This window comes from Molothrus aeneus, chromosome 3 (assembly GCF_037042795.1).
Source record: "Molothrus aeneus isolate 106 chromosome 3, BPBGC_Maene_1.0, whole genome shotgun sequence".
NCBI lineage: Eukaryota > Metazoa > Chordata > Aves > Passeriformes > Icteridae > Molothrus > Molothrus aeneus.
The window spans coordinates 69,595,860-69,667,948 of NC_089648.1; positions in this window are offsets into that span (position 1 = coordinate 69,595,860).

Below are 72,089 nucleotides of genomic sequence, written 5' to 3' on the forward strand. Positions count from 1 at the left end.
GAGGTCTGTTCTAGCCACATTTTTTTTTGTTGACCTGCAGCTTTCTGATAGACCTCTCCCACACCTCCCAGCCTCTTCAGAGTACAATTTCTCTGTTCATTCTTCTGAGAGGCTTTTTCACCACACACACATCCTGTCTTCTCTTCCTGCATCAAACCACGTCTCAGCCGTCCCTGGCTGTTTACTGGTTTATTCTGTCATGATGACTCTCACATGGCCTTCTTTCCTCTCTAGCTGCCAAATTCAGCTGCTAATTTTCCCACTCTTTTAACATGCCTTTGTACCTTCTTCTATTCAAAGCAGTCACATACATTAAACAATTTCCATAATTTGTGGCATTTAATTTTTTCATTGGCAAAATGTTCTCAGCAGCAGAATCAACTCTTCTGATAAATGCAGTCTTCAGCTTTTTCTCCTCTCTTTGGTTGTGAGAACGATCCACTTTATCTCTGCTCCTTCTGTAACGTCAGAATTTCCATAATTCATTAACAATTCAAGCAAAGTCCCATTGCTTGTTTCTCATACTCGTTGAATCTTGCTGATGCTACAATATACTGCTGTTCCTCTTTCACCAGAAACACAGAGCAGGCTGTTAACTGAGCTGTCTTTAAGCAGACAAGTTTGGGTGCTGAATTAAATCACTGGGTGCTACTGGCCCAGGTGTCCATGAGGCCTCCTGAGTTTTCTCATCTTGCTCTATGAAACTGCATCACAGTGTCATCGACTTTCATAAGTCACTTGGAGCACTTCATGAGCTGAGCTCTGGTCCTAATTAATTTGTGCCTAAGTTTGCAAAGCTGTTCGAGGACTCACTGAAATTAGTGGAATCATGTGAATATGGAAAAACATAGAGAAGTATGCAAAGTTATTTGCAGACTCATCCAAGTGAATTTTTTTTCCTAAGTGCTCAGGTTCGAATTGAAATCACAGGGAAGTGGCAGGAAATCAGGTCATCAGAGCTGTCAAAAACAACATGTGAAAAGAAAGTTTAAAATCTGAATCTTACAGCTTTCTCATTTCTCATAAATTTGTGAGGTGATGAGCTCAAAAACATGGAAGATACTAAATGAGTGAAGAGCCCATAGCAACTCATATTTATTCCTATAAATTTTCCAACCTGTATTTACTAATAAAGGTGAACATGCATTTTGTGTTTTCTGTGACACTGGGTGTCAGGTGAAGGAATTGTGAGTGACATTGCATCACACCATCCAGCCCACCTCCAATCTTCTCATTTCATCATGCCTCAAAAGCAAAATCAATATTTCCTCCTCAGGAATATTTGACAGATGATTCTCCCAAAGCATACAAGCCATATCTTTGCATTATGCAAGAGAGTGGAAAAGAAAGAGCTTTGTCCAAGCCAGAAGTAAAACTATGGCCTTGTGGCACATCATAATCCTGTGCCACTGCTCCCACACCTTAACTTGAGAAAATTCCCATATTATGTCAAAGCCATTTAGGCTTTTTTCTTCTGAAGTATTCAGCAACACTTTCCGACATTTTGGGATGAAATACCCACATTTATACTATCCAATAAAATTATCCAAGGATCTTTTTCTGGCACTGAGGTCAAAGAGGGTGAATCATCTCCCATCTCCACATCCCCAGTTCAAATTGCTTACTGGGAACAGTCCCTGGCTGATGCTGTTCCCTGCTCCAGGCCTGTTCAATGTCTGGGAGAGTTTTGTTTGTCATGGGCCATGCTTGGCATGGATGTTGGACTAAGCAGCATGGGCACTCATAGGCAGGACTTGATCCCAAGTCCCAGTCCCAGTTTATTCACTTATATAGGCAAAGTCTTCCGGATCTCTTAACTATAGAAAAAAAAACCCCACAACCCAATAAAATATTTAAAGATTAAAAAAACAACCTAAAAAATACAAAAGGAAAAATATGTATTTATTGTGGACAATGTGTGGACAATTACTTCCAGCACAGTACTAGGCTTTAACAACTGTACTTCTAGGAGCATTTATCTGACAACACTTGTTGTCTCCAGTGCTTACCTTTGACTAGCCCACCTCTATCTCTCAGTGAAGAGAAGTCTGGCCTTTTTAGATGGGTTCATTTCATCCTAAAATGAATGTCTAAAGGATGTCAGAGACATTGCAGCTACATTGAAAGTGTCTGGTTTTAAATGCAGGCACACAGACACTGCATGTCTAAAGTTAATATCTCCAAGGGCAAATGCAAAATTAACTATGCCCTAAAATAGATGATCTCTTGACTGTTGGAACTCCAATTTCCTCAACAATCCAGCAGCTATGCATTTAGGAAACATCTACAATGTGTGTAATGGCTGAGCCATTGCCTCATTGGCTTTTGTCTAACAATCTTTTCTATTGTGATTTGGGAAGAGTCTATAAGCAGAATTTTATTGCATAAATCTCTCTGGTTTTGAATGAATATTAGCTGCATGCTTTGCGGATGAGAAGCATTATGAGCTACAAGAACTACCCAGCATCATTTATCTTCTCTGAGATCTGGGAAAACCTGGCAGCCCCTGTGATTTAGTTAGTGCTTCCACCGTCTGCAAGTGTTGCCTGTGAGGAATTGGGCTGACAGAAGGAAAAGGTGAGGCACAGGTGGACACCCAGGTGCTCTCCAGTATCTTAGAGATTTTCAAAATAAAATTTAGAGTCAATCAAAGAGTTTAGGAAGATGCAGGTATAATTTCATAATATCTTGATGGAGGCAGGTACTTAAGTTCAAAATCCCATCCCTGGAAATGTTCATGGCCAGGCTGGATGGGGATTTCCTTGAGCAAACCGATCAAGTGGAAGGTTCCTGCTCATGGTGGGGGGTTTGGAAAAAGATGCCTTTAAGGTCCTTTCCAACCCAAACCATTCTGCAATTCCGGGAAAATTTACCAAGAGAGACACTTGGACTTAGAAGAAATCACCCTGTTTGCCAGGCAGGTTCACTAGGTTATCTTTCTAAGACAAAATGGATCCAGTTCCTGCCCTCCGACAACTGGTTTGATTAAGCTCAGTGAGCATCAAGAATTTGACATTGCTGTATGTTGGTCAATAAAACGTGAAAATGAACAAGTCTACTCACAGGTCTACAGTTAAGATGTTCACAAAAGTCAAGTGGTGATTCTTTGTATATTTTTTTTAATTCTACCTCCTCTATCTTCTACCTGAAAATTAAATAAGGACTTCCTACAGAAGTGGAAAACTTAGATGCAAGCTTGTCCTGTCTTCATTTCTCCCATCAAACAGGTTTCAGGAGGCCCATAACTTCAGAAAAGAGGGTAGAAGAACTCAAAATCTATGAGACAGAATTTTCTACCAGATGGGAAAAGGGGAGTTCTAAATCCTTGAAGTGTTTCACAGGAAAAAATAAGTCCCTACATTAAAAATACATAAAAATAATACATTAATAAAATAAAAGTCAGAAATAATTCTGGGCATTGAAATCTAGGGCAATTTTTCACCTCATCTGTATAGTAAAATAATAGGAATTGCCTACACAGAATTATTATAACTAAAATAGTCTTTGTTGCATATTTCTTTGTAGAGAAAACTTGAAGTTTTCTTTGAGATTAATTCTTTTAAATTATGGATACAATTTTCACCTCCAGCAGAGAGCTAAAGGTGTGGGATCCCATGGACCTGTTTTTCTGCCTCAAGCTTCTAAAAACTGGAACAATCTGGGAGTTCAAAGCCACTTCTCCGTGTGGTATCACATAATGATTAGCTTGAGGCATCTCCCCACTCACACAGATGGTTATTCTGGATCTTGCTCCCTGAGGAATCAACACCAGATTTTGAGCAAAATATGTCTAAGATCCTACTCTTCTTCCTTTATTCTCTGTGACATTTTTTGGCATTCTTTAGCCTTAGAAAAAAACCAACATCCCTGCTATTTGTCAATGACAGTGACTGGATATCTGTATTAATAGCAGAGATGAGTGAAAGAAATTAATAAGAAATTAGTAAGAAATTAGCAAGAAATTAGCAAGAAATTAGTCTCTTTTTGTTTTGATTCAAACCAAAATGTCCATCAGAGGGAGGCAGCTTCCACAAAGCTGAGCCTTATTTAAATTCACATCCAGTTTTTAAATGAGCTGGATAGCTTAATTGCATTTGGTCAGTCCCTGGAATTTCCATTCGCTAATTAAATATTTGTAACCTTGCAATGTAGACACCTTTGAAGAGGAAAATAAAACTCTATACAACCAGAAAACAAACCTAAAACTCATGTTCTTTTCTTTGGTTGAGGACATGGTATAATAATAGTAATCTATAGAGATGCAAAAGACAAAGAGGACTAATGAATTTTAGGAAACATAAGCCTGTTTGGCTGTTTTGGTTTGACTTTGATTGGGAAATTGTGCTTAGGCTAAATTGAGCTAACATGTAATTTGTCAGCTGGACTAAAAATGCTGTAATTGTTCTTTGCTCCTGTCACCCTAACAGAAGAAAAATGACAAGCAAACTCTCCAAAGCCTGGCTGGGTCCCTGGTTTGAGTGTCTCTGCTGAGGCTCTGGAGGGGCAGACCAGAGCCTGCCTTTTGCCATGGAGATGTCCCATCCTGTCAGGAGACCCTTCCCCAGGTGGAAGCAGCCCCTTGGGAAGTGCTGCAGTTTGGCTCTGAGGCATCACAAGAGGCAAGGAGTTGCTTCTCTGAGGCATTTAAGTTATTTTACACTTAAATAACATTTAAAATATTTTTCAAGAGTTCCAAGGAGAGGGAGTAAGAGAGGAGAAGAAGAGCTTCTCCCACCTTTATTGGTATGAAACAGGCAGGTTTTGTACAGTCATGGAATGGTTTGGGTTGGAAGGACCTTAAGACCATCCAGTTCCAACTCCCCTGCCAAGGGCAGGGACACCTCCCAGTATCCCAGTGTGCCCAGAACCCATCCAGCCCTAAAACACCGCCAGAGAAAGTTTGGCTGACTTCCACTCAGCCATGTGAGCTCTTCCCTCGCTACAGCCCAGCGAGTGACACATTTGAGGCAGCGCAGATAAACTGTGACTGCATTCTCCACTGCTGATTTGCAGTTTATAAAACAGCTTTCTGCTTGTGGGAGTTGGCAAGCTCATAGGAGTGAGTCCAGGAGGGCTCCTGCTGCTGGCAGAGAGGTTTGAGGGCTGGGTGCACGAGGGCCACCAGGGATCACAGGTAATGGCACGGGTGGGAGCCCCACGCCTTGCACAGAGGCCAGGGGTGTCCCCAGCCAGGGTGAGCTGCTGCCTGCAGCTCTTGCACTCTCAGTTCTGCCTGCATTAATAAATTAAATAGTGCCAAGGCCCAAGCACCACCTCAGCTGTCAATGCTGGCCTGCTCCGGGGCTCACCAATGCAGAGGGGTCTGGTGGGTGAGTTCTGCTCAGCTGGAGGGATGCACTCAGATCCCCCATGGTGGCAGACACTCTGTAGGAAGAATAAAAGAGATCACCAAGAAAAACAGCCAAAAAAGAAGTCAGCATCCCAAGGCTTCAGAGATGAAATTAAAACTGAAATTAAAAAGTGTTGTGCATGTAACTTTTAAGAAATAATTCCTTGATTTATCAAGATTTATTCAGAGACTGGACTTAGCTCAGGAGCAGCTGCACAGCTTTTGGTGCTATTTCTGCAAGAAGACAAAGATGTTTTTTTACTGCTCCCCTGCTGCTCTTTGCAGGTAGGAGGAAAGGAAGGAACAGCACATTTCTATTTTTCCATACTCTGTTCTTTTTCCTATTTATTCCTCCTCCTTCATTCAGCCATCATCTGCATAGCAGCAGCCAGCCAGCATACATTCTTCAAAACAAGAACAAGGTCATTCCTACCCCAGACTGAAAGCTGGAACCAGGGGGATATCTTGCAAGGAGAGTGCAGCTGCCATTAGATTTGACCTCCACTCACAAATGCTCTGAGCCCATGGCATGGAATGCCCTGAAATTGTTATGGACTGCAACATTTACATCTGAAATATTTACATCTGATATATTTACATTTGCTCTTTGGCTTCAAATCTAATGGCTTTTTGATATTTTGAAGGTGCAAGATACAAATTCATAGAGCTCATAGTGGCTGCTAAGATTAGCTACATTGTTTAGATAACCAGAACAAATGGTAAAATTACATGAAAGCATAATTTCTGAACATGCCCTCTGTTACTCACCAATCATCTGCAGGATTTGGAGTCTCCCAGCAAACCCTCTCATTAAACCCTACTGTTTCAGAATTCCTGTTGTTTCTGTCATCCTTCAGCAATTTCTATTCAGATTCAAATTCCCCATGCTGGATTTTAACTCGAAGGCCAAGGTTTTCTTAAAGGAATAAAACAGCTGAAAGGAATCCTGAGAATTTAGATTCTGACTACAATTTCACTGTATCACAGAATCACAGAATGGGTATGGCTGGGAGGGAACACAGTGGGTGTGTTCCACTCTCCCTGCTCAAGGAGGGTCACCCTAGTGTTCTGGCAAAGTTCTGGTAATTTCCCTACAGGTTTTCCTACAAGATATGACAGGAAAATTCGAGCTCAAAACTATATTTTTTGAAAAGAGTAGTTTCAAATTTGAAAGCTATTACCTAATACCTTTTTTTTTTCTTTCACACATGAAGGATTTTCAGGTCCTAGGATTACAGAATTACAAAATTACAGAATGATTTGGATTGGAAGGGACATTAGAGATCATTTAGTTCCAACCACCTCTCTACTATGGGCAGGGACCTCTTCCACCAGATGCAGAGATTTATGTGACACAGTTTCTTCTACTGATCTCAGACTTTTATTATACCTACAAGATAGAGCCCTTTCAAGTGAGACACTAATGGATTCAAGACTTTTAAGCAGTATTCACCATGTTTCTAATCATGTTCTTCTAATCACTTTACTTTGGGGTTATTGTTTGACAAGAGACTTGAGCCAAGTGATGTGGAAACAAAGAATGAGTGAATTTTTCCAATGACCTTGAACAAATGCCATGAGTAGTGCACACATGTACCTGTTTCAGTCATGAGCCTATAGGAGGTTTAAATCACTCTAAACAGTTAAAGCAGGCTGAGCTGTAGAAGAGGCTCTAAGAATTTAAACAAAACCACTTCCAAGATTTTAAGTAGTTTGAGCATTATCTTTGCCTGGCTGAGCTGTACCTTAATGGAAGACAAATTAAAAAAAAAAAATCATTTTTTATAGCATCTTGTTTTAAAGAATAAAAAAGCTTTAGCTGCAAACAATGTATTTGGGAAATAAGGAGGTTAGAGAGGGTAGGGATAGCTGATTATAATTTTCATGGGCCTGATGGCTTTGGATCAAGGAATTTAGCTGATGTTGGAAGCACCAGGCTTAGCTTAAGTGTTGAAATAAATAAAATGGTCCTGCCAGCAATGTTATATCACCTCTGTGTGGTGACCAAGTATTTTTTAAAAGGTGGTGTGGGTACAAATGCCTAATGAATAAAAAATCCCTAAGTCTAATGATTCAGGCAATAAATCCACCTTTGCATTTCCTGATTAAATTCATCAAATATTGACACTGCACACACATCCAAACATATTTCAAAAACCAAACATTAGCTGAGCACAAATTAATGTGTATTCTTGAAAGATAACTACACCAGGACAGTGAATGAAAAGGAATTGGATTGAAAGCTGGTGGCCTTTAGAGATGAATGAGCTGATACAAGCAATTTGGGTTGATACCAATTAATGACATTGTGCACTTAAGGAAACAAAGAACAAGTGCAAAAAAAAAAAAAAAGAGGATTAATTTAATTGCTTGAAGTGAGAATCTAGCCTTTCACTGGACTACAGAGTGATAATTGAGAATAAGCTTTCAGTTACCAAATATGAGCCATGTAGAGCTGACACAAAGTCCTCAGCTTGCTTTGCAATTTCCTGGCCTTTTTTCCCCTCCCTCAAAGTATATAAATATCCCTTTCTATTTTTTTTTTTCAATTTGCTTTTATTTCCACTCTCTATTTCTGCCTTTTTTTTTGCTCTGAGAGTATCTGGATGTCTGAGATTCTATTAAAGAATTACTTTAAATCATAGTTTATTGTTCTGACGCATGATATGAACCACTGTACCACTAATTGTCCTTGTGTCTTTCCTTAGGGTAGAGCATATCAGGCATCTGACATCATAGATGGGCACTTTATTTACTAGAGAAAACAATTAAAAACAAGTAGCAGTGTTCTCCTAAGATTTTTCTGTTTTATTACTGGCTACTCACCTTTTTAGTGAACATTGACTTTCTTGTTAGAACAAAAGTATCATTTGGGATCTGCACTGTCTTCTAAAAAATTAATGCAATTTATGTGTTATTTCATCTGCAAATAATTCAACCCTGTCTAGAAGTTAATGTTTAAATTGGCTGAATTAAGGTGCTGTTGCAGAAAATCGAGACATATAAATGTTGTGGAAAAAGAAAGTGTAAGAACAGCCTTTTTCTAGAGACAGAAAATTACTATCCAAGAGCATTGGATCAGTCAATGACACTTTCAGCACTTATGGCAATATCAAAATTGCTCACAGAATTGTTTACATTTTTCTATATTCGCCCTCTGCAGTTGGGGCTTTTGGAGCCAGCATGGAAAGGGGAGGAACAGGGAGGCTGCTCAGCAGAATCAACTTAATCAGCAGTTCAATGTTGTATTCAGTCTCCGTGCCTGGGGTTTGTCTGGGAGCCTTGGAGAGCTGTGCAGGAGCACACCTGGGTACACCCAAGGCACACAGGGCAGGGACACAACCATGCCCAGACGGGGTTTCTGCTGCACCCATGGGATTCGGTCTGTTATTGCTGGGCTTCCCTAAAGGCCTCTGAGCCAGCAGCAAGGATGGAGTTCATCCCCTGGCCTTCTCCTCAGTGCTGAACATCAAATAAACGGCACAACCAGCAGGAAAAGGAAAATGAGACTGCATTTTCCTTAGGAGCCACTGAATGGGCTCAGGGGATGGTGCTGGGTGGGTCAGGAGAGTATGGGGAGCAAGAGGAGGAGGAGAAGGAGGAGAGAGGCTGCAGTAGGGCAGGCACTGCAGAGCATGAAGTGAACCGCTCCTGATCCAGCCCCACCACTGAGGCTGAACGGATTAAAGAGGAAAATCCATCCTTAACCTCTGGCTGACTTCCAGGCTGCTCCCACCAACTGAGTCATAACAAAATGGATTTTACTTCCACTAGTTTGCCACTTGCCTTCACTCTTGCATAATGAGCATTAAGAATTACTTCTTGCTCTGTGAGGGAACACGTGAGTTTCCTTTTAATCCACCATGCTCAACCCACAGAGCAGTCACACAGTAATACACTGAAGGTAAGGGAATGCACCATCTTCACCCACTGGTCCAGTGATTTTCAGTCCATATTTCTCAGTAACTGAGAGTTAGTTCTCCTGTTTTTTGACTTGGCATGGAGTTGGTTTTGTTTGGCCTGGAGAAATCTTTGCCCATAAAATCATAGAAACATAGAATGGCTTTAGGTTGGAAGGCACCTTAAAGATCATCCAGTTCCAATCTCACTGCTGTGGGCACAGACACCTTTCATTATGGCAGGTTGCTCAGAGCTCCATCCAACCCTGTCTTGAATACTTCCAGGGATGGGAAATCCACAACTTCTCTGGAAAACCTGCTTCAGTGTCTTACCATGCTCAGAGTGAAAAATTTCTTCCTGATATCCTGATATTGGAGTGGCCACCATGTTTTCCAAAATAATTATCCTCCTACTCACCAGTACCACAATTCTGTTCCCACCACATCTTCATCAGGGAAGGGATCTGCTTTTGCAAAGACTGTTTCAAATGCACAGCCTGCCTTATGTGTCCTTATTCCATTTAGTCAGCTGGTGATGCCAGGAGGGAGAGGTGAGTTTACTGCCAGGTGACAGGATTGCAGTGCTCAGGGAGGTCTGTTCAGTGGCAGGAGTCTGAGCAGGAAGCTCTTTGCTGCAATTAGCAGTAATTCTCTCAAGGGTGGCTGGCAGGAGGGTCCTGCTGGGCAGGGAGGATGCAGCCAGCCTTCCCCTGTGCCAGGTGTCATAATGTCTTTGCTGGACCTGGTGGGAAGATCTTGAAGGAAGCAGGGTAGGAGGGATGTTAAATTTCTGCTCTAACTGTGAGGAATTGGATGCAGCTGGTGTTGTAGGGGATTTTCCTGGTGGGAACAACTTGCACAGAACTTTTTGGCAAATGTCCTTTTGCTGTTGGCAGGTTGCAGACTGGGGCTGCAGCTGAGGCAGAGAGGGCATGTGCAGGAGCTTGTGCTGCTGGCCAGCTGACCTTTAAGGAGGAACAGAAGGGCATCTGAGACACCTTGTGAGGGTGGAGGGTGGAGGAGAGGAGAAGAGTGCACAGCCAGGGCTATCCAGGGTTTCTGGAAATCCTCTTCCAGTGTTAGTAAGCATTGCTTCATGGCAGCTGGACTCAGAATCTATCTCTAAGTTTAAACACCTCTTTTAATCATGGCAGCATCCTATCACTCTGCATTTGCTGGATCCTGCACATAAAATATTTATCATGCTGTCTCTGCATGTCTAAACCACATTGATACAGGAAACAAAGATATGGCTTTAACAGGATAAATGAGTTTTTTTCTATCATTCATTAGCCACCATTTTCCCTGCTGCATAAAAAAATCTGCTATGTTTTGCAAGACAAATAGCTATAGAAGAGAGGGGGTATCCATAGGAAAAAGACATTATTTGTCGCAATTTAAGATTTACTATAGGAGGTGTGTGCAATGATGACCCAAGGGAATGTCCCAAATGCTGCAAGATCTTGTGATAGATTGGACTAATAATAGGCATTTATTTCCACTGGAGATGCTGGCTAATGGCCATGATAAGACTCTATTATGATATTAGATTATTGTTTCTCAATTACATAAGGTTCAGTTTTCAGACTAAGAAAATGCAGCGAGCTAATTTAAATATCAAAGTTATGCAGTCAAAGGAACGTGATGCTATTTCAACTCCCACCAACTATTTCTGTTACAGAACTTTGCAACTCCCAGAATTTATTCTGTTGTCCTTTCTGCAGTTCCAGCTCCTGGAACATGGGAAACTCAGCTTCTCTTTTTTAATGCATGAGAAAGTTCTTTTCCAGCTCTTACTGATGCATGGAAAAGTTTGCAAATGTGAATGCCTAAGAAAATAGGACAGATGAAAATACCTCTTTTTGTTATGTTTTGGTTTTTTGTTGTTATTTAACCTCACAATTTTCAGCAAATCTTCCAATTCCAGTCACTACTCAAAATCACCAATACTGGTTGTGGCGCTACTGGCAGATGTTCACATAACCCCTGTCTCAGTGTGGCTGAAAATATAGAATGTTAAAACCCAAGCTTAAAAATGGCTAAAGAACAAAATTAGTAACTTACCTGAAGTTTCATATACATGAAACCTAATTCCTCCAGCATGCCTTGATCCACAAAGCATTTAAATGTAAACACAATGACAAATCACATCCAAGTGTTCAAAAATATGAAAGAACTAGTATGTCTGTTGCACCTCATTCTTACATAACCTTGTTTTTTTCTTAAAGGCCTGAAAAGAATGCCTTTGTAATTGTAATTGTAATTATTTAGCTGTTTAAAATGATCTTGGTACATTTTGCAAAAAAAGCATTATTACATGTCCAGTTCCTTTATCCTGTTGAGCTGAAAATACAGAGTGGCATCTTTGCAAGCTCTAAATTTCCTCATTCTAAGAAGCCTGAGTTTCTTTTAATGCATTTTTTTTCTTCATGACTAATATATTGGGCAGAGATGAAGCATCACCTGATTTTTTTCGTAGAAAACTATGTTTCTCCCCTTCAGCCTATGATACCCAGAAGCCAAGAAAAGCTGTGATTGGGATTTTAATTGAGAGATTTGCCAAGGGTGAAAGCAGGTTTTAAATTAGATGGTGTTAGAACAGAACCATCTCATTCTACTGCTGACTAGTACTGTAGCTGTGTTTGCCATTTACAGTGTGCAGCCGGGCTTGGAGAGATAAACCTGGAAAATAATGAGACAGAAAAGAGTTATCTATCATCTGTGTTTCATTGATTGCTCAGGAAGAGCAAACCCAGGGTTAGGTTGAACACATGGGAAAGGAGTGTGCATTACCCTCCATCAGTGTAAAGGATCAGCAGTGTGGATGGGTGATTTCTGATGTGACAGCCTCAGAGTCACAGCAGTTACCCTGATAGCAGCAGAATCAAATGCACTCTGAGCTTGGCTTTAGATGAAGTAAGCAGATACAAGGCTTTCTCATTTCAGTGGAAAACAAAGCCCAGAGTAAGCTGGAGCAAAGGCTGCTGCAGCAGCTGCCTCCACACAGAATTCTGTGCAGGGTGCAGGTGTGGCTTGCCTCAGGCAGACATGGAACAAGCACTGCAGGGAGCTGGTTTGAACGCTGTTGTTGGGGGAAACAAACAAAAAGCAAAACTTGTGAATGCCCCGTTCCTGGAGGTGTTTAAGGTCAGGTTGGATGGGGCTTGGAGCAACCCAGTCTAGTGGAAGTCGTCCCTGCCCATGGCAGGGGATTGGAACTAAATGTTCTTTAATGTCCCTTCCAACACAAACAATTCTATGATTTTGGTTTTTTAATGACCATAAAGAATATCATATGGGGCAGGAGTAATCTTTTTTACATCCTTCCCATTTAAAATCCAGATGCATTTTTGTTCTAGTTTAGCAGTCTAAACTCACAGGAACAATTAACTTTATTCTCCTTTTTTTTTCCCATGACTAGCTGTTAGGTCTCACAGAAAGTTTATACTTTCCCCTATTTCCTACCACAGCATCAAAATATGATTTCAAGTTTTTGAGCACTTTTGCACAGAAAACCTGCCAAAAAAGGATAAAGTGGGGGGGGAATCAGAGGAGTGAAGCCCATTCCTGATCCCAAGCATTTCATGAGTGCTCACAAGAATCCCATGCCTTAGCCTTGGGGTCAAACATTTGCTGTTGCAGTGCTCAGAGCTTAATTCACTTGTAGCCAATACTACAGATACCAAAATCAGCAGAAATATATTGAGTTTAATGGGGTTTAGATTTCAGCCATGCCAAAAGAAGTTTATTCCTGGGAGTCATACACTTCCTTGGAACCCACACACACTGCAAGAACAGGCAAACATACCTATTAACTGTTGGGGTTTTTTTCTGTTGGGTTTTTTTTCACAGTGACCAAACAATCCCACATGCCTTAGATTGGGTGGGTCAGTTTGTTTAAAACAACTTGAGATCTACAGAAAGTCAATACAATTTGAGTCTTTTAGACAAACTGCAGCATAAGAAACTGCCATGATTTCATTTCTCCATATTTTTTCTTCATATTGCATTAAATGACCCATGACTTTGATTAAATTGAAAATTTAATGTATTGGCATTTTCAGTGCCTTCCGATTTATATTTTTTCATGGTTTCTATTTATGTTCCAGTTTTACTTTATTATATTTCTAAGAAAAACTCATTTCAGAGGACTTTTTACCAGCTGCCACATAATGAAATCCAAATATCAGAGAAGTTACAGTTTCTTTTTCCTCCTCCAAGTCAGGTGGGGCCAGTATCTGTCTACTCCAAAGGGGTTCAGAAGGTTTGGGCCCATCTTCTTTGAGCTGGGCTTTCCTCATTTTCCTATATGGGCAAGATACAGATACCAATTTAATTTTTAGGCAAAAGTTGTTTATATGTGAGGAGTTAGGTGCTTTCAGGGAAATCAGGATTTCATTCTACCTTGTGGCAAGGCATACAGGGAGCCACAGCTACTGCCTGCTGAAAAAAGGACCTGCTATTCCAGTGTTAAAGGGATTGCCAGAATTGCTGGTTTCTGCTGATTTTTACCCATGTCTTAAAAAGTGTAATTGTCAAGCTGATTTTTCTACAGAAGGCTCAGTAAAAATAATTCAAGTGTTTCCAAAGTAAAAAGAGAGTAATACAGGATTTTTCCTACCAAAAAAAGAAAAAAAATTAATCCAAACCAAATGTGAACAGTTGCACAGAGAATTCTTGCAGGATTCAAAATTTGGTGTGTGCATGTGATTTTGGAAGGGATCCTATCTAACACTGTCAGCATACTTTTTATCCTTGCTATGAAAACCCAAGGCAAATCAGCCATGGTTTAAACTTCCAGTTCTTATTAGGATGATCTTCATTATGGTTGATTTAAAGCTGATTTTTTTTTTTGTTGTAAAGGATGTTTTGGCCTACTGCAGGGGTTGTGCCTATCTGCTGATTTTACCTACTCTGTCCAGAGTATCTCAGAGCAAAGCATAACTTTCACCTGTGGTTGTTGCTCCTTCAGGGGCTCTGCATGTGATGAGCTCCAGCACTGAGATGATGAAGCTTCCTCTCCTGAGCTTTTAGTGCTCTCTGCAGCTGGCAGCCTGACAGAGCAGAGTGGAGAAGGCAGCCTGGACCACAAGAATGGGGAGAATGGCAACTGGGACTGAGATCCAAAGTAACAGCAAAGTAAGGGGTGGGACAGAAGGGCAGGTAAAGGCCTGGAAGAAGGAGGATGAACAGAAATAGAAAAAGTTTTGGAAAATAAGCTGTAAGTGAGAAACTCTACAAATGATGGTGTAGAGGGTGCAGGAGAAAATGAAGGACAGGCTGAAGAGAAAGGGTTATAATTTCTCACCAGGGAAATTATGTCCCCTGTAATTCAAAGCTGGTGCCAAACTTTGGCATCCTTTTGCTTCCCAGGAAACTGCTGTGAGGAGGGAAAGCACCTGAATACACATGTCCATGTAAATTTTCCTTCTGCTTTGTAACACTGTACGTGGATGCACCTACTGCCTCTAAAGGGGACTGGATAACTGGGCTCCATATGTTCCTTGTTCTTCAAGCACTTGACTTTATAGTCCTAAAGCTAAACCTCTTTGTTTTGGAGTACCAAAAGAAAGTCCTTGGCTTCCTATTGGGAAAGACAATTAGGTGAGTTCTTATTGCAAGCACAAATGGGACACTAAACAGGTAGACCACAAGTAAAAATAGCTGTTCGGTACTGTAGAAGGAAGAGAATGGAGTTGGAACTCTAATTAACTCCTTCCTTAAGTATCAGACAGCAATCAGCACAAATTATGGAGTAGGAATTTTGGCTCTTGAAAACATGGAGTCTTTGCTTCCCTGCCTCCTCCTTTCCCCACAGCTGCAAGAATCCAGCTGAGACTAAGAATGTTGGGGTTTTTTTATAGCACTTGTAGAAATCAAGTCCACAATCAAGTAGACAAAGAAAAGCATCATGAAAGGAAGCCAACATCCGGCCTGAGTGTGTGTGTGGAGCTGGCTGGAATGGAGCCTCTTCAGCACAGCTGAGAGCCTGCTCAGCAGTCTGAGCTGGCAGCCTTCAACTAGCCTCTAATGAGCCTCATCAAACAAACAAACAGAGAAAGAGGCTTCACAAATTAGTACCAAAGACAAGTGCTGGATGATTCCTGTGGTTTTGTGCAGTGTCTACATCCCCCTCGCCTCTGGAAGTGGGGGGAGTCTGTCCTAACCTCACCCCTCCGAATGTGGGGCAGCTGCTCCAAATGGGACATTCACCCTTCTCCTGGGGCCTGTAGTGCAAAACTGCTGCATCTGGGATGAGCCCCTTGGCTCTTTGGATAAGATAAACCACATCTTGAGGTGCCTCTACCACTGATGACAACAGTCTGTTAAAATTCTTTGCACAGTTTCTTTCCTTTTCTCATGGGTTGTGAGAAGGCTTTCAGTTCAGGGGCCATTGTCAGGATGAGGAGCACAGCCCACTAAACTGGGCTTCAAGAACACCACCCCACTTTCTTGTGGTTCACTGGCTTATTGATGAGCAGCTTTGTCCTGCCTGTCTGCCTGAGGTATTTTTCTTTCTCCTAATACAGCGTCTCATGTCAGAAATTAAATGTTAGAATTTCTGAACCCATCTAGGGGTATCTATTTCTCACTCAGCACAGGACCACTCAGTAAAATTTGCATGTGATATGAAAATATGTAAGGAACAGTACATGCTTTCCTATGCCAAAGTTTCCTTCCTGTGGCAGGAGCTGCAGAAACTGCTTATTAAATTCCCTTTCCCCTGCAAAGAGCTCTGGTTTGTAAAAAGAATAGAGACTAGAGAATGATTCTTACATAAAGCCAAACAGCACAATTCTGCCTAATTATTTACCCTTGAAGGGTGACCTTGTAATCTATCTTCTGATGCATTTTTTTCCTCACTGTGAATCTTTGCACAACTGTCCTCATGACAAATATCATTTGATCTGGGGACAGCCCTGTCTGGAGTGTTTGTATCAAGAGCCTTTCCAATAAGCTGCAGCTCCTACCTTAATGAGAATAAGAGCCTTATGACAAATACAGGGCTTTCAATAGCAAATACAGCTTCTGTACAGCACACTCAGGTCTCTCCTTATGGAGGAATAAACTGACAAATTTTGCTCCCCTCTAGTTAAAAAATAGCACAGGCACTGCAGTGTTTGCACAGAGGAACAGGCTTTGTTTCAGTCTTGACTCCTCTCTCAGGAAGGAGTATTGGGAAAGCTCTGGGCAAGTATCTACCCCAGCATCTTCTGCACTGAAAAGAGGAATGAGAGAGCCCAAATGGGATTTTTTATGTCTGAAACTGAACAAAAAAATACAATTCCAAGACACTGCTAACATACTCCAAACACTTGCAGTCTCTTGGACCAGGCTGGATCTGGATCAAAGCAAAACGCTCTGAAACATGGAGGTTTTTGCATCCTCAGCACCAGCTGTGTCACTCATGGATCTGCTTCTGTTGGTCTGCACTGCCTGGTCATGGAGGGCATAACCCAGGAGTGTCAGGGCAGGGATGAGGCAGGGGGAGCTCTGGGGTCTCAGCTATTGCCAAAAGGAGATTTCATAAGCAGGGCGACGTGGGGATATGTCTGCAAGGGAGACTCCCAAGGAAAAATAACAGGAAAAGACTGTAGGGCTGGAGGTCTCTGAGCAGCTCAACACTATCTAAAGCTGCAGCCATGACAGACACCAAAATGAATCTGGGAGCTGTTGGGAGGAGAGGAAATGTTGATATGGGACATGCAGAACTTAGGGAAATCAACTGCTTACAGAGATGGGTCTGCAGCATGTTGGACATTTGGGGGGAGCACCTTGGACAGAAAATACAGAACTCACAGAAATCATGGAAATTCTCAACTGATTTTAGCTTTTATAAATCTAAGCCTGGGAAGATGAGGCTGCAAAAACCCTAGGATGGTCCCAGTTTGTTCAGTCTATTTCCATCCTGCTTGCAGAATGAGCTCAGCAGCACTTTCCTGGACACTCACCATGAGCTGGATTCACGTATAGAAAGCACATCCAGAATCGTGGCCACAGGTTATGGCAAAGCCCAGCTTTATTCAGAGAGCCTTTATCCAGCCAGAATTAGCATCATCTTTTCTAAAATAAATCTGAGGAACAAAACACAGTGTCTAAAGGCATCAACCAATGAATCAAAGTGAATTGCTGATGAAAATGTAGCTTGGGCTTGTTTGGCATTGCACCCCCAGTGATGTCAGCCGAGTGCAGTGAAATGGAAATAATCGATCTTATCCTGCCTTGCTTGCTGAAGCACTGACTTGGCATCAAGTTATCCAAAGCAAAACTTTTGCTTTTGCTTTTTTATGCTTGTTTTCACTTTTCTAAAGACTCCTGGAAATGTTGAAATGAAAATTGAGATATTTGGTAAAAATTTTCCTTTTTAGAAAACTTTATTTTGGATTGCGTATTATTTCATGTGTTGGTCAGTCTCACTTCATGTGTTCTGGAAACAAGAAAAAAAAAAAGCCACTTTACAGGTAAACTGGGTCTTCCAGCTCTATCCCTGATTGACACACAAATTTTGAAGACTGATTGATAAGGAATCATCTGTTTGGTGGGATGTAGCCACTCTGCCAAGCCCTGAGGCCAGCATCAGTTTCTAGGGGTGGATAATAAACACTATCCCGAGGCTGCACTTAAAGATGTGGAAAACCTAAAGTCTCTGCACAGACATTTCCTCCCTTCAGACTCTTAAAAGTAGAGTATCATCCTGAGGGAAGAGATAAAATGAAGAGAAGGAAATAAAATTTACAAACTAACCAGCTAGCCTTTCCTTTCCATACAACAATATAATAGCACATTTCTCTCCTCGTTTTCCAATGGAGAAACTGTGAAGGCAGCTGGAGATTTCCCAACCCAGAAATCCCAGGACTCTGCTGACCCTGAGTGCTCTCAGTTGCCTGGTCTGTCTCACACTGGGATAAGCAGCATCCTTGGTGCTGTACCTGCCTTACAGTGTGATGCTGCAGCTCTCCACTCCTTCCTCACCCACCTCCCTCCTTCACCTGACACTTTTTCTGGCTCATCTTTTCTTCCTTTTGCCTGGCACCTTGCATTCTGAAGCCAACACCACACCACTCTGAAATGCAACTGTACTTTTTACCCAGCAAAAAACTTCTCAGTATTTTACTGAAAATTTTCACATAAGAAGGCCTGAAGTGATTCCTCTACATCATGCAGCCAACTTACCCCAATGTGTTAAGCTACAGCTGGGGACCCAGGGCTTTCCTCATTTATTACAGACTTATTTGTAATTCCAATTCATGATGCAAATTTCTAATTTCTTTATCATAAATGTCTCCATTTTTGGTAAAGTAAAAAAAAAAAAGAAAATTGAGCCTTGTCTATTGGTTGTTTTTATGCAATCCTTTTCTCTGTGCCAATCATGATGAGGTTTTTATTTTTCTTGGGACTTTCTCTCCTCTTTGGGAAACAATTTCTTCTTTGAGTCCACATCAGCAGGATTACAAGCATTTACCTTCACCTGCATTTCCAGTTTCATTATGAACACATTGCAGCTTCCTTAAGACTTAGCAAATATTGCAAGTAGTCATCTAATATTTGTTTATCTCCGGAGTTCTCCACTTGGGGCTGAAACTGGATGAGTGCAAGGTGCCATGAGGGATATGGGTGTTCGTTTTCATCAGAGAATTCACCCAGTATGTTGTTTTGTCATTTGCACCACCTTAATTCCACAGCACTTCAGAACCAAAGCATTCAGCACTCCTACTGGGCATATCAGCCTCACTAGTTAATAATCCAATAATTCATTGCCCATTTCTTATTCTTTGTCTTTTATTTATTGTGTAGGAAAACATTCAGCCCTTGAAAACAGCATCTCTGCAGGGAAGCCTCAGCATGGGAAGCTGTGCTAAGAGTGCTTTCTCTTACATAGAAATACTAAAATTCACCCATTTTTCACTGAAATGTGAGGAGAAAGCTTTTACTGTGAGGGTAATCAAGGTCACCCAGAGAGCCTGTGGAGTCTCCATCCTTGGAGAGACCCAAAACCCCACTGAACACAGCCCCAAGCAGTGCTTGGAGCTGACCATGCACTGAGCAGGGGCTGGACCAGCTGACCTCCAGAGGTGTCTGCCCACCTCAATGATTTTGTGATTCTGTGAATTCTGCACAATATGTAAACATGGACAGAATAAGTGCTTTAATTTGTTTTCTGGGGGCTGGAAGCAGCAAGCAAAGGCCTCTGACCTGAATGAGGATACATCACAGCACAGCAGCCTTTAGCAGAGACCAGCCAGGATGGGTATTCTGTGTTCTGAGAGTAACAGTGCAGTGGGGGGTTCTAGAAATAGCAAGCAGTGCTAATTTAGGTGATTAATCTAGAAAAGACAATGCAGGAGCACATGTTACGCTCCCAGAAGGGTGGGGAAGTGAAGGAGCATTATCCTGCAGCTATAAACCACAGCTATGGATGAACAGAGCACCTTGGCTAACACCTGTGTGCACAGGTTACCTGGTACCCAGAGCTGGGCTCTTCTCTAGGTGACCTTACATGTTTGCATAATACACTTCTCCTTGTAAGAGGAACTCTGGTGTCTGTCCCAGGATTTAGTAATTCAGCAATTTTGGAAAGGTCAGATCTGGAATTTAGCCTATTAATAAAAACGTAGGCAATTCATCGCAGGCTAAGTGGTAATTTCAATTTAGCATCAACCTGAAGGCACATACCTCATCCTTTTAGCTGGCTAAATTTATCATTAATAGAAGCACTGAAGTAACCAATGTCATTGCTGGCAGATCTACCATCAGGCTCAGATGATTAATATAATTCCTGAGCTGCACAGAGGAAGGGCAATCAGTTTAACATGGATGTGTAAATAAATGCAAAGGGTTGGCTTTCCAGACTAAAAAAAATGAGGACTGTTAGATTTGCCCTAGGCAGCCATTGGTTCCAACTGAATATTTTTGAGGCTTCTCTTAGTAATTCTAATGGCATGACGTAGAGGTTAATGTTGCTCACATGAACATCCCTTTTTCTTGTTTTCAGGTATTACCAAAAGGCAAATTGTTGCTTAAATTCAGAGGCAGAAGTGTTGACTTTCAAAAACCTGGGGAAACAGCCTATAATACCAGAACACACAACAGAATAGAAATGCTTTAATTCTGCATGTGGAAAATCAACATATAAAGGGCTAGATTTGCTCTTTTTTACATAGAGAGCAGAGGGAGCAACAGAGAGGAACAGGAACATCCCAAAATCAGATTTTAGCTGGGTTCAGGTTCCTCCTGAATCCTCTTTGTCTCTCACTGTTGCCACAGAATATCAATATCTTCCATCACAGGCACCTCAGATCATGCTAAAATGAGGTGGGGGTGAATTCCCACATAAATAATTTGCTCCAGTAGTCTCAGCTTGGGATAGGTGAGTGATTAAACAAGGTTTTCAAGAATCCTGATTGACATGTCCACCATAGAAGAGGAGTTTTGTTCCTGCGATAAACAGAAACTTCTCTGTAGCAAATAGAAATACATCACATCTCATGCTTGTCAGCCATTTCAGATCATAGAGGCACCATTTCCCTCTGAAATTTGTGACAAAACAGCCAACAGCAGTCTTTAACACTGAGATATAAACATCTACTGTGAGCAAAAATAGTATTTTTCTCCTGAAATCCAATCTGTAGCATATAAACAAGAACTGGACCTTTTTATTATACTGATAGTGAGGTATTTAATGAAAAAAAAAGAATCCCTTGACTCTAAATGTTTTGGTATTTTTTCTCATCCTGAAAGAATAAAAAAAGTCAAAGTATCAATCACATTTACAAAAAGGAAGTTTCCCCAATAAATGTTATTTGTAAGATTTGTAAAACTGTAGTTATAATGACAAGCCTTTTAAAATGCATTGTTTGGAGTTCCTCTGGATATCCTTAGGGCATTCTGCCTAGGCTGACATCCTGTCCCCGGAAAATTTTAAAGGAAATGAAGCTTCACAGTTCCCAGCAGGAGAATGTTTCAGTTGAACAAATGCACGCAGATTCACAGTCCAGGAATTTCAGTGGAAACACTGGTGATAATTATACAGAAATTCCAGCCTCTTCAAATAGATTTTGAACCAGTTTATCAGTAAAAAAATCCATGTTCCCCCAAATTGCTAAGATTGTGTGAAAAGGTATATGTCTACATTTTAGATGTTCTTTTTCTTTCTAGTCTTAAAGCTAGTCTTAAAATCCTCATATGATGGAGTGTTTCTTTATATATAGAGTCTAACATTCAGTCCCTCCTGTTATTTGCAAATATGTAAATGAAAGATGAATTCCTGTCTAGTGCATTTAGCAGCTGAAATTTTTTTATACTTTTATTGTGAATGACGCAGAAGATTATTCTAGTTCTGACTCAATGACCTCACATCGTGGGAACACACATGAATGGGAGTTGTCCTGATGTGAGAGGTATCTGGACAGAAAGAGGCAATTGTATCCCACAACAAGGTTCCTTCTGAAGTCTGTTTAACATTCATACTGACTAAGAGTAATTACTTTAATTGTGTTAAGAAATTTCTACACAAATGAGTCAACATTCATTGTAACAAAAGGCTTTCTGTATTTATTTGCATCAGGGCTAAGCACCAGAATTAAGACTAGGAAGTAAGTGTTATTTTTCTTCCACAAAGACAGCATTTAGCAGAAGCCAGAAAATGAGGAATTGTCGAGATACCAGCTCTTTATACTTGTACATGTAGGCTGAATAATATGCCAGACTATTCCCATGTCAGAATGTCCTGTATTTATCTGCTGCAAGACAGATGATAAATATCAGTGGGAATTGTCACTTTTCTGATACTCACTGGCTTTCCCCCAAACTTGCACCAGGCATAGTCAGTTTTCAGAACAAACCTTCCTTTATCATAGAAGTTGTAGCCACATAAAAAACCTCAGAAATAATATTTTGCTCCAAGCATGATGTAATGAAGCCATCATTTCACTAGATTTTTTTCTCTCTTTTTTTTTTTTTTTATTAATGGCAACATGTGTAGATGAGCATTCAGTGCAGGACTATGAAAAAACTTAATTCCCTAAATACTTACCAAAGTCCCCCATGAAATTTCAGCCAGGGTATTAGTCATCAGAGCCCATTGTCCATTTTCCAGGAAGACTCTGATTAAGATAGATTTATGACCAGGTTCTGCTAATGTAACAGTAAGAACTGAATATTAATGATTGCCAGTCAGTTTGAATTAACCTTTCTTGGAGGAACTTGAGTCAGTTAGGATCTCAATTTATAATTTGACTTAATGGCAGTGGGTTTGGCTTTAAAATCATCATCTATTATGCCAGTACTTGGATATTGCAGGAATGAAACTCTAAAAAATTTGATTTGATCACAATAATATTAGTACATTAAGAAACAATATGTAAGAAACAGCACTGATACCACAGATGTAAGGAAGAATTTAAAGACATTTGAGCTGCCGCAGGGTGTTCCTGGTCTCCTACATCTGCTCCATGGGAGTGCTTGTTTCTCACGGGTTCTGCTGGCTCTTTGTGACCAGCTAAAGACTCCTACATGAAAGCAAGTGGATCAAGCCTTTTTTATTTACCAGTCCTGTGGGTAACATTTACTTCCTCGTGAAATAAATTGGACAGCAGGAGTAAATTGAAGAAGAGATTTTATCCTGTGGTTTTCACAGGCAGCCCATCATTGTGTCTCTGCTTTTCCTTTTTTGTTGTCTGTCTCAACCACAGACATGTAGCTCCTGTATCTCCTCAGGAGCCTGAAACAAAACAAAACACAGAACCTGTGGAATGTTCTGTCAAAATGGAACGTTCAAATGGATGTTAATCATCAACTATTTAAGGTAATGACAGCAGATTGGCAATTTTTCAGTATACAAGCCTGCCTAAGCCACATTGCTCAGTCTCCATGACCACTTAGGAGGGCACAAACCCTTCCCAACCCTCACTTCCACTACATCACAACCTCCAGCAGGAAACTCATCTGACCTTGAGCCAACTCCACATCCCCCCTAAGTTTCTCAGTGTACCATGGTGACAGCACACCCACCTCAGCTCAGTCCAGTGCCCAGATCAAACGCAGACAGTAGCTGAAGCTGGAGGAGTAGGACACTGTCTAATACACAAGTCCAGTTGATAAAGTTTTTCTGTTCTATCCTCTTGGTCTCCTTTTATCAGTCCTAATCACAGCAGCAGGATTGTTATAAAAATGTGACCTGCAATTTCTTCACTGTCTGCTGCTTTGCTTTGTTGAAGGCCAGCTTTGGGACAACACTGTTAGGCCTTTTTTTGGGTGAAGCATGCCAGGATATCAGTCTGTCCTCAAAGGAGAACCAGTCTGACCTTATGCACACACATAAGTGTCCCAATTTATGTGAAATGGTCAAATTCTCTGTACAACATGAAACTCTCTTTGCCTTTCATCAACATCTGCCTGACATATTGGGTGGCATGGTTTGTGAAGGTGAAAGAATGTCTCTGTAACCACAATGGTAGCTGCATAGACCAGTTTCAATGGGAAAGGGGCTTTAAAATCACACTTTAGTATCACAAAAGAAGTGATCCAATTTGGCATACCATCTGCTAAGTGCCTTGTTACCAAATATCAGCTGGGGAAAAAATCTTGCAATGGGTTTATGTATAAATAGAAGATGTCAGTTTGGAAGCTTGTCAAACCAGCAGTTTTCAGGAAACTATTTGTAGAAGAAAGATGTCAGCTTCCAATTATATTTTTGTTCTCTTGAAGATGTATCTTAGAACTGCCATGATTTTTTATTCTTTGCAATTAAAGAGCAATCAGATTCCTTTTATGATAGTGTGTTCATTCCTCCTTAGTAGAAGTTTTGTAGTAATTGACCTATTTTCTATATAATTTTCATAGCTGAATGAGATAACCCTATATAAAATAGTTCTGAATTGACTTATTTTCATATTCCTTACACAGATGAACAGAGACAGTCCTATATAAAATTAAACCCTACTATTAGTATTCTTCATCCTTCTAGTGTTCATTTACTCATATAAATCCCACTGGTAATAAGGCAATTACACCACAGATGGTAGAGTTCAAACAAATTAGATTCTACTCTCTCCTCACAAATAGCTTCACTGCACAAACTTCTCCAGAGCACGTATGTGGTGAGCCTTCCTCTTGCCACTCAGTTGCTTGCATAACATCACCAAAATGCTCTCTTTTATCTGCATTTCCTCTTATCATCTGTGCCTCTTCACTGGCTCCTTCACTTGCCCTAGCTGGCCCCTCAGATACCCTTCCCTCACTGCTGACCTCAAAATGCAAGCCAAGGACAAACATCAGGTGCTCAGTTACTCCCAGAGTGCTTTTCCTATGTTTTGCATCTCTTCTTTCCAATCCCCCTTCCACTCTCCCTCCTCCCTACATGTGCATGTGCCTTCCATGCCCTCCATCCCTCAGAACACAGACCATGTGTCACTGTCAGATTTTCTGAAAATCCCTTTGCCAGGATTTCTTCTCCTGGGAAACTGAGAAGCCTCAGAGAAAAATGAAAACAATAATTATCTGATTCACTTCTCCTGTGTTTTGCTGCTTTGGAATGTGGTTTGGACATTGTTTTATTGGTTTCATGTGAATTGTTTTAACTTAATGACCAATCATGGTCCAGCTAGGTTGAGGCTCTGGAAGGAGTCACGAGTTTTTATTATCATTCTTTGTAGCCTTCTGTCTGTATCCTTTCCATATTCTTTAGTATCCTTTTAGTATAGTATTCTTTAATATAGTATAATAAAGTAAAAAATTAGCCTTCTAAGTACTTCAGATTCATCTTTCCTCCCCATGATGGGGGACCCCGAAAATACCACAACCATGTTTCTTTGCATGTCCATAGAATAGGTTTTTACGGGGAGATTTCAACTCTGGTTGCATCAGAGTTTCTATTGTGCTGGACAGAAAATAATTGATATGTTCATTAGCAGAGCAAATCCCTTCCTCTGCAGGTTTTTCATAGATAGATTTATTGTTGTTTCAGCAATCAGACCTGCTTGACTGCTGTGTAAATATGAAGAGTCTTGCCTTGCCATGAAGGAGAGCTGAGGCAACCTCTCCAAGCACAGAACAAACACTCATAAAGCTTAAGGAGCTGGATAGCCACCACCATCAAACCAAATTCCAGGGCAGTGCAAAGCCAGAAAGGTCCCACCATGAGATTCCTCTGCTGGAATTGCCTTGGAACACATCGATGCAACAAGAGGAACAGAAATTTCTCTCTAATTCTCTACATCTTTGGGTTGGGTAACCTCAAGTTCTGGATCACTTCCATCCAATTTCAGCCACAGCAGTTGCCCAGTCCTCTGTGGGATGGGAGTGGTCCAAGGTGAATGTGCCTTTGGACAATCTGTCCATAGTGTTTGTGATTTAAATTCATAGGACACGTGTCCTCAGAGTAAAAGGGGCACCTCTAGCTATATTTATGAAGCTCAAAGGAAGACAGAATGACACCAGATCTGTGTATTTCAGCTGAATCAGAAAAGAGGTGGATAAAAGACAGCTCAGGCATCACAGAGTGAAATAATGAAATTCTGAAACCAATATTTGATTGTGATCTTAATCAAATCTTAAAGATTCAGCATATCCTTATGAATAATTTTAAACATAGTGGTCATAGGAAATCTTCCCTGCAAATACCAAGCTTCATATTTAAGGACAATATCAGATATTTATCACACTGAAACCTAAGAGAATTTTTAATTGACTACACTTTACAAACTGTTTTCTACTTTTCAGGTGATTGGATTGGTGCTTCCTGCATTTTGTGAGTGAAAATTTTCTTCATTATAATAAATTTGTATTTAATTCTTCACTTTTTGGAAGGAGTTTCTTTTAGTGACAGAAAAAATCTTTCACAGCCTACTTCCAGAACCACCTTGCCACTAAGGTTGTTGTAATAATTAAAAATATTATCAGCGTTCTTTCATTTATACAGAAATCTTGGCATGGAAACTCAGAGAAGGTAAATATCTGCCCCCAAGGTTTGGATATGGAAACTAAACTCTGTCTACAGCCTGACTGAGAGTTTTTTAACTTAAAGCAGTTGTAGTATCTACTGTCCTCCATCTGGAAGATATTTGCAGTGCTCTGTGTGCTGTATACAACCAGATATGAAGGCAATCCTGAAAGACTAAATGGGACAAAATAATGGAGGATTTGGGATGCTAACATGCCCAAACAGTGAACACCAAGAAGAACTAATAAAACTTGCCTGCCTGGGAGCTGAAGAAATTTACTAAGGTAAAGTTTTACAGGGAAAAAAAAAAAGTTGTGAAGGAGACAGAAATAAATAAAAATGAAAACAGGAAGAAGCAGGAAAAAAATTGGAAGTGGATGATTTACTCACAAATACAAATTTTAAAGTGAAATTACTGAATAGACCAACAGCCACATTTCTACTGTGTCCTGGACATATCTTTGCTGCTGTTTTTTTTTTTCCTGTTTGAAGCGAATTTCTCTCTTTGTTTCTTAGTTGTTTGGGTTTTTTTCTTTTTTTTTTTTATCTCTTTTTTTTTTAATTTACTTCTTGACCACTGGTTATAGTTACTGGCAATTACTTCTAGTTGCCTTTTTATACATTTAACTTTGGAGTAGCAAAGCCTCATAGCAGCCAACAGTGAATATATTCCTTTGAGATGTACGGCCAAGTGTGTTAAAGATGGGAAGTGGGCAGTTCCAAGTGTCCAATAATAACATCTAAATCATATAATTTGATGCATGCATTATATATTAGATAATATCTAAAATATTCTGTATAAGCTTTTATTTGACTCAACTGAGACATTGAATTTTAAGGTGGAGGGGAAAAGCTGGAACTGATGCAAAATAGGGTCATAGCATCTTGAGGAACTCCAGGGTTAGAGAAGACTTCTGGGACCTTGTCATGGAGCGGGGAAAATTCACATGAGAACTTTCCTTCTTTTGAAAACTAATGACAGGTGGAAATACTGTAGGCATAGCACTGAACTTTAATACATGGCAAGGCATTATTTCTGTGAAATGCTTTATCACATGCTCCAAAAGTGGGAGGGACAACCAAGAATGACAATGTCAGAGCAGGAAGGGCTGATGGTTGGCTGACTGTTGTCGCAGACATCTTTTGTGAAAAATCTTTTCTTTAAGATTTTTCCTGCTGAAGCTGAGAAGTTTCAGCAACAAGATGTAAACAATGGTTATCTGCTGCTGTAGAATGCAACAGGCTCATCCATGATTGGTCTCCTGTGGATGTCTAAATGTAGTGACCAGTCACAGCAGAGCTAAGTCTCACTCTCTGTCTGAGACAGCTGCCTTTGTTATTCATTCTTTTCTATTCTTAGCCTAGCTAGCTTCTGAGAAAACCTGTCCTTCTTTTTCTTTTTAGTATAGTTATAATGTAATATATATATATATCATAAAATAATAAATCAAGCCTTCTGAACATGGAGTCAACATTCTCGTCTCTTCCCTCACCCAAGAACCCCTGTGAACACAGTCACAGACCATTGCTTGGAGCACACAGGGAGGCAGCAGCCAGCTAGAGAAAAAAGATTTTAAACAGCCAGACCCCATTCAGAAGTGAATGGAACAAAAAGCATCAAAGGCTGTTGTTAAGGAAAAATTTCTGCAGTATTCCTTTCCAGAGCCAGGATTCTGGGTCTGAGAAGGAGCATCACATTTGATAGAAGTTTATGCAAATTCAGTTTCCCTCATGCTGCCATAGACCTGAGGTTTGAAAAATCAGCATTCCAGATGGACAAAAAGCAGCAAGAAACCAGTAACACAACTAGGAGCATTCCTCAAATCATGACTAGAAAATAAGGAATACTGTTACCAGCTGGAATGTACATGTTTTAGAAGAAAATTAGCATGAAAGTCAGGAAAAAAGCACTGCAAATAGGTGACAAAAAGGCCAAAAAGATTGATGCTACAATTCTGAAAAATACCTTTGGCCAACACTGATTTTAGAGCACAACAAAGGGAACTTATTATATTTATTCCTGCAAGTGAGTTAGATGGAAATAGAGACAGAAATAGAAGTACTGGTGCTACAATCTGTCTACTTCACATGTACACGTATAAAGGAAAGGGCAATACTTAATTTGTGTTGTTTCTCAAATGCTGAAAATTGAAAAAAAGTTGTATTTGGGTTGAAAGAATGGCTTGCAGGGCTAAAAATACTCAAATGTATTAGGAAGAAAAAAAACCCCACTAAAAAATGTAGGTAAGCAGTCAGATATGCAGTGATGCAGAGAAGTCAAATGTATTCAAAAACTTATTCTATTCTAGTCTGTATTTTGAAAGAAGCAGAACACTTATCACTTTAGCATGACAAAGTATTATCCAGTCCATAAGTTACTCAGGAGTGTATTATACCATGACTATAAGAAAGAAAATTCTCTAGCAAAACAAAATATCTTGCACTTGAGGTAAAAAAAAAAAAGGTTGTCTCAGAGCATTGTGCAGACCTGCTGTCTATTTTCAGTATACCTGGTACAGGCACATTCTGAAATTATGGAGAAACTAAAGCATCCTAATTTTCAGAAAGTGAGCAGGGATAACCCAAATAAAAAAAAAATAACCCCCAAGAAATTAATGGAAAACATGACTGAGCATTCATTTATCTAAGAGAGTAGTAACGAACATGGATATAAGTACTGCCTCTCAACAGTGTCTTTTGAAAAAGAAATCACACCACATAATCCTGATTACATCCTTCAGGACACTACAAGTTCTGTTGATAAAGGAGACAGTAGAGATATAATGTGCTTAGATTTTTACAATATATTTGACTGAGCACAGAACAATCTGATGAAAATATTAGAATATTACATCAATAATAAATTCCAGTTTAAACAGATTAGACAACAACCCAATCTCAAAAAGTAGCTGCTAATGTGAAATCATTAAATGGAGAGATTAGTTGTCCTTTTTTATGAGATTGGGATGACACATTCATTGAGCCAGTAAAAATATCTGCTAGTAAATTCAATAAGAATAGGCAAATTTGTAAATCTCCATTGCAGAGCAGGCAAAAACAGGGATCTTGATTACTATTTTTTAACATTTCCTTTTTTTTTTTTTTTTTGAACTGTCACAATATATCTCCACGAGCAAGGGCTGCAATGCAGGTATACAGACCAGGGTCTGTGGAGCCACAAAAACATTTAGGAGTTCTGGATGGGTGTTCATGAAGCAAAAAGGAAAGCTGGGAAGGAAAAGTTAATTGTTCATATGTCCTTGACAAAACTGAGACCAGAATCGTACTGTATAGTTTTGATTTTCACATGTTATAAGGAACAGTGAAATGCAGAGGAATGTGTTGATGGGAATTCATGTACTGTGGATACAAACTATACTGTGGCTTCCAAAATCTGTGAGAAAGCTATCTGATACAATACCAGAAGACAAGCAGGAAAAAAAAACCCAACAGATGTGAATATTCAGCAATGAGTATTTAGCCAGGGACTGTGCTCTCAGCTGATGGTGGAATTCCAGATTCCATCTCTCCAGATGAAGAAATATCTTTCTTCAACGTTCTGTGCAGCAAAAAGTAAAATTAAGATTTTATTTGAAGCTCAACACAGGCAGAATAAAAATCAATGGCCTACTAGAGACATTGAACCAGGTAAAGGAGAGATCTTGTTGCATGGATGTCATGGGCAGTTTGTAATCATTATGCTGGCAGATTTTAAAAAGATACATCTTTGTCAGGGCAGTCCCGAGCACAAATAAAGGCTGGGTGGAAGTGGATTGAAGCAGTCCTGAGGGGAAGGATTTGGGGGTGCTGGCTGATGAGAGGCTCAGCAGGACCCATCAGTGTGCACTTGCTGGAGCATCTCTCCTGTGGACACAGGCTGAGAGAGCTGGGCTTGCTCAGCCCTGCAGGTTGAAACCTTCCAGTACCTAAAGGTGCTACAGGAGAGCTGGTGGGACTTTTGACAAGGGCATGGAGGGACAGGACATGGGGGTATGGCTTTAAAGTGATAGAGAACACGTTGGATTTGACATTAGGAAGAAATTCATTACTGTGAGGATGGTAAGGGACTATCACTATCTAGTTGCCCAGAGAAGTTGTGGATGCCCTGGAAGTGTTCAAGGCCAGGCAGGATGGGGTCCTGAGCAACCTGATTTAGGCAGAGAGGTTGGAATTAGATTATCTGTAAGGTCCCTTCCAACCCAAGCTCTTCTATTATTCTGTGGTCTTAAAAATGATATATGTAGACTGAGAGGGGCAGAAGAAATCTTGCCTTCATCTATTTATATTCTGAACTGGCTAGAACAGAGCCAGTAATTTTCTGCAAGCTGAAAAACTTCATATTTCCTCAGCATTGTTCCTTGTCTGTGTCTCACATTTTCGTACTTCCAGCAATAAAGGACAGCAAAAATGTGACTGAAGCAAATGTTGCTGAAGAATGGAGATTTTTTCCTGCACTATTATAGCTGTGTTTTGGCACCAAGGAGGAAAGCTAAAAAGCTGTTGGTGCCCTCTTATCTGAACATTTCCATCCCAGCCATAGGCAGCCTGCAATGAAATCACATTTTCTAGCGTGCCATAATGTTACAGCAAATGCTGCCATTCAGCTGGGAATTCCACTGCCCTCCAACCAACAGTCAGGAAATTCCCTATAGGATAATTGACAGTCTACTGTGAATTATACAGCTATAAATAGCACACCATGGGTGCCTGGTGAAAGGATGATAAAACACAAGTGCAAGTTCAGTATTTATGAAGTCATTTGCAGCACAGAGAAGTATTTATCGCTGTACTTGCAGTTTTTATATTTTTCCTTCCCCAATACATATAGAACAGGGAACAGCCAGCTATAAAGAACTGTGAAATATGATCTTTAAGAAGTTCGCTCTCTCTTTCATTTCTGTATTCTTTCTGTTCCTGCTCGTTTGCTAAAGCTCCTGCAGCACCATTCATATCTGATCAATTTTATCCTATCTCTGCCTCCAAACTGCTTTCCCATCAATAAACCTCCCCTATTCTTCAGATCATCACAGAAGACAGAGGATGGGTGTGCTTTACACGCCTGTGGCTTCTGCTTTCAGGAGCAGAGAGACACAGAACTCAAAATTTCACTTTAGTAAAGAAATGAATCCCTCAGTTTCTATTCTCAACATCAAAGAAACAACTTGAAGGATCATATGGTTGATTAGAGAAGAAATGCCTCCCCCTGCATGATACAGAAAAGATGGGTGAAAATTTAAATATTAAATGCAACCTTCAGGAAGGTTAAAATTAAAGACAAACACCAGCAGACATGGCTGTTACTTCTGCACGGACAGTATGCCCTTATCTACATATACAGTGCTTCAGAAGTGTATGAAACCTAGATTATGACCCACGAAAACGAGCATTAACTCAAATACATCAGTGTTTTTGTATTCCCATATACTCAACAGAAGCACAAAATGGCAGTGGAAGGAGTCTGAAAATGTGCACTATTAAAACATGCCTCCAAAATTAGAGTTTCCATTCTTGCTACATGAAACTTGATCAAATAATTACCCTGGAGTTCTAGTCATAGAAGCTTTTGAATCCATCAATAAATAACATCAAAAATTACCATTAAAAACCACTCATCATTTACTGACACAGAAGCAGAAATGTAATCATTAAAAATTCTTCTTAAAAAAATGCTGTTTCCCCCCTCTGACACAACAGCACTCAAGCTGCCCTTTGGGGAGAAATAAAAAAAAGTTTGTTAAGACAGACTGGGGCTTTCATGTTTACTGGAGGTCAGTCACCCTAGTTTCCTGAAAGCATGATATGACATAATCACAGAGAATAAAAAAGAAGTAAGAAGAGGATGCAATATTTTGTTTCCATACTACTCCACTGCAAAGAACAACCACACATCATCACCTCCATGCCATAAAGAGAATCTCACATTTCAGTGATTATTTCAGCTCAGCATTGACCATGAGGTTATATCTGATTATCTTTGAGAATAATCAAATTCAGAATCATACTTGTTTGGGTATGTCATTGCACATTGCTTGCTTTTGGGATGTGGCTTTCTACAAAACTCAGTCAGTAATGGGAAAGAAAAACAAAATAATAAATAAACAAAATTATTAAATAATAAAGGGAGGGAAAAGGCAAATAAGAGCTAATCAGAAAAGAAGGAAACAAGTTTCACATTGCAAGCAAGGATTGTGATCTCTCTCAGGCTTGGGAGATGTGATAGAAAGCAGATCATTCTTCCTCATTCTGTCCAGCGAGAATGTCTCCCAGAATAACACAAGCCTCAGGGTACCATAGTCCATTCTGGTATCTCAGGAAATAAAGAGCATTTCCATTTCTGTTTCATTCACCTGATCTCAATGTCACAGTAAGTCCTCTAAGAAAAAAAAAAAAGACAAGGATATTCTCATTCTTTTCTTTACTTGTTTCAGTTGATCAGCTTTTGTTCATTCCCTTCTGATCATGGTCACCAGGCATGATCCCAGCATTGCTCCCAGGTGGTATCAGGACATTTTTGCTGAGGTGCATTAAGTGTGTCCCCATGCACAAGGCTAAACAATGGCAAACCTGCCTGCTTAGTATTGTCTTTAATGAGCAGAAGAATAAATTACTGAGACTCAGTTGATGTAAGGGGATTTATTAAACTAATCTGACTCAACTGTTTATCTGAGTCATTCAGATAAATCTTCTAATTCATAATTTGTGAGAAGTGAAAGTTACAATTTACCTCTTCTCCACTTATTGCTTTATCTTATCCATTTAATTGGAGGTTGATTTCATGTCAGAGCAAAAACGTTTTCATCTTCTATGCTTACACTAAATATTTCACAAATGCATTTCTGATCTCATTCACAGATTTAATTAGCTCAGTGTCTACTTATCCAGACACTTCTATGGTCTTTGTTATTCTATAAAGTGTGAGCATGCAAAAGGAATGAAAAAAGACAGATTCAGCTTACTCAGACTCTATGAATGAAATCTGTGATATGAAATTATAAAGTGATTCACATTTTTATTATTATCAGTCATAACCAGTCGGATTTCTAGACAGAAACTCATCACTTTGCAGAGTATTTTCAACCTTCATTCTGAACACTCACTCCAAGAAGTCTGGCCCAGAGAAAAGATTTTCATCATGGTATCAGTCAAATACTATCTCTGTTCCTTCAACTCTTTCTCAAAATTTTAGCCCTGCTATTTAGCTTTTTTCTTTCTCTTTAGTGCACTGAGGATCACAGACTTTAATTTAGGCTAAGATTCCAGAGAGGAAAACAGTCCTTGTGCTTTGACTTCATCACAATCTTCAACATACATTTAAGGATGTGATTAAGCCAAGTCCTCCTTTTCTGACCTGGTCATCTACAAGGCTCTTAGTTTTTTATTGATAACATAAAACTGCAGTAAATAGGAGCTGATTTTGAATGAAGGAATCTTACGCAAATGAAGAATCTTTTACTTGCAGCCAGACAGGTTTTTCTCTACATTAAAAACAGCCAACCCCAGACAAAACACTACAGGCATGCAAAGGAAAAAGAGAGATATGAATAAACCAGAATTTAAAGGAAATCACACCACATGCAAATAACCAAATCTGTAAGTGATGCTCTGGAGAGAGAGAAGCTCTCTAAAACAGTTTCAAAAGACGAAAAAGAGGCCAAGCGTCCTCTATTTTTACATAGTGTCAATTTGCAGCTCATCATCAGGACAGTGCAAGGGAGGATTATGCAACTCCTCCAGGATGGTTATCCTGTGAGGAATGTAATTAGAAGGGCTCTGCTCTCAAAGCATGTCAGTCCTGAGAGGTTTTCTCAAACGGAGATAGCTACAACCCATCCTAAAAACAGGTCAGGGTCATGGAAAGGGAAAGATTAACACGGCAAGGGCAGTCAGAGAAAAGGCATCCCCCCGCCACAATAGGGTCCAAGGAGGGGCAAAACCCTGCAGTGCAGAGCACTTAGAAATTTAGGGAATTTCTGAGTGCAGAGAGTGGTCCTGTCATCACTTGGGTGACAGCAGTGGGATCAAAAGAGCAGGAACTCATATTAACAGCTGGGAAAAGACCAAAGCTATGTGAGGGGAGCACTGTTCCCCCTTAAAGAGGGAAGGTTTTGTGCACTGTAGATCTGCATATCCTGTAGCTGTGGATTGTGAAACAAAGCCAAGGCTGTGTTTGCTTTCACATGGTAATTGTTTGAGTAGCAGCGTTCTCTGACTAGTTATGCAGCAAACAACTACACTGAAACCAGATGGCAGGCTGGGCTTGCAGGACCAGAAGCAAAAATGAATTTGTGTGCACAAGATTCCTCCAGCATTCAGGTACCAGAGCACCTGGCAAAGTGCTCAAGTTTTTCATCTCAAAAGACTCCAAGGGCTAATGCCAGAGTAGGTGCAGATCCTGTGGTGCATCCATCTTCCCAAATGCTAGACTAATATCACAAGGCACCCAGCTCAGCTGCAGGTGTGTGAGAATTTCTTTTATTTTTCAGCCACTGAATATAAAACAAAAGTTAAAAAAAAATATTGTTTTATCACTCCTGTTATTCAAATGCAGATAAATTTTCAAGCTGAAAGGCTTAAGGCCATTATTGTGTTTTGAGGACCATTGCTTTTGATCAGAGAAATAAAAGATGTAACCTAATTGAGCCATTCGCTTCTGTATAGAGACCACAGCATGGGAACAATAGCTGTTCCTATTCATTCATGAAGGTGCTCAGTCTATGGACTTAATGAGCACAAACAGCAGCTCTGTCTCCACAATAGATGGTCCTGTTAGTGATCCATAAACCATGCAGGATTCCAGCAACATGCTCCAGCAAGAGCCCTCTATGTGCCTGTCCTATTTTAATGGATTGATAATAAAAGTCATTCTCCTTGGAAGAGAGAAATCAGAAGGCATCTGATCATCTGTGCCCAGATTTGCATATGCTGCTGTAATGATAATTTCTCAGCCATGCTTTGGGGTGAGGCAGCTCCTCAAAGAATGGGAACAGAAGTATGGCCAGTGACACTGCACCATGTTGTTTATTTCAGAGAAGAGACTCCAGGACTTGTTTTCATCAGTGAAACCAAGCAGGCTGACCAGTCTCATTTCCTCTTCACTACCCAGTGTACATAAAAAAAAATCTCTTGTCTCACACACTCTGTGTGTGGCTACTCAAGTAATTCAGAGACAGATGCTGCAGGGAAAGCAGACAGCACCATCAGGCTCCCTCTAGGAGCATCCCACCTTCTCTGCACTGGGAGAGCATGAGCTGCTGGGCACTACAGAAAAAACAGAGTCATGGGCTAATGCTCATTTTCCCACTTAAGTACCAGCCCAGACACCAAAATTAATCACAAAGGCTCTTATATATATTGACCTGACCCTGGCTAAGTCCATTCTTACCCCACCTGGAACTGTTAAACCTCCATCCATCAGGGTGTTAGGAGGTTCTGCTTCAAGACCCTGGTTCCGATAGTGCTATCCAGAGTCCCTTTCTGACTCTGCTGTCGGTGGGCACAAGAAATCACAAGTCTCCTACTGACAGCTGCTACCAGCAGGTTCAGTGTGTCCCAAAGAGCATCATCACAAACATGGCCTTTACCACACAGCAGCCCCAGACCAAAGATAACACCCAAAACTTCCTGGGGGTCTGCAAGTCTCTGAAGTTGGTAAATTCCAGGGGGTTTTGCACAGCTAAGAAATAATCAGCTATTTTTAAAACAAAACAGGGAAGGCCCTGAGGAATTTGCTAACTTAAAATAGAAAAGAAACACCCACACCCACAGCCTGTTTTAGATCCACAGCAATGAACTAATGAAGATGCTGAAACACAGAGTCCCCCTCAGAATTTAATTTTAGTGTCTTAGCTAGTCTTATCTCAAAAAGAAAGACTCTAAGAACAGAAAATCAAACACCACCCACTCCCTTTACTACATCTGTGTCAGAACTCCCACTAATCTCCCTTCCCCTTGGCTCCAAGCTTCTCTATTTCCTGATTAGAGGAGAGGGATTTTCCCATTACCACCTGCATATTACATCCTGAAGTGAGATATAAGGCCTAACCTGAGCACCTTAAGCTCATCTCTGTGCAGGGCCAGGATGTGGCACCTGGCTCCCCTCTTTGATTCAAGTGCTTTGCATAGAGATTTGCAATCTCTCTTTGCATAGAGACTTGCATTGTTTTTTCAACTATTCCTCCTAAATACGTATTGGATTCCCAGAGGGAACTAAGGGGGGGATGAAGGAAGGATTTGGGAGGTTCCAAAAGATCTTTATCTATTTGATGCTGAATCTGACAGCACAGATGAATAGAAGGTCTGGGTTGTTCCTTGCTCCTCTGAATACATATGACATCATAAATGCCTGACTTCATCTTAGATGCCATGGAAGGTCACCTGAGAAAATATCATCTACACCGGCCCCAAGACAATTTCTGCCTAACAAAACACAACATGGCACTCACAAGAAAAAGCCTGATGGAGGATGCCTGAGGGAGCAAACCTCATGAGACAGATGCTGGTCTCAATGAGCTGCTGGAAATCCCTCAGACATGGACAGTGCTGAGGGTTGGACGAGGTTTCCAGTGGCTCTGGAAGAGCTTTAGTGCTGAAACAAAATATGTTCCACTGCAATCAAACCCACTCTGCTTGCATTCATCCACAGAGTAATTTAATCCTTCCCTGCTGCTCAGCTGAAGGGGATTCTCTGCCTCTTCACATAGAGGAGTTTGAGGGTAACACCTGACTGAGCCTTTCAAGAGGATCCTTTCAGGCTGGGGAAAGGAGGAGGAGGAGAAAGACAAGATAAATCTACCTATGCATGGATGTATAGGAAGATGAATATGTAAGATCCACATCCATTATGTATTAAAAATTTCAGAAGTATTCTGGGCTTCTTTCCTCCTAGCATGAAAAAATTTTGCATTAATAATGAAATAGTGTGTACCTTAGCTGTACTCCCCCATAAACACATTTACTTGGCTGTAGCTTGAAATTTTAATAAAGTGAAAGTCTAGTCTTGGGACCTATTTTTTCAGCTGAAACTAATTGTCTTAATTTTACCTCTACTTTGGCTGGGAAACTGTCAGTCTCTGGTTTTGCTTCTTGGAACACAGCTTTCTCTTCATACCTGCAAAATGAGGCTGTAGTAACATAAGCACAGCAATAGCAGGCAAGAGCAAACTGCCTCTAGAACAATCCAGTGTTTCTCATAATGCTCAATAACAGATGCTTAGTGAACATGTGAAATGGAATAGGCATATTAGTTAATCCTGCTACAAACTCTGATTAATTTAGGGAATTTCTGAAGTAGTAACAGCACTCCTATTATCACATTTAATAGTTTTTAGTGGCCCTTTCTCCTTGCTAGATTTTCCTCCTCACCCAATCATTTTTAACCTGTGTAAGGCCATTTTTTGGCATCCCAATTATTTTCCAACAGTAAGGCCCATGGGTTTTTTAGGCATTAGGTGAAAAAACACTGTTACTTTATTAAGTTTTTCATAACTGTTCTGAAATAAAACTAATTTGGTTTTTCTTCTTCAATTCAGCTTTTTCACAGCACTCATTATTGCAGATTCCTCCATCATATTTTCCTTTCAGCCATTTCTTGTTCATACATTTTCACTCTTTTTCATTCTCCTTGCATAACATTTTTTGTTTGTTTCTAGGCATCTTCATGCCCCATCCTTCTACTATTTCCAGGTCTAAACAGCTCCTTTTCAGGATGGGCTCATTGCTATTCTGGATGTGGGCAAGGCATAGATTTATACACTGACATAATGATCTGTTCTGATTCTTTCTTCATTACTTTTCTAATGCATCCTAACATTTTATTTGCTTTTTTGACTGCTGCCAAGAATTAGGATGAGGTTTCCAGAGAACTGTAAATATCCAACTGCAAAGTTGTGGCAAACTATTTTTGCATGTACTGTCCCTGATCTAGTTTTGTTGAATTTTAGCTCAGCTGATATTAGTAGGACAATTTCAGAGATATACTGGCATAACAGACAGGCCTCTGAAGAAATGCTATAAATGCATTTGGAATGAAGAGTGTCATGTGAATGTGCTGCATTTAAACTAGGTGAAGGCAATTTAAAGAAACAAAATTTTGCTCTGACTCTGGGAGCTGGACCTGAAAGCACCCACGTTTGCAAGAAGACAGTTCTTGCTACTGCAGACTCCAATCCTGTTTTGCCCAAACTTCTCACCTAAACATGAAGGAGTTTTACTACAAAAGTGAGAAGAGATGAAAGGAGATCCATGCCTGCCAAGCTAAGCACAGATGAAAAGAAACTCCTTACTGCAAGGAACTTCTGATCTAAGTAATATAGAAAGAAACAGAAAGATGGGAACAGGAACAACAGCAGCACAAACAAATCAATGCCATAATATGGGCACCACAATACAAAATAGATATTGAGCTATTAGAGAGTGTCCAAAGGAGGGCAATGGAGATGGTGAAGGACCTTGAGGGGAAGCCATGTGAGGAGCAGCTGAGGTCACTTGGTCTGCTGAGCCTGGAGAAGAGGAGGCTGCGGGAAGACCTCGCTGCAGTTACAGAATCCTGTTGAGGAGAAGCAGAGGGGCGGGCACTGATCTCTGCTCTGTAGTGACAGTGATGAGACCCAAAAGAATGGATTGATGTGCCAGGGCAGGTTTATGTTGGCTGTTAGGAAAAGGTTCTGCCCCTAGAGGATGGCTGGGCACTGGAACAGCTCCCCAGGGATGCGGTCACAGCACCAGCCTGACAGAGTTCAAGAAGTGTTTGGACATCTCTCTCAGGCACAGGGTGTGACCTGACCCTGGGGATGGTCCTGTGCAGGGCCAGGAATTGGACTCAATGATCCTTGTGGGTCCCTTCCAACTCAGCATATTCTGTGATTTTGTGTTCTGAAAACAGAAAACGGCTGGAGTTCTGCCAGAAGAACAAAACCTGAGCTTAAAGATGGCAATGGAGAGAAGATGGAATACCAAAATACAAAGAAACTCTGAGAGACTGGCATCAAGAGTTCTGGATTTCACAGCTGCAGGGGAAAATAGTGTTGGGAGCTATGAAAAGTATATCAAAATAGTCTGTAATGCCATGGAGCCCAGAAAGAGTTGCATCATTAACCCTTAAAGCAGTGGGGCAACTGAAGCTTAGAGTGACAAGGAATGTGTGTCCCCAAGATTGCATTTATTCTCAAAGGCAGGTAATTGACATCTCATCTGATACCACAGCAATGATAAACAGAGACAAGAAGCTGCAGTGCTGGAGGGATTTATTGTTATTCCCCTTTGTTTCCTCATCCCTGGCAGAGATGCAAAGTGTGTTCACTGTTCCTGATCCTGCCTTCCTGGAGAGTGGGAGGAAAAGGATTACTCTGCAGCACTAGGCAACAACAGCTGTCCCTGCAGCAGGAGGAAGCCAGGGTTCACATCTTCCCAGCAAATTTCAAAGTTTCTTCTAGTCCAGTTCTGCCTATTTTTCCCCACAACAGGGTTAGATAAAGCTTTTAAAAAATAGCAGTTCATCAGATGAACAGATTTGGAGGATGGAAAGGTGTCCACACTTAATTTTCTGAATGCCATCATGTCACAGGACTGTGTGATGTAAATCCAAAAGCTCCAGGAAAAAACATTTTGTCCACTGGCAGTGCAGACTTCCTCAAGGTCTAGGAAGGAAAGGGGCTCCTATTGCCCTGTTAGTAGCAGAGCGCTATCCTTTACTGCTCTGGGATGGTTTTAACAACTCATGAATAGTGAGAGAGTTTTCCAGAATTTGAGCCCACTACATGTGGTACTACAGAAAACCATCTCCCACCTGCTCTCCAGCACAATCCAGCAGCTTCCTTGATTACCCATCAAATCAGTCATTTAGAAAATTTCATGTCATGCTGACCAGCTGCATCTGGCATCACAGTTCATTTGGTAAAAAAGAAACTGTGCTGTTGCAGCTCAGTCAAAGAGAAAACAGCTGGCTCATCAAGCCAAGCAAACCAGACACTATCAACATGGCACATTCTCCATCTTCATCATCACTGCAGCCTCTTCCTCTTGCTGTTACCTAAAACATCTGAAACATCCCTGTTATGTGAAAGAGTGAATCAATGATTTACAAATCGGGAGTAACAGCTCAATTTGCTTTCATCTCCCTCTTTTCAGAAGCTTCCCCTTGTGATAAAATAGAAAGGCACATGATCCTGGGAAAATAGTGAGTCAGTCTGAGCTTCCCTGCCCCTGTTCTGTTCCCCATGATTAGGAATCAATACTTTGGCTGGTACCATTCATTGGCTCTTTGGTGAAGACAAGGAAGCACAGGCCCACTGCAAGGTCACCTTGAATTCAGTTCACAACCTCTTCATTTCCTCTTCTGCCTTCATTAATTGATTTTTTTTTTCTTTCTTATGAACCTAGTCCCTTGCGAAAAGAGCTTTTTTGTTCTCTCCCTCACCCAAGACTCCACAGCCTACCCAGTTTTGTTTGCATTGTTTCTCTATTTTACCATAGGTAGTGCTAAAGGACAGGGGGAGAATGTGTTGCAATGATCACACAAATTTACTGTGGCCTTTTTTTTAAATTCCTTTAGCATAGAGTTTTTTGGGAGCAATCCTGAGTTTTACAAGCTATTTGTTACCATAAGGCTTAGTTCTTCTCCAGACCTTTTTCTCCAAAGATCTGAAAATGCTCAACAAATGTCAATTAATTAAGCAGCCTCCATGAAGAAAGTTTCATAATATTCATTTTAAAATGAGAAAACTAGAGCAAGGAAAATATAGTTGCTTATTACCAGCTAATAGAGAAATTAGAAATAGAGCTTTGGAGTCTCCCAAACCTTGTATTTTAATAGATTGCATCTATCTTCAATATTACTTATAATATGATTTTTTTACCTCGTATTTCTAAAATTATATCTCCCCTTCCTTCTTCAGTACAACAGAAACATCCTCTTTTTCCTCATAACAAACATCATGCAAGTGCAGTCCTCCCCACAAACAGAAGGAAGCCTCTCACATAACTAAAAGGAATCCATCTTCAGCCTTTCTCTCACCTCTTTTCCAAAGCCTTTCTGGTTACTGGACAAGCCAAAATCAGAACAATGCGTTATTACAAATCCCAGCAGGGAAATTAGTGCATTAAAATCCTGAGTTTATGAACAAATGCTGCTTTCTGCTTGTAGAGCACAGGTGGAACACGTAGCCTGTAGACACAGATTCCATCACCACATTCAGACACCTAAAGCCTTTCATGTGTCTGGAATCAAATCCTACGGGTATCTGTGCCATCCATCCACCCTCTAAAGTGTGCTTGGGAGGAAGCAAGGGACGTGGGGGAGGAGAGCTGAAACCCAGGCTGAGCCACACAGCCTGCAGCACCTTGTGGTCCAGTGCTTTCCTCCATTTCATGGGCTGCGGTGCACAGCTTTTTGGGAAGTCACTACTGAAAAATACAACCATTCAAATTTATGCCACTCACACTCAGTTGTTTCCTCATCCCCACCATCTCTAGAAACACTGCCTCAGAAAGGAGACCCCTGGGACTGAGGCTGATGGCAGAACACAGAACCTGTGCTCCAAACCACTGCCAAGGGGAGGGGTTTTCCAGCAGGTTTCAGATGCTTGTGCTCAGAGCAATCTCCCTCAAAAGCTGCCTCTTTAGGCAGGGACTGGTGGGCATCACATCCAATGTCTTGCTGAGGGTGGCCTCTCATCAGTGACTGACTCCAAAAATAAACACAAGGAAACAGAATTTCACGCTTTGGATCCATTACCCCTTGCCCTGTCACTTCAGGCCTTTATAAAGTCTCTCTCTTGTCTTTAGTCTCCCATCAGGCACTGGAAGGTGCCCTAAGTTCTCCCTGGAGCAATCTCTTCTCCAGGCTGAACAATCCCAACTCTCTGAGCTTTTCTTTATAGGGAAGGTGCTCCATCATCCTTTTCTACATGCTGCTACTGCACAGTGCTGGCTCCAAAGGCATTCATTTTATTCTATTAAATGTGGACACTTCCACCCACAGCAGTTACGCCAGGATTCCTTCATATTCAAATGAGAGAAATAAGCATATTTAGGAGGGAATATATCTCATTAGCTTTTGCTGATGTCTAAAATAGCTCAAATGAAATGCAGACTAGAAGAACCCATCTTTCTCCATTGATTAAAGAGGAAGCCTGAGGGGTTAGATCAGATATAAATGTCAGCATTATAGGCAGCAAGATAGGTGAGATGAATCCCAAATTAACTTACCAGTCAGACATGATGGGCAATGATAGAAGAAAAGAGAAAATGAAGACATTCATGAAAAGATATACAGATAAACATTGCCTGGCCAGAAGTAGACCTCAAACCCATCCCATTTCAGTCCACCTCCTTGGCTCTTTCCCTACAACTTCAAATTAATTCTTTACAGCATAAGAGTGCATTATAAAATTCAGCACACAAATTCATACATAGAGATAAAATTTATATATACTTAATTTATGATTTAAATTAACCCTGTTTTTTTACCCAGTGGGTTCTGTTCCTGGAAGTCAGCAAAACTGGTGTTTTGAAATCTGGTAATCAGGGAGGCACATAGGCAAATAAGCATATCCTGATTTTAGTTTGGTGAATAGGTGTTATTTCACCTCTCAGTTTTCACATCCTTGCTACCCCTCAGGCCACTAATGTAATCTTTCTTTTCAAGAACTAATTCAAGAATTAAAATTTTACTAGCAACCTGTGTGATTGGTTGGATTAGCTGAGCAAGTGTAGATGACACAGGATTCACTGACTCACTCCCATCCAAAAATATGAAGAGTGATTGCGCTACTAAATAAATAATGGCCTTGGCTTTTCCTCAGGTGATATTACCACTGAGGTCAATGAATATTGATAGCCATTAAGATAGACTATGATACAATAGTCTATATAGTATCTATTAATATTCTATATAATTATATATTAATATAATGTTTTTGCATATTTAAAAAAAATACTCCATATAAATTCAGTACATTGCATGTGCTCCATACATGCAAGAAGGAGCTGGGAAGCTTGGCCAAAAAAATGCCTTATGCCAGTGTGGTTGGCAGAATGGAACTAGAAAATCATTGTTTCCAAACCCACATAAGGTGTACTTTTAAAATAAACAATGTTGGGAATATCCTCTGATCCTATCTGATATGCCCTGGCCTCATCCATAGAGCTAAACTTTGTTAACACCCAAAACATCAGTGGTCTTTCTGGAATGAGCCCAAGTCTCAGGAACTGTCTGGGAATTGCCTAAAATAATTCTGGTTTGTTCAGTGAGGACACTGGCAGGGGCTGCTCTGACCACTTAATGCCCCAGTGAGCTGTGGAGCCTTTGCCCTTGCCCTTGCCCTTGCCCTGCTCAAAATACCAGGACAGGCAGAATCCACTTGTTTAACTCTTATGCCTCTATACCCTTCAATTAGATACTTGGATTGCTCTAATTAGGGTTTTTTCCCCAGATCTTTCCCAAAAACTGAGAAAAGGATGAGAACCCATCAGGTCACACACTGAGATAAATGGGCTGCCCTGTACCTGTGCCTGCTGTGGGTGTTGGGCTGCTCAGAGTTTATTGCAAACCTTTCTGCCAGTGATGAAACAGGACCTAGAGATTCTAGAGAGGAAATACAAGCTATGTGACTCATGATGAAGTAATTAGTTATGCTCTTTTTTCCCCACACAGGATCAAATTGGTGATTTGGGGTTGGTTGTGTTTTTGGGGGGTTTTTAATCTATCTTGTCTTTCAAGTAACTTTAATATTGCGTAGCATATGAAGATAGCAATTGATTCAGCTGTGAGACTCAAGCCCCAAAGAAGTTCACTGTTTTTTACATTTAAATCCAGCTTCTGTCCCTTGTTTGTACTTAATAATTTGATTTTACCTACTGAAGTAATCATCTCTTTGGGTTTTCTTTTTCTACTGTTTTTCCAAAGTGAATATTGGCATTGCCTGTTGCAATAACTGCCCCTGTAGCTGCTTGTCACAGCTGACTGGGCAGCTGTCAGGTCAGTCACAAATTCACAACATATTCTCCCCCTCCGACTCCATTCCATACATGTGCAAAGATGATTTTGCAGAGGGAATTCAAAATGAGACCACTATCTCACACTGCAGGATGACAGGTGAGCTTTCCAAGATGCTGCAGTCCCAAAGGTGGTTTAATCACAACTTTGCTCTGTACCATGAAATACAATTATTTTATAGCCAACCAATTTCAGAAATGCTGAAGTTAGTCTAAAGCAGTGGCTGTGCTGGGCTTCCATCTGAGGCAGGAGGATTTTAAATTGATGTGCCTGCAGGCACTACTACAGGTAGATGATTTTTGTGGAATGGCTTTTGCATTCCTCCTTCTGTAAATGCTGAATGCTCTGATTAGGTTTTAGCTGCTCCCAAAAAGGGGCAAATCCTTTCCCTCTTATCCTGCCCACCAGAAACCAAGTTCAGTAAGGTGGCCAGCAGAAACCCCCAGCTGGGCTTAGCCCTGGTGGTGTCCCCCAACAAAGTTCTCTGAAGGGGATCCGCACATCCCTCCTCTGACCTCAGGGCCCTGAGCACCCAGATCCCCAGAGGGGAAGGGATGTACTCAGGGCTCTGACATCACACAAGAGCCAGCAGTTGATGAAAGAGGACAGGAGTAATGGGGTTTGGATTGAGAGAGGTGTGCAGAGTGCAAAGCTGCTTCCCCTGGTGACCCCCTCCCTTCATGACCCATCTCTGCAGAACTGCAGTTATTGAGTGAGCAGCTCATGAAGGAGCAGGGGTGAGCAGGTCATTGCCATTAAACCCCTTAATGAACTGGGTCTTTTTCTTCTTCATAACTTATGAAGACTGATTTTCATATTTTGTTATTCTGTGACGGCCTTTGACAACATTCTTCACCCCCAGGGACCACTTGAAAATTGGCTGATGCAACTGCTGTTTCAAACTTTCAGTCTAAATAATATGCTCTTGGTTCCTTATCCCATCACAGAATAGCTTTGCTGCTCAGTGGAAGAACTAACTCATAATCCTCACAGGAATTTTTTGGGTGGCTGCTCAAAGTTTTCTGATAATGGTAGCCATGACAGAGCAATTCTTTGAAGTATATGCTGCCTTCCCTTTCACAAAAGTGTTAGATTGGAAGCAACCTTATAGAAAAGGTCTTTGCCAAATTCTGACATGGTCTGTGTGTTCCTTGCAGCCTCTTCTCCTTCCTGCAGTGTTTTGAATCCTTCACTTTTTTTGTACTAAAGGAGCAGGAAGCTGCTTGAGCTATGAGGAAAACCCTGCAGAATGCTGTACATATCCATGCATTATCCAGTTTTTCTGGAAAATAACTTAAAGGAAATTACCTCCTCCTATGAAATGTGAGTTGTTTCTCTGCCTGAAGAGTGTCAATGTCTGAAAAATTTGAGATTTTAGTGGCACGCAGAGTGCCAAGAAGAATTTAAACAGTATGAGGTAATGCATTTTCTGGTGCTCTTTCTACATCTGTTGGTGGTTTTGCTCTTTGTGCTTGTTTTTCTGTAGGATTTCCAAATCATGTTGTTGTTACTGTATTTTTGTATCTATATAAATACATAAATCTGAGTATCTGTCAGACTCCCTGGAGCTTGTCTTATAAACAAATTATAAACAAAGAACGTAATATCTCCATAACTTACACATTCCGCCTAATTGTTCTCTGATAGGGAGCAAAAAAAAAGCTGTGCCATACATTTTAAAAAATATCTTTGGGATTTCTTATGCCCTAGGTCATGACAGTACCTTTCAGAGGGATTTATCTGTAAGTATTCCCTTTGCTTCATTGATCACTTTAATTTCTTTCACCATAAGACCCATAAAATTTCCCACATCCAGACACCATATCTCTGTATACTTTATTTCTGTCTGCAGACTGATACTCTTATTTCTACCTTCCCCAGATATCTGTGCCTGAACTATTGGCCACCTTCTTCTTCATCTGCAAATTCTCTGGGTAAGAAAAGGGGATTTCTGTGTGTTTGTTTCCAGCATGTTATAACACAGCACAATGAAAGGCACCAAATGGGGTTCCTTTGTGATACAGCAGTGTAAAAAATACCCGGTGCTTGGCTGAGTTCTATTTTCTACCTCTGAAAAAGCAGATGCACTCAGGAGCATAACTAGAATGTTCTCAGTGTTGTTTTCTAGTTCTGCTCTACCAAACACAGCTTGGTCCTGATTGATCTGAGATTTTAGTTTGGTGCTTCAGGGTGAAGCTGGTTCCTCTTTCCAGGGAGCTCATAACAGTCCTTTCTCTTTGCATCCTCAGCTTCAATCAGTCCCTGGAAGCACTGATGAGCCTTCCACTTCCTGAATTGCACAGACTTCTGAATTACAGACTCGTGAAATACCAAGAGTTTGGTTTCTTTTATCACTTCTAGGACCCAGCCTTTCTATAGAGTAGAATCAGTAAGGCTGGAAAATAATAAATTCCAACTGTTAACCCAGCACTGCCAAGGCCAACACTAAACTGTGCCACATCTACACATCTTTTACATCCCTCCAGAGATGGTGACTCCATCACTTCCCTGGGAAGACTGTTCCAATGTTTTGGTGAATGTGTTTTTCCTGATATCAAATCTAAACCTTCCCTTGTGCAAGTTAAACCACTCACCTGCCCTTCAAACTTGGAGGGCATCATTGCCCTGTCCCAACAATTTCTGCGCCTTTGCTCAAGGAGCACTCAATTAAGATCCAAGTTCTGCCACTCAGCAGGTTCTAAAGCAAATCCATGCAAGCATTTTACGTTGTTGACATCCCTGTTTTACAATCCATCACGCTGTTTCAGTGGCAACTGGAGCAAGTTTTCCTTCAGTTGCCTTCACTGCCAGCTAAGGTCTCATTCTCCCCTGTAGTTGGATATGAAGCAGAGATAAAATCTTGCAGTTTGATTGTTAGTTTGCTTTCTTAGAGGGAAGAAGTAAAGGCAGCCTTGCTGTCAGTGTTTGTGTGGCTGCTTCTCCCATCCTTTTTACCTTAATCAATCTTCAGGACCAGTTTCACACAAATTTGACAGAGGAGCAAAAGCTTCAGGTACATCAATCTTCTGGAATTCTCATGAAAAAAACACTAAGGGAATGACTCTGTCAGTGTCCCTTCATATGGAAGATTAGAGTACAAGACAAATTTTTCATACAGTTTAGATGCAAAGACCTTGGACAGTGGTAAAGACTGAGGACATGCTTGAATCTTATTAAACAGCAGAGAGTTGCTCAATGCACAAAATTTTAGGAAATTAGGCTTCATAAGTTTTGCTAGTCACAGAAAGCTTGTAAAATTGCAGATTCTGTCTCTGCTATCCATAAGTATAGGGAATATATAAAATATATCATAATATATAACAATTATATATTTTATAGATATTTTATATATAATATAAAAATTATATATATATATAGAATATTTATTTATATATATAAAAATATAGATATAATCAGAACACACTAAAATGACAGGAAAGTTCTATTTTAAAGTGGCTGTGCTATGAACTCCCAGCTGGAAGGATTGTTTTTATCTTTATCTATCAAATGTTTTTGTTGCTTGTGACAAATGTGGACACATTTCCTGGAGAACTGGTTTCTAAAAAAGCAATGCAATAAAAACTGTTTATCCCAGAATCACTGAATCAACTAGGTTGGACAAGACCATTGAGACAATGAAGTAAAGCCTTGAATACCACATATGAACAAGCAGTGGTTATTCCCAAATGAGAAATAAATAATTCATGGCATCATGGTACTCAGGGAGATGACAAGGGTCAATCCAAGCTGGGACTGTGCACCATCATGGAATTGATCAAGGCAAATGATCCAGTGAAGAACACCATGTTACCTCCAGGTATTTTCTATGTGTATAATTTCTCCATTCTATTTATAAAAGATTTAGAAATGATCTTCAAAACTAAGCCTGGAAACACAATCATAACTCTACTGGATGTCAAAAATAATTGTATCAATAGAGACACAGTGATCTGACATGTAGTAATTTCCCTCAAATCTCATTCCAGCTAGTCACCAGCTTTTGTGCTATAATTACCTGCCTTTCTATCTCTACTAACCACAGGGGCTACAAATGTTATTACTTCTGTTCTGATTAAGTACCCTGCTCTGCTCAGATACCAACTGCCGTTTTTTCTTTGAAATTGTCTAATCAGCTAACATAATGAAGTTATATCCAGAGCAGTTTTCAAACTCTGCTTAGCTTGAGGCTCTCTGGTTCTGCTTTAGAACCAAAGTCCTAGTGAAAGCAAAAGCTTGTCTATTTTTCTAGCTGCCAATAAGAATGTCTAAGAAATGGTATTTCCTTTCTCTGCAAGTTTTGACTCACTTTTTACCCAAAAACTACAGCTATATAAAAAACCTCCAGTCTTTTTGATCAGACATTGTCTGATTCTCAGCTTTGTGCTCTTTGTAGGAACTAAAATATATATATTAACCTTCCTCCTCAAAAGAATATAATTGCAAAGTTAAATAAATCATACAGCATGTTAGGAATGACACAGAAAATTATTTATGGATAAAGATATGCATTTTACTTGGCATCTTCTAGGTTTTTGCACTTACACATAGTGGAGGCCAGGCAGGTTTTGGTGTGACAATTCCCAAATGTGTGGGAACAAAAGCCATGGGACAAATGTAGTAAGATACCTGAGGATGCCAATTTTTACAGGCACAAGACATTGCTTAAAATTACTTCTTTTCTGGACCATAATAAAAACCTCTGACAGTGAGTTATCTGCAAACTTTGGCCAAATTTCAGTCATGGAGGTGTCTGAAGGAATTGAATAATCTTGAGATATCTGCAATGATGGACTCAAGGGGCAAGAATTAGTCAGCATCAGAGTAGGGACAAATCAGGACAATTGCCTGAGCAGTCACCAGCACCCAGTTCAATGTCATGAAACACTGATTTCCTTCTCTTCTGAATTTGAAAGCCAGTCTGACAGGAGAGTTTCCTCCATTTGCTCTGCTGCTTCATCACTGGGGGAGGAAAGAACAAAGATATTATTGTCAAAATCTCTGAGGTTCTGCACAGGAATGGCAGCACCTCTACCATCTCTATCCCATTCCTCAGGCATTTCTTTTTCCTTAAGAGTCATTTTTAGTGTCTAAATTCATGTTGGACCTGCAATCTGAATCCATATATCTTGCAATCGCTGCCAAAGACTGCCATGGGAAGATTTGTTTGCGGTAAGGAAAACCATAATTTGCTTTACTGCCAGAGAAAATTTATAAAGGAGTTTTCTCCTTTTCTGAACCCAGATCATTAAATAATGATATTTTTTCTTTTATTTTAGCAAATCTTGTCCGTATATCTAAAGATATGCATGCATTAAGGATTATCACTGCATCTGCACAGAATACATACAGGACAGTGAAAAAGGATTTATAGAATCATAATTTGAGTTACAAATGCTCAAAGATTTTTCTTCCAAAAGAATTAATAAAGGAGGAATGAGAGACTGGGTTTGTGACATTAATTCATAATAATGCCAAATCCCTATCTGAAAATAAAAAATCCATATTCAGCAGAGCATTTGCTTTAAATGACAGCTTGAAAGGGTTTCCCTCTGGAACATATAAACAGGAAGATCCCCAGCTTGTCTTCTTCCTGTCTCAGAAATTGTGAGCAGATCAAGAAAAACATGGAAGTGAAACAAACCTTTCCCCAACTGTTCCAAGCCTATTTTCTCCATGTAATGCCTGTCAAGTTCTTAGTAAAGCTAAAGGGATTTATTTGAATTTCAATCTGAGCAAGTACTGAACACCTCATTTCATCTTAATTGTATGGATTGAATTCTGCAGCTAAAATGGGCCTCACAGTTGTTAAGTAAACTGAAATGCTCCTGTAATTGATTGCAATGAACCTGCATGGTTTGTGCTTTATTCAAAATGAACTGGTAGTATGTCTTGTCTTATAGTGGAACCTTCCCTGCCCATGGCAGAGTGGTTGGAACTAGATGGTCTTTGAGGTCCCTTTCAACCCAAACCACTCTGTGGATCTGTGAGGGAAAAAATCTGAATATAATTAATATAATAAAACAAAAGCTAAATGCCACAAAAATTAAAATACTATGAAATTTCAAACATTTTCATAACAACCATGGTCTGGAGCCCCCTGGGGCATGCTTGCTGTAAAACAAATACCCACATGTATATGTACAATATTTATTTTTATAGGAGGTGTCCATTTACAGTTTTATGGCATACAGCAAACATCCCATTTCCAAAGGAAAATTCAAAATGAGTAAGAGACTGGCAGGTGAGTCAATCCCTGCACACAGTCCCCAGCTATCTCTCTCATCTCCCTTGCTGTTGTACAATTGGATTTGCAGCTCCCAGCAGCTCCAGATCCCACTGGGAATGTGCAGACCCCAATCTGCAAGTCCCATTCAGTGCTTCAAATATAGCAGCTTATAACTGTGATCATCTGCATTTAATATTGGGAACACACTCACTAAGGACATGACCTGGTTTTTGTCAGGAGTGAAAGGGGGCCATCAAAACTACTTCTCAGCTGACGCTCCTTCTGCCTCTGTAACTCCACTGAGGTCACGAGAAGTTGGACAGGATCATAGAACGGAGCTACCTAAATGGCATGTTGCTAAAAATATATTTATTCAGAATGGCTAATTAAGGTGAATGACTACCAGTCATTAGCACTGAAGTGGTGTTAATTTGATCAGACTTCTGGCCTAGATAGACTTGCAAGGCGTTATGCTCCTAATGCAATTTCTCTAACGAGAAAGCATTTCAGATTAAATGTTACCCATCAGTGTCTTTCTTTGTATAAATATTAAGTAGACATTTGCCTTTTAATGCTGATGTAACTTTTAGGGAGCAGGGAAGCAGTGAAGATGTGACATCTGCATTGCCTTGGGATATGGGGAGAATGTGAGAAAATAAACTTGCAATTCTTGCTCCAGTTTCATTATTTAAATACTTTGCAACGTTTTCACGGTAGAAAGTCAGACTTGAAAAGTGCTCATGAAACCTGCCTTTTCTTTAAACACACCATTACATACTTCTTGCTCTTAACTCCAAACTCTCTTCAATCAATATTTCAATGCTTAAACATAGTTGACATGGCAACATAAGTTTTAGATTAGGAGAAATGTCTTCTGCTGTGCTCCTTTTGCCATAAGCTGGGGGGAATAGGAGGAGCATACTGTTTACTAATTAATTAGAGCTCACAATGATCTGTGCTGGAATGATGCTCAAGAAAAAAGTACCCACTTAGTTGGACTGTGGTTCCTTTAGCACAAAAATCTTGCTGAATAACTCCTGAACTATAAGGTTTAACCACCATCAGAAATCTAGACAAGAGAAAGACAGTCTTTCTCTTCCATCTTATCTCCTCCACATGACGCAGACCTCACTCATCCTCCTACCTCACCTCTCCAAAATGTTCCCTCCACTGCCTTTCCTTGTAGCTATCGTTAAATTCCAAGTCACTTTATCTATAGAAGAAATTAAGAAACAAGATCACTTGACATCACTGGTGCAGGAAAATTAAATTTCCCCTGTCATCACAGGATACTTTATGCTGGATCTGTCATTTCCCGAAGTATACTTAGACTTATGGAAATCTCTTGCAAAGCTACACAGGGGGGAACCAGCCTCCATGAACAGGAAAAACAAGTTCTAACAACGACAACTGAGACTTGCAATTCCAAATTTCTTAGATACATTAAAAAAAAAAATCTCTGTAAGAAAAATGCTACATTCACTGGTATCTAACATCTTCTCTGTGTGTTTATAAACATACTTTTGAACAATAAAATTTTGTGGCAATGAAAATTGAGTAGTTTTGAGTAGAAGATGATGGAGGACTCTGCAGAAGTAAAGGATCAGAATCTTGTCCATAGGGAATAAACTGATCTTATGTTTTATTCCAATTTATCTTCTGGTGTTGAGTATGGAATGAAAATTCTGCAGATGGAGAGTACATGCTTGGCTCTTGGAATGAGAAAAGTAGTGACCAAGGGAGCCATTGCTTTGCCATTGTGTTTTCTCTTTAAAAAAAACCAAAACAAAACAAAAAAAAATCCCCCAACCAAACAAAAAAAGCTGCCTCCTGCCCTCAAATACAACCAAAACCCACCCTCATCTTCTCAAAATATTATTTTTATATCATTCTAAAATATCCACTTTTTAACTAACTAAATATTTTTAAACACTTTTTTTCCAGTTTGAGTCAATGTCATAACAAAAAGTATTTAACTTCTTTATGAGTAAAAATAGTTGTCAGTAATTAAGAACCTTAACAAGCTGAAGTCCTAACAATTAGAGTGTTTAATACTCCGTTGGGCCAACATTTGAGTAAAGTCAGTGCCCAGTACAGATGGGAAAGAATGGAGTCTAGATAGATATATATATATATAGACACACAATTGCACAATTGGAGCTTTAGTACTGCCACCTCCATAACCCAGGTTTGGATTGTTTTTAAATTGATTTATGTTATTTAACCCTAAAATGCAGATAAGCCCATGGCAAATGGCCTGTGAGTCAAGGTAAACTGGAAGACAAAAACATTGGGAGGAAGAGGAGGGTTCTGGAGTCATCATAAATGACTGTAACTGTGATTTATTCTGGCTGTCAACAGTATCTTGTTAAAGAAATAACTTTATTCCCCCTCTTTCAAAAAAGCATTGCAGAAGACAGATCAAGAGAATGGATTAATGGTTGCACCCTTGTGTTCTGGAATATTAAATGCAGGGAATGCTCTTTTCATCATTGAAGCTTTAAATGTCATCAAAATTTCTAAATAGATTTATATAAAAGCTTCACCAGGATTTATAAGGCCAAGTTTTGAAAAAATGATGGTCAATAGGATCATAAAAGATGATAGTTCTCCCAAAATTAAAAAGTTGGCATCACAATAAATAAAGAAGTACATTATAAACTAGTAAAAATTTCACATGCACCAATGCTCCCAACCACTTTACTACCCTTTTAGAGGACAGAAAAGCAAGGACTTAAACATTCAAGTTGCTTTAATCAAATGAAATTGAAGTCCATTCAGCAAGTTTCTGCAGCCTCTGAAGATTTATGTCCTTTTCTAAAAAACGAGATTTTGTATAAATATCATAAGACTGATCTAATAAAGACATTATAGAATCTAATGGGGTTATATTAAACAGGGATGGCCTGGTTTAAGTAGCCAAACACTTGGTAATATTTCTTAGTGAAATACCATATTCTAAATGTTTTTTCAGTGAGTTTTTTTCATATTTATTAAAAGAATTTCCATGAGATGGAAATTCTCCTTGCCTATGGACAAAACAAAGTACCATCTTCCACACAAGCTATTAATTAGCAATTCTATTGAAACAAATTAATCTAAATTAAAATCTTTTGAAGAACAGAACTCAGCTAACTTTATAGACATTAATTAGATACATATCAAATGAAACTGGATGTTATCTAAGGAAAAGTGAACAACAAAAGTTGCTTTAACAAGTTAATCCAAGTGAAATCAGGTCTAATAACTTCAGTTTTCAGGACAGAGACACAATGTGTATTTCATATAAATAGCAGGAGCAGTCTAATCTATGCTCTAAATTATATCCATCCAACATATTGATTGTAAATTGATTAGCCAGAAAACAGAATTCAGCACTTTATAATGCAAAAAGGAGTCAGTATATAAACACCTTTTCTAGGTACATCATTGCCTAAGTATCTCTGGATGCAGCTAATTTTTCACCAAATGATACTTTGAACCTATTGCCATCACCCATCCTTCTCCCCTCTATTTCTTTGTTACCTTCTATATAATGAGGCACACTGGAATTGAAAATAAATGTAAAAAAAATGTTTTCATTTTAAAACATGATTGTGAGACTGTATTGAAATTTTTGAGGGAAGCCAGGGGTGGATCTACCAAGAGAACATAAAAAGTGCAATGGAAAAAAATAAAACTGCTCATTGTTCTTTGCAGGTTTTCTGGGTTCTTCATAAAGGTGGAAAACCCCTCCAGCTTTTTTAACATTTTAGATTTAAATAATTTATTACATTCCACAGAAAAAAAAAAAAAAGTGCAGATGAATTTGACATAGTACAAGGGTGCTAAGGATAAGGATGTCAGTTATTCCAGGATCTGTTTTTCTACTGCATAATCTTCAGATGCACTTAAGAGAGAGAAAAGTACACTTGGAGAAGAAAAGGGGCACAATAGAATATTTTCTTTTTAACCAAAGCTCAAACCTCACCTTGACCTCATCTCCCAGACTTTTCATGGTGCCTTTGTGAGTGTTGCCTTGTTCAAGCCCGTGGCTGTCTCTACAATTAGAGATTTCCATTCTCCTGTGACAGGACTGATCACAGAGAGCCTGAATGCACTGCTGTCCTCTCCCAGGGTGGGGGAAATGGGAGCCTGTGTCCTTGTTCCAGAACAGGTATATTTTGCTTTTTTGAACTTCAAAACAAACCTGCATCTTTCTCTTAGTCCAGTCAGAGCTAACTGCACATGGTCCTTCTGATGTCCACAGTGTGATATTTATTCTTGAGAACTTCCAGATACCATGGAGACCCTGTGTCAGAGAAGCAGGGTTTAAAAACTCTGTTAAGATCCCTCTTTAGTCCTTCAAATATGTTTCCTCCCTCTCGTTAAGGGCTGAGGTACACCATGCTTTGGAACAAGGTGCAGAGGTGCCAAAGCTGTTAAAGAGCATTCAGCCAGTACACAGCATTTCCATCTGCAGAGCTGCTCAGGTTTATGCACACCCATGGGGCAGGGCTGCCCTAATTACCTCAGTGATAAAGAGCAGGATGTTCAGATGTGATACTCCAGTCCCTGCAGGACACAGCAGCTGGTTGAAATCAGGTCTGTTAAACCCCTGGTTGTACTCACTGGTGCTGCAGGATCCTGGTGGAGATGGGGTTTAGTGGGGCCACAGGCCTTGAGGCACAGGCTGATGCTCTTTTCCAGCCAAGACATGACATGGCTGCTGTTAAAAAATAATGTCTAGAATGTGGAAGAGAGAGTAAAGGACAAAATAATGCATTTTATGTCAGTCCCTCAGCTTAGAACTCTCAGAAAAATAGATGTCACCAACTGGAAGAAAAACTCACCAGGAACCTTGTAGCAGTTTCACATCCCATTTCTTCAGTTGATGGGCCTTGTAAATATAGAAACATTGAAACACAGAAACATAGAATGTCCTGAGTTGGAAGGGACCCATTAGGATAATCAAATTCCAGCTCCTGTCTCTTCACAGCCCCAAGAGTCCCCACATGTGCCTGAGAGTGTCATCTTGAATTCTAGCAGGCTTGGTACTTCTGCTTTAAGAGGCAACCTAAAACACAGGAGTGGAAAATGTGATCTCGGAGGAAAGAAAGGGAAGAAGGGAGTGTGTGGATGTGGAATTAGGAGCTTGCTCTGGGATTTCACAAGTTTTCAGATTCAAGAGTTTACCAGGCACTGAAGTATTGGCATGGGCACAAGCAATTAGTAGCAGTGTTGGAAAATCACTGATTAGATGTTGCAAAATGCTCAGCTGTGAGGGAGTCTGCAAACAGAATAAGGCCATGGGGAGGGAAAAGCAGTGACTCAAATAAGAGCAGTTTTGCAGAAGGGGCAGGAAAAAGCACAGATGCTCCTTTGCCTCCTTCCGCAGCTAACATTGCTGTGGATGGAGTAGGCTTCCAGATGAAAAAGTTCTCAGGGAAAGATCTCCTGCAAAAGCAAGCAAATAAATGATTTCAGCACAAAAAGAAGAGCCCAGCAGCAACTAACCCAGCTTGTCACTTCCTTTATTGCAGCTTGGAAGCCAGTCGGTCCCCTTGTGGGACTGAGACTAGTGCACTGACAAAAATACACTGTTTTCTTGCCAAATGGACACATTTGGGGAATCTGTTATTTCATCATGATGAGACATTTAATTTGCCTTGCCATCTAATAGATAAAATGAAAATAAAAGGGGGCTCTGAAGCACAGCACTGATGTTCCAAGCTTCCGAGCTCCTCTCCCTCAGATAACACATTTCCTGCATTAACGAGATGGAGGCACTCATGTGTGGTGCAATAAAGACAAAACCAAGTGTTCTTTCACAATGTTCTGTAAAATCCTTCAGGAGAATCTGTGGCTGCAGCTTTTATGCCTTGATTCAGAATTATATCTGAGAAAGAAATAGAAAAAGCAGAATTCAATATGGGCAGGCTCATTTTGAAGTCCAAAGAAGTTTCTAAGCATTATAACACTTCTAGGGCATAATTAGGCAGAGGGCAACATTAACAGAGGGTGGAAAGACTTAGGCCTACTAAAGTCTTTAAGAGTTTTCTTCAAAGGTTATTTTTTCTTTCTCTGGGCTTGATGGAATGCAGATTTAACTTTAACTTCAAGTGCTGTATTTGTCCACGGTTTTACCAATGAGATTGTTCATCCTATTTTTCACCCCAGCATGAAGCTTTTGTTACTAGTTAGATGAAAACATGTACTTAATCAGGAGTTCTGCAACAGCATGCATGCCCTGTATTGAAAATATGAATCAGGCCATCTTTCCTTTTGTTACAAAACCTTGTTGCATCTTTTCTTCCTCATTATCTCTCAGAAGTGAAAACAAGGAGCCAAAATTCACAGTCCAGAGTGTCTCCCATGTGGGAGTCAGGCAGATACTACCCTTGATGTGTTATGCAAACAAAGTGAAGATGTCACTGCCCTCGTGCTTGGTTCAGCATGTACAACCTGTGAGTCTCCCAGATGCTTCTCAGCTTTCATTTTAATAACTTCTTAGTACAGCTGTTCCTTGTATTTCTTTCTATTCCTCTTAATGATTTTTCTTTTCCTCTGGAAAGGAAAATGGTTCACAAAAAGTTAACACAGGTAAGACAATTTAGTCTGGAGTTCTACAAGCCAGCTGTGCAAATTGGAGTAAGTCAACACTTAGGTCTTTTCTTATCGTTAAATGGAAGAAAAAGTATTTTTAGGAAACATCTTCTGACTTGTTTTGCTTTAGAATGGGAGGGTATTGCTCTAAAAATGTCTCAATACAGAGGCAGCCAGGGTGACAGCACTTGTCAAAAATGTGGGTGTCTACATCCAGTGAGATGAAACATGCAAAATTCCCAGAAAACATTTCCAGACTATGTTCTTCACCAGTTTCAACAAGATGAAAAAGTGTGCACTAGGTCCACAGAAATGCAGCTGGAATTCTGCAGAGACAAAACCTGAAGCTTTTACCATCCTTCTTTTTCCACCTGTAAACTTACTAAAAAGCTTCATTTTATGTGACATCCTGCAGAAGAACTGTACCTCAAAAACCAAACATGTAATTAATCAAATACAGAGATAAATCATCATTGAGAGGAAGGAAAGTATGAGGTGATTTAGGCAAGGAAACAGATACTTGTTCTCAGTGGATGTTTGATGAGCCAGTGTAAGTCAATGAGGCAGAGAAGGAGGAAGGGTGTTCCAAAAGACTGGAGCCTCAGAAGAGAAGTTCCTGACAGGAACAGTTTTAGACATGTGTTGAGGCACATGGAGAGGCTGGGTAAGAGAAGTGGAGGAGGGCAGCAGAGAAGCTCTTTAAAGAGCCATGAATACAGGCACTGGAAAGACACGCAAAAAACTTGAGTACCCATCTGAAAAATAAAGGATTTGTTTGTTAAGATGCAGCTACTCCTGTAAAAAGCTATAGCTTTTTATTTTTGCAATTTTTTCCTCCAGTCAGCTTGTAATGCTCACAGCCTGGTTCTCTTTCCATTAATGTTCTCCCAGTAAACATGCTCTGATGCACACTAAAGCACCTATCAATTGCTCACATTACAGCAGCCCCTCTATTTCCTTTAACAATGAGATTAAACTGTTTATGGAAGCTGCTGACCTTGGCTGGTCACTAATGGGACATTGGTTCATTACCCTGTGTTTTTATCCCTGCTAAATCATCAGTTAGAACTACTCAGATGGGAATGCTCCAAGCTCTTTATAGGATTCTATTTAACAGGTGACACAACACTAAAACATGTGAATAAAAGTTTCAAAGTTTACAAAGATTCAAAGATAAAAAATATTAGAGAAAAGATCTATTTTTCTCATTTCATTGGTACAAACAATGAGGTTTGCGATTTTTTTCTCATAGCAACACATCTACTGGAGAAAATGTGCAGCTGAGGTGGAAATAAACCTTCACAAAACTAGTTATGACTTTAAAAAAAGTATTTGTGCCACAAGCAATTAGTTCTGCTGAGATTTATTTAAATTGCAAATGCAGGAAGGAAATAATTTCACTTCTGCCCTATTCATCAGAAACTCCACCCTATCCCAAATCTATCAGCATCAGATCCAATCACAAAATATGCAAAACAATGTCATCAGAGCAAATTTTAATTAGGAGATCATACCCAAAGGGCTTGGCATTTTTTTTTTCTAATTGAGAGTTTTTGTCCCTTTCAAATTACCATTTGAAAAGGTGTCACATGGAGTAAAGCCTTGGTCCTTTCCATCAATTTTAAAATCCTTTAAGTCTGGGATATTACAGAAGGAAGAGATATGATACCTGTGTGAAATTATGGACTTTCAGGCTGCTTGTTGAAAACAGGTAGATTTCTGCTAGATGAGAGGTTTATCTATATAGCACATGCAGTTAAAGTCAAATCTGCATTCCATCAAGCCCAGTGAAAGAAAAAAATAACCTTTAAAGAAAAGCCTTAAACACTTTAGTAGGCCTTAGTCTTTCCACCCTCTGTTTAATTATGTTGTGGAGGAAGGAAGGAAGGAAGGAAGGAAGGAAGGAAGGAAGGAAGGAAGGAAGGAAGGAAGGAAGGAAGGAAGGAAGGAAGGAAGGAAGGAAGGAAGGAAGGAAGGAAGGAAGGAAGGAAGGAAGGGCAAATCATATCACTAAAGTTGAAAAATAGTACCAATGAAGTTTAGAAGTTTTTGTACCAACTGGTGCTCCCTTTGTTCAGGTTACCATGACAGAAATCTAAAATCCCCAGCACAGGTTGGGCAAGGCTCAGATGCTGCCCAGAAAATATTGGCAGCAGATTCTTCCATGCTCAAAAGCATTTTGACAAGGCAAACTAACTTAGTTACAATCAGCATTTGAATAGAGATTGAAGACTGCTTAGCAGCTGCTAGTGGTCTTCTCCTTTATTTCCCTTGATGGAAAGAGTCAAAAGATCAGTAGTTCTAGATGAGAAAAGATTCATGTGAGATATTATGAGCTGCAGGAAGTAATTGCCATATGTCCTGGTAGGTGATCACACATTCAGTATCCAGCACTGGCAGAAATAGCATCCCCCACCCATTTCAGCTCCCACGCTTTCCTTTTCCGATGAACCAGGAGGGAGGGATGCCTAACATTGCTGAAGTGACCAAAGCTGCTGAAAGCAGATGGTCTTTTTATTTTCATCCTGTCCCTGCATAATGCAGGGCAGCAAACCTCCTGCAACTGCCAGAAACATCTCTTGGAACCATCAGAGGACAGAAGGGCAGGAGGGATAAATAGGGAAGAGCCATGGAGAAGAGCAGTACAGGGAAGTGAAGGGTAGCCAGGTCCATCTCTGGGAAATTCACAGAGAGAAGAACTGATGAACTTAACCTTGGAAAGGAATGCTACATCACGATTTGTGGTCTGTCACTGAAGGAAAAGTGTTTTGTTTTTTTTTTTTCTTTTTCCCAAAATTGCTAGAGAAAAAACTAGAGATCAAAAGAGCAGCTTATCACTGGTAAAAACCAAGACTGCTTGGGAGAAGCAGTATCATGATCTAGTTCACTCTAAAAAATAAGAATCACTTTTATTTATTATTTGAAATAATACAAGGGGCTTTGTTTTTGTGTGGCTTCTCTGTTTGTTTGTTTGTTTTAACTTGATTGATGCTCTGTGGAACTCAATTTTCAAATATTTCCTGATGTCAGAAGACTACATTTTATCTCAGAATGAAAGTTGTTATTTTACAGCAGGACTTCAGGAAAACAAAAGGGGAACAGTAAATATTAGGAAGTTTGTCATAAAATCACAAAAGCTGATAACAATGGCAAACTAGGAGAGTGTTTCCATGCAGTGACAGTGTTCCAAGTGCTGGTATACTGGGTCTAAATAGACACCAGACAACCTGCAGCAGAGTGAAGAGGTGTTCAAAGTGGTCTCAACCTTTAGGTTTGCAGATGATGCAGCAGAATGTGGCCTGGCCAGAGCAGATCTCTGTGTGTCTGGGCTGGACCTCTGCTCTCCATGCGGAATTACCCTGCTGGCAGCATGAGCTGGCTCTGTCAGCCTGTGAGAACTCTGCTGCACATCCTTCTGGTCCTGCACAGTGCCAAAATTCCCCTGGCTCAGCACAGATTTCTCTGCTGCAGCCACCGCAGCCCCCCTTTGCAAGCAGAGATCTGAGCGATGCTCTCAGCCATGCAGCTCCTTCTAAGGCAGGTCAGACTGAGCATTCCCAAAGGGAATGCTGCTTAGTGCCTGGAAAGAGGGTTCCAGGGCAGCTCACTGAATCAGGTAATCACAGAATGGAAGGGTTTGGAAGGGACTTTAAACACAATCTCTTTCCAGAGATGGGCAGGAACACTTTCCACTAGCTCAGGTCACTCCAAGTCCTATCCAACCTGGCCTTGGACAGGGATGGGGCAGCCACAGCTTCTCTGGACAACATGTGTCAGCACCCCTCTACTCCCATAGTAAAGAACATCCTCCTAATACCCAACCTAAGTCTCAAGTGTAAGCAGCTCTGTGGTAGTCATCCAACATCAGATGAAAGAAATCCACCTTTTGAGGAAGAATGAATCCATGGGAAGCAGTGGACACTATCCAAAGGATTGTGAACACAATCTAAGAAATGTTGGAACCCAGTACATTCCTCTGGCTGCCCTGGAGGACTCAAGACCCTGGCAGGGGGCTCAGAGACCTTGGCACAGAGTCAAAGACACCTGTGCCTTTGATTTTAACCCATGGAAACAATTACCAACTTTGTGTGAAGATTTACAAGCTGCAAGAGTTTGAGTAGAATGACAGTTAACTTGTCACAGGGTGAAAAAGTAGAATTTTGTAGAAATGAGTGAAAAATGAGCGAGAGTGAAAAAGTAGAATGGGGGTTCAAGAGGCAAGATGGAGGGATCTGCGTGTGTCCTGTCCCTCTTCTTCTTGTCCTCCATCTTCTGCTGTGATGGTGATACTTTTGGATGGGTTTAGAGTAGAGACAGACTGTCTAACATAGGTGGTAGTTATTGGAAAATTATTGGAAATAAAGTGCATGTAATTCTTAGTATAAAAAGTTAACACCACCCCAAGGGCGGGCATTGTGCCTCAACCTGATCGGCTGGACAGATCTCAGCAGTCAGAAAAAGAATGCATTAGATAACAGAGAATAAACAACCTTGAAACCAGAGCTGAGGATTCTCAACTTCTTCTTCTGTCATGGGGCTGGGAAAAAAGACTCTTTAATACCTTGGGAGCCTTTTCAGCAACACAAAACCCGAGAAGTCTTTTACAACATTGAGGATTCTATCTTTGTATGGTCCCAGCAACCACAACAGCAAGAGCCTCTAGTGTGGAGACTTCAGGCTGTGTGTGATGTTCTCACTGTCTCAGACACACACAGGCTTAGCAGAGAGCTGCATCAACCTCTGTAACCTTCAAGGTTGATCAGCACAGCATTTACTCAACTTGCACTGGACCTAGGAAAAGGAATAATTAATGCTTTCAGGAAAATTAATCTTGCTGGGAGCACTCAAGCACTAGCATTAATCTTTCTAACTATTATTGTTGCACCATTGTTTGCTTCCTTTTTTATTGGCTTCAGTTATCCCTGACCTTGTTGACTATAAAAAAATCAGGCAAAAATTTTATGTAGGCCAACAAGGAGGTCAAATTAGAAAATACAGGGGAAAATAATTCATTTTCTTAGCTCACAGGGATTAGTGATCTGATCTACTTAGCTATTCTTCAAACTATTTATGCATTAAAATAGTGAATAAGAATGTGTTATAAATAAGAGACAACTAGTAAAATTTGAACATTTTTCCAAGGCTGCTTGAATGCCCTCTAAAGTCAATTCAGCAAAATGGAAGTGTGAGGGGTTGAGTTGGTTTTGATACCAGGAGGGATGAGCACAGGTAATGTAATGTCAATTTCCTTGGAAAAATGTGGATGTGAATTTGCTGCTCAGGTTACAGTTTGTACGACTTATTATGAGAATAAGTGTTCATGTAAGCATTAAATGCTTGCAGGACTTCAGTTTTGCTACAGAAATTAAGCAAAAAAATAAGGGGGAAAAACTGCTAAAGGGCAACAATTATTGATCTATGCAAGGGAACATTTCAGGGGAGCAAACTGATCTTCATGACTATAGAATAGTTAAGATAGAAAAGATTAAGATACTTGGAGATGTGCAGAAATCCTCATCCCCTCCCTTTGATATTCTCATTCAGACACAATACTGACATCTCCATCAAGTAAAAGGTTCTGGAAAATACAAGATACTGAATCCCTAAATTTTCATCTGCTTTTGTTTCTGGGTTCTGTTCAAAATGTGTGAATTTCTGAAATTCAAATATTTCTCTTCAGCTTACTGAACTAAGTTCAAGCACTCCTTCATTGATGTAGCAATCCCATCAGCAATTATGCACTTTTTTGGAGCAGAAGTCAGGTGTCATCAGCTTTCACCTGCTGGTGATGCTTCTGCCTTGGATTGTGTCTCTCAAAAGCACAATTATGTGATAACCAGTTAGAAGACCTTTGGCTGAGATTGGAAAAACTAGTTTTACTGTAGGTCTGCAATCTAACAAAAACCTTAGCCTGTAAGAGGAGAACAAGGGTACCAAGAATTAAAGTACAGCTCCAGAGGGAATTATGTTACATTATGGGGACAAACATTAGTTCTGAAAGAGATAAAAGACAAAATGCACTGGGACTTTTTGCCAGTTTTGGGGGTGTTTTGTTTTGTTTTGAGGGTTTTTTTGGTTTGATTTGGTTTTGTTTGGTTGGTTGGTTGGTTTTGGGTGGGGTTTTTTTGGTTTTGTTTTGGTTTGGGTTTTTTTTTGTTTTGTTTTGTTTTTGTTTTTTGTTTGTTTGTTTTTGTTTTTGTGGGGGTTTTTAAGCATTATTCCAGTAATTATTTATTAGTGATAATAAAAGATATGAAATGGTAGAGGAAGACTGTTTTCTATTAATTTAACTGAAGTAAAATTGAGAAAGTTTCAGACTTAAACCCCTCTTCAAGTCTGAAAAAAGACAAGAAATTTCAAAGCTACCTTGAGAAAAAGTCAGACCACACACAACCTATGTATCTATTGTAAGTACCTACATAACTTGGGGCAAGAAGAGAAAATTTGGCTTGGCTTTTACAAATGATATGCCCTTACAAATGTCCCGATCACCTCCAGGGTTGCTGCTTATGTAAGGAATCTGTCCTCCTCAGGACAAAACAAGATAAAATTCAATCAGCTGAGAGGCTGTAAATCCCTTATCTGACCCAGCTGGGCTCACTGCAGAAGAAAAGTGTCCAACTATTTTCCTGATCTGGTTTTTAAGCCCACACATTCCCTCCAGTCTTCACAAGGTGATGTAGTTACCCTGGCCTTGAGCCTTGCAATCATATCCTCCTGTGTTCATGTCATACCTGGCCAGCGCTACCTTTATCTGCAATTCCTGCCCCTAACCATAACTGACAGAGGAATAGAAATTACCCCAGTTTAATAAATAATGCTCTTGACATATCCTGGATTTCTTTTTAGTTGATGAGGTATAGTATGAGTAACGCCCTTGGTTGTAGAAGACATCCTCATGTCCTTGTTTCTAATTAGAAGAATACCAAAATATGACCCAGCAGAGGATTATTCTTTATCTGAAACCATGCAGATGGCTTCTGTATGCTGAAAATTCATACAGACTTGAGTTTAAAGGAATTGAGATTTCACTATGGTTTCTTCCTAGACAACCAAAGAATTCAGGTGACAGTAGATTTGAGGATACATAAAGGGGTTTAAAAATATCCAGAAAATTATCAGACAAAAAATAATTTAGGAAGCCAGGGAGAAGTAAAACAAAGTGGTGGAAGGCAACACTTTTCTTTTTCTGTCCAGAAAATGGATGGAATGAAATGAGAGACCTGGGAAAGACATGAGTGGATTTACTAATCAGGAGCAGAAGTATTTAGAAATACTCAGATATTCTGACTTCATTTGTCATTTGATCACAATCAAACCCTTTGTAAGGATTGTTTAGCTCAGATTAATGTTGGTCCAGGAATCTGAAAATGTTTTGATGAAAGCTTGTTTGGTTTCCTGCCTAGACATTTGTCCAGGACTGTCACAGACCAACAATTACGGGTAAACCTACAGGTAGATTGACTTGGATCTTGGAAACCAGACTCTCCTAAAAGTCACAGATCTTTTGGGGTCCAAATATCTGAGACCATCTTATGTAATCAGGCTTTGTTTTGTTGTGAATTAAAAAAATGAATAAATTTCATAATATTAAAACCTCTTTGAAATAAAACTTCTCCACTAAATGCTGCAAAGATTAATTTTATGTAAATGATGACATAAAGTCTGGGGTAGTTACTTTTTGTCTTCTCTGTATGAAATCCTGACATTACAAGGTATAGTTTGGCACCCTCTCTTTGAAGGTTACAAGTAGGTCCTAATGGTCCTCATTGCTCCTGTTTTCAGATGCTGGAGTTCTGGCTTGCACTGTGTTCAGAGCTCTTCTGGGTCTGCAAACACCTGAAATCTGTCCAGTGCTTCAGGCAGGAATTCAGCTGTGGTTCAAGCATAAGTGTGTAGGAAGGGGATACACCATGTAAGGATTGTTCTGCAGCCCCCAGGGCAATCAGCACAGAGCAGCTCCTGTTTCTGTAGCTGGACTTGCCTGGCACCCAAAACAAGGCTACATCCAAAGTGGCCATTGGGAAAAGCATTGGAAATGGATAATACAAACATCATGTACTAAATCAAGTATGCTACAGCAGAGATGTGAGATTTGGCACATGGCCTTTACTGAAGCAGTCCCTCTTGGTGCTGTCAGCAGTCAGTTAGCATTGTTCCAGTGCTGCCTGGACACAGGAACTTGTCCTGGCCAGAAATATTCCCAATAGCAATCCCGAATGCATTTTTTTCTTGTTTAGAATCAGAGAGTGTTTAACAACAAGGTTGTGTCCAAAAGGTGCCAGCTGGCTTTGGGGCCAGTGAACAGGCCTTGGTGCTGCTTAGCATTAGGAGTACAGCCAGTGCAGACCCCTCTCCTCCAGCCTCTCTCCCCACCATCTCCTGAATGGATTTTCCTCAGGGCCCTCACATATCATCAGTCCTGCTGTAATCCACATATCAACATGTTCCTGGAGCCTCTGGGGTGAAAGAGACCTTCCCAACCCTGTCCCTGTCCTCTGCCACCTAGAGTTCATTCTGATGGGATTACTTTCCATTCCCAGATGAGCCAGAGGCTATGCCCACAAATCTTCGTTTTGCACCCCACTTCCTTCACAGCATCCTCTTTCTCTCTCTCTCTCTCTGAGATCCACCATTTAGAGTGTCAACACTTTAAACTGTTGGAAAACAGTAACACTGAGACAATTTTTACACTGGAAAGTGCCAATATGTTCTGTCAACTGTTTATATGATATAGAGGCAGTGACAAGAGCTGGCTGCTGACAGGATTTCAGCACGTCTGTCTAACACCAACTTCTTCCTCCTCACTTCCTACCTCTCACCAAAATCTGCAGGTTTCTGCTTATATTAGATGCCCTCAGATATTCCACCGTGTTTCCATTTGCCAGATCAGAAGAATATGGGTATTTGTACCTTCCCACCCCATGCAAACAGCTCAGGCATCTCCTGGGCATCCCAAATATCCTGGGCAACTACACCAGAAATAATCCCTAGAGCTTTCTTCACTACAGCAAGGATTAAGACTGGTTTTGGCCCCAGAATGGAGATTCAAATTATATATTTGAGACATATGACAGATTTTGAGAAAGATTTTACAAGTTATACTTTCACTGAGAAAGGTCAACTGACAGGCATCTTGCTATTAATGATAATTTCTAATAGAAAAAATCCTTTTCTGTGAACTGGAAACAACATTACATTAGGACTTGGAACTTGTGGTTAACTAATACCATACATCTTAATAAGGCTGAAGACCTTCCTGTGGGAAATACTAGCAAATCTTTAAAGCCAATTTATTGAAGGAAATTGCAGACAGCTTGAAAACATCCCTGATCCTTTAACCTGACATTGGCTTGTTAATGCCGTACCATGACTTCGTGTCACTGTTCTTTCTTATTTTGGTCTTTCACTTTATCTGACTTTGGCTTTCATGTCATGTCTTACATCACTTTGTCTCTTCCATCCCACCATCACCTCCTCCCTTTTCCTATTTCAGGTATGACAGGATCTATTTATTTTCTCCTGGCTGTGCTCTGCTCATGCAATTAATGAACAACTGTTGGGGTTTTTTTTTAATTCAAACATTTATTTTCCTTGCAAATGACACCTTCCATTTCACAGATTGGTCCTTATGTAGGATCTTTGAGATAGGCATTGGGACTATTGTGGGTTTGGACCCCATGGCACACCACAGAGTCTGTCTTCTTTTCTTCTTAGTCTCAGCAGCCCAAATGCCTTGTCTCAATGCATTCATTATTTTTTTAGTAAAGGAGAAAAGTAAGTAAAAATCTTTCCATTCTCTTTACAAAAGCTGGTCTGTTTTCACTGTCTGTTTGAGCACTAAGTTGCCACATCATAGTTCAGTTCAACTGATAGTGAAGACACCACAGCTTTATAGTCAGGCTATTTCAGCTGTTTATTTGCAAGACTAAGGACCAAGATGAATTGTCAAACTTTATTTTCTCCCACATGTGGAAATAAATATCTTAGAACGATAGAAAAACAAGTTCCTCAAAATTGTCAGGATGGATAAAATAAGACACTCTACAAACAAACAAAAAAAGGACAGAGTTGTCCAAGCAATATCTTTTTTTATTATCTTTGGAAAATGAATACTGTTTTTATTGTTGTGACCTATTGCCAATTTCATTTTAAAATATTAAAAATTTTTACTCAACAAAAGTAAGAAGTCAGAGGTGGAGTCTGAGGAGGAGGTATAGTGCTTTTTGCCTTGAAGCATTTCTGAGAGAAAAGAAGTCCCCCAAAGTAGCTGAAAAGCAGACTCAGTTTCACTCCTTCTTTCAGCCCTTCCTACACCTCATCCTGTAGGGGGATAAAATATAAGTAAATAAAGGCAGTATAGAAAGTAATCTTACCCACTAAAGCTTTGCAGCTGGGGTAATTATTAAGGATTAGGAGCAGGCCTGATGTTAACAAGCCACAGCTGTAGCCAATCAGAAGAGTGTTATAAAAGAGTGGATTGGTTAGTTATGGGGAACTGGAGTCAGTTGGCTGCTGTGAGGACAAGGAAGAGTCAGTGCCTGGAGGAGCTGTCCACAAGAAACATCAAGGAGGTATGAAACTCTAGCAATGTGGAACCCTTACCCTGTAATGACAATAGAACTCTTGTACTGTAATGTCAACATCATCCCAGAGTAGCTCAGGAAACTCCCTTCCAGAGGAAGGAGCATCAGTCTATTCCAGTGACACAAGGAGCTCCCCTTCTGTTATTGGACTTCCCACTTTCTGAAGGAGAACTCTAGCTATTGCATGGAAAAAGAAAATCCTTTGTCAGCTTGTAAATGGTACTTAAACTTATATTTTGACAGTTCCCACTTTGCTTGAGTTAAAACACTCTGTCAAGGATAAAAAAATCTTGTTTTGATTGATTTGTATTTTTTCATAACTCATAAAGTAAAAATGCAACTATGAACCACTATAATATTTCTACTTACCTGAAGGCAAATCTCTTCCTCTGGTAGATCAAGGTTTAAATTCCATAAATACACTTTATTTTCCTTAGAATAAGGACAAATGAGAGTTAATGCAGACCTTAAGATTAAAATGAAAGGAAAATTATTTAGGATTTGTATGTAATTAATGAGATAATGTAGTATTGCCTTCTTATGCCAATAGCTTGGGTTGCATCAAAAAAAGAGTCAGAAAAAATGTCTGTGATCATGTTTAAACAGTAAAGATTCAGGGAGAAAAAGTAGGGTTTTTTGGAAAGTGAAAAATAATTTTAAGAAATTCCAAAGCCTAAGACATTTTCAAAACTTACTTGTTTTACTTTCTCTCCTCTTTCACTTGCAGACAGAAAAAAATAATGGCCCCTAGGTTTGATGAGTAAAAGGAAGGTCTTAAGAGGATGTTACATTTCTTTTCAATGCAATTTTTGAAAAAGGTAATATTTGTACAGAACAAAAAATAAAATTCAAGCTTAAAATATTTTAAAAACCTTTCAAGCTTTAATGCTCTCCAGTGGTTGATTAAAAAATAAAAATAACTGAGAGTTGGAAGATTTGAAAAAGTGCTATTTATTTATATGCGTGCCTACACAGCATTCCTACTTAACAGTAATTGCATGACCCACCATGCATCAAACAAAGCATGAGCAATTAAACCCTTTTTCCAAAATATACCTCAAGCCCTTAAGAGAGCTAAAGAGTGATTACAAACAAGTGAACAAAGGACAGTCACAGTATTTATTCTCTGTTTTGGCTGATCCATCTCAAAGCATAAAAGAGGCATAAAGAATCTATCCATTAAGAACAAAGCTTCCATGATCTCATTATTTGGCAAGAAAAGAACTTTGAAGCTAAAATATGCTATTTATTAGGAAACATTTGCATTATTCAAGAATTCTGGGAGGTGAAAAGCCTTTGAGGAGTAGTTTAGGTGACCCTCAGATCTTACAACAGTCACAGTGAGTCAATGGGTATCCCTGACATCCAAAGTATTGGCAAACAATTACCCTGACATGCAGAATTTCTGCAAATGCTGGTTTGTCTTTTTCCAACCATTGTTTTTCACTATTCTGGAGGAAATAGCTTGGAAGTGTGAAAAAACATTTTGAAAATTATTTCAGCTGCATACTAGAGTGGCAGCTTCTATACCAGAGTCCTGCTGCCACCACAGAAACCACATTGAGTCAAGCTGGGATCTCCATCCAGGTGGCCAAGAGGGGACAAATCCTCTAACAGACTGAACCTGGCTGGCTCTGTCTCATGTATGCAGCTGAAGCACCTTACGGCATCAGAAAACTTTCAAAGGAAGACTGAAGAAGCTCTTGAAAAATTTGATCTCAAACAGGAACCATAGAAGTGAGCCTGTAACTGTCAACTCCCTGATAAAAAGAGAAACTTTATATTGTGTTGTTGCCATATCATGATAGTGGAGAACATATACATCTCTAGATATTTTGAGAATATTTTGCCACAAGAGTTTTAATTGTCTCAAAAAAAAAAAAAACCTACAATAGTCAACATGTTCTTGTAAAATCTAAAAAGTGAAACAAAGGAAAACCTCATAATTCTGAATTACGATAACATATTTGCTGCACCACATTCTGTTGCCTTTATTGGCTGAAGATGGATACCGAGTGCTGAAAACAGAAGATGTCTGAGTCACAGGAAGGCAGAAAACAGATGGGCATAAAGAGTCTTTTGAAGAAGGTTGCTGGCAAAGACCCCTCTTCCTCAGAAGAAAGTTTTGTTGTAATATTTCAGACTACAGCCCAGTTTCAGTGTTGCTTTGTCTTAATATCACAAAAGTTGTGAGGGTGATAAAATCCCGCCTCCTGACCATACCACAAGACTCAATCCTGCTTCTGGGCTCAGAGAACCATGGGTGGGGAAAACTCCTGGCTCCCAGCAATGCTCCATCCACTTGGGTGGATCAAGCACCCTGGTAGCTCCTGGCCAGCACACTGTCCAGGCCTTGTGCCATCAGCAGTTTCTCATCACTTCCCAAAGAATAATGCGGTTTTTTTAACTGAGCTTGTGTGTTTTATTATTTTCTAAAACTACATATGTATGTTCCATCTCATTTAAAAGCCGATGAGGAGAAAGGGAAGTGCCTCAGTCACTGCTCCTTGGTAGGTAAAGCTGAATGTCCATGACAGCTCCCTGTGTCCTTCTGATCCTGTATCAGCAAAATCAACAGGACTGGCTCAGAGCTGTGAGGTACATCCTGATCAGCTCAGCAGCTCCTGTCCTGCTGAGAGGGGAGAGCAGGCTCAGCCTGCTTTGTCCCTCCTACAGCTGAGGAGAAAAAGGCAGGGGAAGGACTCAGCTCCTGTGTCCTGCCAAAGCCATTATTCAGCTGCCATATCTGGAGGACTCCACACAGCAGATGCCTGCAGCATCCATCAGCCCTCAGATCCTTTGGCATGGAAGAGACTGCCAGACTCCTGCCCTGGAGTTCAGGGAGCAGGAGGGGCTGGCAGGGTGCACCTCTGGGGATCAGCATCTTCTCCCAGGGAACTGGGGATGAGACAAGGGGAAATGGCCTCAAGCTGCACCAGGGTAGGTTCAGGTTGGGTATTAGGAATAATTTCTTCACTGAAAGAGTGATTAAGCATCAAAACAGAGTCCCCAGGGAAGCAGTGGAGTCACCATCCCTGGAAGTGTTAAATTAATGAGTAGATATTGAAACAAAGATATAACCACTTCACAATGTTGTTTAGTGACCATGGTGGTACTAGACTGAAGGTTGGACTTGGTGATCTTGGAGGTCCTTTCCAGCTTTAATGATTCTACAGTTCTGTGACTCTCGCTGCCCTTGGAGGACTGCAGCAGCCCATGTCACTCCTTCACCAGGCTGAAGTACATTCCTCTGTCCCTCAGGCTCTCTCACTGTGCCCAAAAAGATGACTGGATTTAGACAGAACTGGTGTATTTGCTGTGCTTGGCCCCGGTGGAAAAGAAGCTCTGGAGGCACCAAGCACAGAATCACCCTCCCCTCAGCAAGGACAAGATGGCTGCTGGTGTGGCCATTGTTCCTCACAAAATGTCCACCATGGTGACCTGCTCTGCTGCAAAACCTCTGCCAGTACAGACACTACAGAAGTTCAGCTGGCTTCTTATAATTTTGCCCTTGCCCATGCCAGGCATTTATTCTCTCTGCTGTTGCAAATGTGGTCTTTGCCTGCTGCAGGGAGGCAGGCCTGGCATTCCCCTTCGGGTGCCATTAATAATCCTCCCACAAGGACAATGTGAGGAGGAAAGATCACAGACTCCCAGCCTCACTGGCATCTTCCCTCATGCAAAGGTAATCTAGTGAGCTGTGGGAGATTAAAAGATTATAATTCTTAATGTTATTGATATGGACCAAAGGAGATGAGGGAATGTAAACAGCCCGGGAAAAAGCACAGGGGAGAAAACAGAGACAGAAAGTGCAAAAAGAAAAATAGGCCAAGAATAAATTTGCTTCTTAAATTCTGCTGAACTTAGTCTATTAATAAGTAGACAAATCTGTCAAATCTGCTCATCTGAATAGAAAGTTTTATATCAGGCTGCACATCCCCAGCAGAACCTAACACAGGCTGTGCAAGGAGAGAGGCAGCAAAAGCCCCACATGGAAACAGTCGGCAGCTATTGATTTCCTGTTCCGAGGGTGGATGACAGCAGGGCAGGCTGTCCTGGTTTGACACTGGAAAACACAGGGCTCTTTAGCAAAATCAGATGTGTGCAAACTAGGAAGTGGCATCTTGGAAAGACTCCTGCCTGTGCTTGACTTGACCAAATGGGAACAGCCATTGGAGTAATTGCAATGGAAATTAAACTTGTGAAGGGCAAGTTAGTCTTGATGTTTTGATTTTTTTTGGAAATGCCAGGGTGCATTTTTCCCGAAGTGCCATTTTCTGGAGGCATGCCATTAGATGTTGTTTCATTCAAGATACATGCTTCTAATCTTAAAGGTGAGAAATAAAGGATGAGCAAGCTGGGTCCAATAAAGACATTAAAAATAAGCAGCACCCATACATGACCACCTCTATTGTATTGTTGCTTCTTTAATGTTATGACTACTGGGACCTGAACTATGACTTGCAAATCATCAAGGCTGTTATGACTATTCCTTTTCTTGTCCAGTCCTTT